General features: G+C 38.4%; 1 pseudogene; it reads left to right on the top strand.

Moving 5' to 3' along the window:
* Window positions 1-21,613: 21,613 nt before the first annotated feature.
* Window positions 21,614-48,171, top strand: LOC116633697 (annotated as a pseudogene).
* Window positions 48,172-72,089: the final 23,918 nt, after the last annotated feature.

Here is a 72,089-nt window from a genome sequence, read left to right as displayed (position 1 = left end):
GGAGAGTCTGCTTCTCCGTCTGTCCTTCCCCCTGCTTATTCTCTCCCTTTCCCTCTCAAATAAATAAATAAAAATCTTTAAAAATAATATTTAAAATATATATTTACAGATTTAGATTTTTAAAAAAATGTTACGCCTCATTGCCTTGAGAGATAGTTTGCCCTGAGAGAGAATACTTTTAGAGCATAAAACTAAATCTGAAAAGGAATTACCCAGTAAATTAGTAGTGTGTGTAAATACTCACTGTAGAAATAACAAAACATACAGCAAAACAGAGATCATTGAAACAGTCACTGTCTTAAATATTCCTGAACTCATGAAATATTTGTATGACTAGTTGTTACTTCTAATTCTTAGTACTTGGCTAGAATCTATAGCTATTCTTGCATCAATATGAAAGTATGATATAGTACAAGTCTTAGTCAGGCCTTCCTCTAATGGGCTTTGTTCTTTATAGAGTGAGGATATGGGACTAAGTTATCTCAGAGGCCCCCATAGTTCTGAACTGCTGTTGCTATGTTATTTACTGAAACTTCCCATTCCCAACACTTACTGCTCTTTCCCATTTTACCTCCCCAGATATACACCCCAATCTAACATGTGTGAACCTCTTTAAAGACTTTAAGCATTTTGAATTTCCCAGTCCTCCTAGGTGGTAGACAAAAGGGGTCATCATTTTTCAATTGACAAACAAAAACAAAAACAAAAAACCTTGTTGCTCAGAGGGATCAAATGACTTGCGTAGGGTCAGTTTTTTTTAGATCAGACATATATTTAGTAAGTAGCAGAGTCAGTACTCTGCTTAGAGACTCTGAGTCTGAATCTTGGGACTTGAAAGTCTCTGATGTGATTGTTCTTAGAGAATCCTCAAAATTTCTTCCTGCATAGGAGGAACACAGTCATCAAGGAAAGTCATTCTGTGGGTTGCTGTGATGACAGAAGACATCCCAGAGCAGACCTCTACCTGAGAATTCAGTTGGTTTCAGAAATGACCCAGGAATTTTGAAGCTAAGTGGAAACATTTTTTCACCAAGGTTTGCTCAAGTTCATCAAGCCTTTTGCAAACCTCTCATAATATGGACAAAGTAACTGTAAATGAAATCCAATGAGTAAATATAGTTCTTCTACCTTCTGTGATATCCCTTCTTTAATTAACAGTTAGCCCTGTAGAGTCTGTCTCTGCTTGAACTTTTCTGCAATTAATTTGGTCCTGTATGAGGATGTGTGTATCTGTGTGTATGTGTATGTATCTGGGTATGTACTCACACACACACACACACACACACACACACATTATGAGAAAAAGGGGGACATATACATTTGACTCATAACTGGAAGAGCCATTAGAGATATCACACTGAATTATTATTACTGGTTTATGTCTGCTCCCCCACCAGATGTTGCAACCCTTGGAGCAGGGATCGTAGTCTCACCTGTCTCTAAGCATAGGACTTGGCATTTGGTAAATTCCAACAAATGGTGGTTAAATAACAAAGTGTATGAATTATGCAGTCCAATCTGCTCACTTTGTAGATGAGAAAAAATGAGGCCCAGGGAGATGAGAAAGAAGCCTGGGTGCATACAACTAGTTAGTAGCAAAGCCATGTATCAAACCTAGGTTTTGAATCTTATAGTACACTTTCTAATAGTCTAAACACTTTACCATTTTCAAATTATACAAGACGTGTTTCTTCAAAACACCATCTCATTTAAAAGTGATGTTAACTGTACATAGTTAAATTAAGGTACAGTAGACACTGGGTGCCCTTAGTTTGGAATAATATAGCCACCTCATCCCAGATTAGCCACTGAGTGGGATGGGATAGGTTTGTGAGACACACCAAAAACTAATTTTTGTATTGCAGTTTATGTTTAGATTGAGCTTGAAACTAAACTGTAGTCCCAATGCTGCTTTGAAAGGTTGGTGGCTACATCAAAGAAAAATAAAACTCCGACTCACTTATAAGAGAGATGCATTAGACAGACTGATAAAACCTTGTATTTCTATGGTGCTTTATGCTTTTAGCAAAATATTCTCACTTGCATCCATTAGCTCCTTTGATCTCCTCAAACAGCCTGTGGAATAGGCAGGACAGCTCTTAACAGCCCTCATTTAAAGATGAGGAACTTGAAGTTGGGAAAAATTAAGCAATAGTCTTACCTTAAGTTCTTATAAATAGTAAGTGGTTCTGTAACATTAAGATCAGGTTATTGCATCTGGTTCTACCACTAACTAGTTGTATGACTTTGTGCGAATTCCTTTTCAGCTTAGACTCAGTTTCCTTTCCTTGTTTGTGTGCTGATACCCAACTGTGAAGATTAAGAGAATTGCCTGAAATGCATAGGGTATGCTCAATAACATGTCCTCTAGTTTATGTCCTAAGTATTGAGTGAGGTTGTATTGTTATTAATAATGTTCGCAAGAATCTTTTATGTTCACCAGCAGAAAGATGCCATTTTATCAATCGATGGTATTATTTGAGATGGAATTCTCACAGGTACCTTCTGTTAGGACAATTGTTTTTGAAACAAGTACATTGTGGGGGTGGAAATGGTGAGAGTGAGATCAGAGGCTTGCTGGTGGCCCAGATGATGAGACTACACATTTGCATAAGAACAGCTGAAATGAGTTGCAGAGTTAAAGCAAATCCATAAGGAAGAAAAATGAAGTTTGTTACACTAGCAATGGACTTAAAACTGTTTTTTCCATAATGTAGCTCCCAAACTGAGCTCTATCAGCAAATAAGCAGAGGACAGCGAGATTTGCTAACACTTCATTCCTAGCAGTAGATTGGTCGTGGTGACCAACTCAAGCAACACAAGAAAATAATGTCATGGATGTCTTCTTTACTTCCCAGTCCCAGGATAAAAGTAATTCATTTGGACACATCCTGGTTCTCCGTCTTGCCAGATATATGACCTTAGCTGAGCTTATAAATATTTCTGAGGGCATTTCCTCTTTTGTAAAATAGGGATTAGTACTTCAAACTTAGAGTCTTGTTTTGAGAATTAAATGCAACAAGGTGTGCAAAGGTGCCTGCAATACCTGGTAGACAATGGTTTCTCTGAAGTGTTTCCTAAAACTGACATTGTCTGTCCTTAAATTTTATACCAGTTGCCAAATCTTTGGATATCAGAGATCTTTCTTGTTCACTTATTAGTATAAATATGAAAAGTATATTTATAGTAATTTAATTTCTACCGAGTATTAATAAAAACGTAGTTTTAAAAATTACTCATTACACATTATAACAAATAAGATACTACATCAACATATTACATATTATTAATACTTATTAATATTGGTCTATAATATATAATGGTATAACAATATAGTGTTTATATATTAAAATATATTACATAAATTTATATTTTATAATATTTTAATAACATAAATTTTATTTTATATAGTTTAATAAGATACATTTTATTTTATATATATACATTATTTTAATGTCTTTTAATAATATAAATATAATAGGAGATTAAAACTTATTTAAAGTTATAAAATCATGAATAAATTAAAATGAATGTTCCAGTATAAAATTTAATGAAATACATGGAAAATTATGCAGAGCTGACTAATGAGCTAAGCCAACTCCCTGGCTCTTAGTAAATGTCATGGAAAGCAGGCAATTTACTCCCAGATGCTGTGATCTCTGTTACTTAATTGTTGGAATAATGAATTTCTAAAATAAGGAAAAGACAAATATCTAAGAAATAAAATATGAAAATGATCAGTGCAATTACTAAGCTGAATAATCATGGGTGAGCAAAGATCTAAAGTTTATCTCATTTGTATGAAACATTCTCTAGCAAATAACAGTAGTATAAGATAAATAAAATGGTTGGGAGCCCTTTGTAATCTAGAGCAAGTAAAAAACCCTGACTCAGTTTTGTTTTTATGTTGGTGTGGTTTATTTTGTTTTTATGGGTAAGCTAGAGAGAGTAATATCAAACCTATCAATTTTTTGTTGAGCTTGATGTGTTATGTGTGAATAAGGTGGTTAACTCTAAGTAGAATACAATAATTATTGTCTTCCCCCCAACGGTAGATTGAACTCCCACGTCTCATGAATCTCATATCACTAGAATTTGACATATTTTCTCACTCACTGTTGATACTCACCAAACATTTGTGAAATATGACCAAGGAGAGTCCAAGTTCATTTTTTAAGTGGTGTTACCTCATGATTATTATTATTGCAGCTCTAATCCTATATCCCTTAACAACTTTACTTGACCTACAAGGAAAGAAAAAACCTTGAAAGTCCAGTTTCCTCCCATTTTCCTTTCTGAAACCCTGAAACATTATCTTTCTATTTTAAAATATATTGACACTTGTTACTTACATAATTCCTTGAATAACAGTTTATTCACCATTTCACATATCAGTCTATCATCTAACTTGACTGTAAATTCCTGGAGTTTCACTGACATGTTAAATGTCTTTGCACCCTCCATAGGACTTTCGTTGCCCATGTTTATTAAATAAATTGCTGTTCATAACAACAAAAATCTGGGTCTTGTCCCTTTCCCAATTTGAATCAACAGAGACAAATCACCAGTAACCAATAATCTTTGCCTTTCTGTAATGGAAGACAAGTCCTCTTGTCAGATAATTTACTATTTGCAGCCTCCTCAACTAGTTCTACTTCTTAATAATAGAGATTTTCTTCTTCAATTCATATTCCCTCTAGGAACTAGCACAGTTTCTGGCTTGTCCAGCTTCAGTAAATATTTGAGGAATGGTTATGTGACAGGATAAACATTACCAACACTCAGTCCTTCACCCATTGTCCATCAAATAGACTCCTATACTCCCCTTCCTACTTTTCTCTCTTCCAGTGAGGAAAGATTCTTCCTGCTAGGAAGGGGATTAAGTTGATCTACATACTGAAGAGCCTAAAAGAATGGTATTAGAGTAGATGCAAGATTAAGGAAAGTGGCTAAAATTTTGTGAAGTGTTGCTGTGGATTGGTTATTCGGGCCCTTTTTAAATCCACCTATGGATAAAAGAATGAAATTCCTTTAATTACTTTCACCTGTTGAACAATGCTGGCTGAACTTGACATGGCTCATGTACTGATCCACAGAGGTCTCTGTGTGCTTTAGGACTGTAATTAAAGGGAGGAATGAAATTATGGATCAATTAAAGTCTGAGAGAATCTTGGGGTTGGTTGTTTAATAAGCAGAAATTTTGGCATCAGTAACCTGTGGATTCTAATGAGCCCCAAGAATGGGCAGTTGCAGTTCCAGTTCTTTACTTCTCCCCAAGCTGCCCCAACCTCCCACAGTCCAATCTTAGTCTGTTGGCTAAATTTTAGAATCCAAATGTGGTGTCATATCTCACAAAGTGGAAAGAGAACTCAGTCTAAGAAAACCAATATGAATACACACAACAGGAAAAGATATTATACAAGATATTTATCACTGTATTGTATATAGTAACAGGAAATTATCCTAATGTCCAATAATCTAGAATTAAATACATTTTGTTATAGCTCTATGACGTGGCATTATGTGACCAAGTAATTATGCCGTGAATGAAAATTTACTAGCATGAACAAACATTTGTATTATTATGTTTAGGTTAAAATTTATAAATTGCTTATATCAAATGATCCATTAAATATAGGCATATTTATATATATATGTACACATATACATATATATATATATAATTTCCAAAATGTCTACAGTGAGCATATTATTTTTGTGTCCAAACACACACACACACACACTCACAAACACATACACACTTTTTTAATTTATTTTTTTATTTTTATTTTTTAAAGATTTTATTTATTTATTTGAGAGAGAGAGAATGAGAGACAGAGAGCATGAGAGGGAGGAGGGTCAGAGGGAGAAGCAGACTCCCTGCCGAGCAGGGAGCCCATGCGGGACTCGATCCCAGGACTCCAGGATCATGACCTGAGCCGAAGGCAGTCGCTTAACCAACTGAGCCACCCAGGCGCCCAACACACTTTTTTTAAAGGGAGGGGGAAGGGGCGCTTGGTTGGCTCAGTTGGCTGAGCTTCCAACTCTTGATTTCAGCTCAGGTCATGATCTCAGGGTCCTGAGATCAAACCCCCAGTCGGGCTCTGCACTCAGTGGAGAGTCTGCTTGGAATTCTCTCTCCCTCTCCCCTCCCCACTGTGCTCTCTTTCTCTGTCTGTCTCTCTCTCACTCTCTCTCTCAAATAAATAAATCTTTAAAAAAAATAAAGGGAGGGGGAATGCATTGCATACTTATTTCTAAAGATCCAGTGTTGAGAACTTGGAATTGAAGAAAAGTGCATGTTATTGAAATTAAATCCATAGACTCTGTTAACATTCAATTTACCTTCCAGAAAAGAAAACATCCTTGCCTGGGGCCAGGAGAAAGAGAGGTGAAGAGAGGAAAGGAGGCCACTGCTCCTATGTCCTGTTACATGGAATCTGCCTGAGCATGCTGTGTGTAAGCTGCCAAACATCTTTTCTCAGAGAAGTATTGATGCCGGCTGCCGGCTGATGAAATCTGCCTGACCTGTTCTTTTTGTCTGTCTTCCTCCTCCGCCTCCAGTGCATTGTGCAAGAGAAAGCTTAAACCATCTTCCTGTCAGGTGGAACCAGAGGGTAAGGACCAGCTGGCCAGGTTCCTGCTCCTCTGGCTCAGGTGCAGCTGCTGAGGTAGCGGGCCAGGCACTGGCCCCTGGCACACACTGTCCCTCAGTAAGGGCTGGCTAGATAGGCACCGGGTGCTCATTTCATGTCCCAAAGCCAGAGTTTTATGGCGGAGGAGCCAGATTCTTGTGCTAGGGGGTTGAATGACTATTGGGAATGCATGGAGCAAATTAATTATTTTGCAAGGGGACTTTTACCTCGCAAGTTCAGGTCAGAGACCCTGTAACAACTCTAATAAAAGCTGGGGCATAGAAAAGAACTGTGGAATAGCAGAAGATTATAGCAATTCAATTGATAACTGATTGGATATTTAATAAGGCAAAGCACTTTCTAAGTGCTATGAGATAAAGCAGGAAGTCCGAGGGGCTCTGTCCACCAGAATCTTCCAGTTCCTGCCTGGGTGGACGCACATATAGTTAAGTGTCTTATGATTTCTCTATGGTAATGATTGACCCTAGGGTGACCTTTGGAGATCCAATCAATCACACATTGCTCCAAGATCAATATTACTTAAATATAGACCCTCTGGCCTTCTCCATTCTGGTGTAGTTAAGTTGGTAAAAGCTAGCTAGAAGAATAATAGTAGATATAGTACAGCCTAGATATCAGGATAAATGGTTCTAATCCTAGTTCAGCTGCTTACTGAAATTTACGGTTTGGAGTAAGCTACTCCCTTGCACCAAACTTCATCTTTTCCTAAGCTCCTTCCAACTCTAGCATTTTGTGATCATCACAAAAACAGCATTTCTGTGGAAGTCAGTGAAGTGTACTCATGTTATAATGTATCCTTCAGCTGAAATCGTGGTTTAAATCACAGATAAAAGACCATGATGGCTCTTGATTCCTTTCTTTTCCTGTTCCTTTTGATTCCTCACTGTAACCCCATTCAATCTAAACTGTATTGAGCTCTTTGCTGTGTCAAATTCCACAGTGATGCATACTGACATGCAACCTGGAGTAATAAAAAAACAAAAAATTTTGGAAGTGTGCTCCTACACAAAGGACCAAATAATGAGGCAAAATAAGATTAGTGCCTTGTCTTACAAAGAAAAAGACAAAAAGACAGGTTCAGAAGATGGACAGCATACATCTGCCCTAAGAAGGTGTAGTGGGAGAGGGGCCATTCAAGCTGCACCTTGGAGACGGTGGAAACATGGAGTTATGTGTTAATAAGAATGGTGAGGAGAAAGAGGGCAGGGCATTCTGAACCACTTCACAATATTATGAAAGTATGGGCATGGGAGGGCGTGTGTGGAGAAGAGTGCACCATTCACTGAGTGGCATGACATACATCTGCAATAGTTGATTGCACCAGACGGTGGAAGGCCTTGAACCCTAGTGTTAAAAAAAATGCACTGTGTGGGGGGCAGTCGAGGCCCTCTAAGTGTTTCTGATTAGAGGTGTGGCATGATTAAAAATGAGTGTGTTCTGGCTTAACGGCCCAGGCAGAATAGTTTTAAAAGTTAGGACTCTGTCAAAAAATAAAGAAATAAAATAAAAGTTAAGAATTTGTCTAAGTAAGCAATGATGAGGCCTAAGTATGACAGGGGTAGATACGCTAGGGGAAAATCTGCCGGCCTCTGCCACTGAGTAGCAATAGGAGAACATTAAAGAAATGAGAGCTGAACTAGCAATTTTGAGCCAAGTTCACAAGGCAGATGCTGGAGAAGCCACGGAGGTCAGGAACAGGGGCTGATATGATGGAAGTCAATGAAGACAGAGTGGATCACATCGAGCTTCAGGGACATAATACCAATGTTGATTAGTTAGAAAAGTGGGTCGGGAGCTGAAACCCCAGTTCAGGTTAGCCTTCCCGGAATAGTAATCACCACTGGTAGGTGGTGATTTAAGTCTTAAGTGTACATGAGAAGTAGGCAGAGAAGACCGAATAAAGGAAAAAGAAGAGAGGAAGGTCTTCTGCCCAATGCCTTCCTGCAGCTCTGGTTGGTGGGTCTGGCCAGCGCGTGGAGAAGCACAACTTTGTGTTTTTCTTGGATGCATTCACAGCAGTGCCTAGTCCATTCCAAAGCTCTACCAATTGGTTTGGATCAGAGTGTGACCACAGAAATCTGATCTAGGCCAGACTAAGCTCTAGAGGTCAAGTCTGCTTCAGAGAGGGCATGGAGCGGAGGACTCTGCAGCTTACCTTGCTCCCTCTTCAACAGATATTAGAGAATAATGAATCTACAAGTGCTTTATAAGTCTAATATTATCAGACCGCTATTACTGTTGTTGCAAATAGTGTAGCAAATAGTCATAATTAAAATGATAGATCCCTCAAAATAAGTGAAGTCTTGGCAATCAACCTATTCAGCCCTGTTTCCATCAGCTGAGGAGGCTGAGGCTCAGGGAGGGGAACCTTGTGCCTACGGGCAGACAGAGTCAGGGCAGAGCTCAGACCTCTTGCACTCAAGTCCTCTTTCCCTTTTTTATCCAAGTTAATTCCTCCCCTCACCCTTGCTTTTTTGTAATCTATTTAACACAATGCAATATTCAGTACAGAGAGGTCTCATGTATTGCCTTTCACTTTTAACTCTGTGTTTGAAGGCATTTTGGCAAAGTTGCCAGCAAGTTGGGAAATGGGGAAGTGTTAAAGGAATAGCAGAAGGGTCAATTCAAGTCGGCCCTACTTGCCTGAGTATTTAATGCAATGAAGATTTCCCTGGGTACTGTGGGAGCTAAGGTGAGTCAGAGGGGCTCTGTCCTCCAGAACCTTACGGTCCCTGTCGGTGAGACAGACCAGCAGACAGCTAAGGCAAAGCTGAATGAGATAAGAACTACCCTAGAAAAGTAAACAAATGTCATATTTTTGGTTTTGTTCACTTCCTGAATGGCTAGAAAACGGGGAGGCTCTGATGTTTTCCACCTCCCCACAGGCTTGGAAGAGAGATCACCTTGAAGTAGCCATTTTTCTGTTGGGCCAGGCATTCTAGGATCATATTTTAAAAAGCGGAACAAACCTCTCTTTCTACCTGTCTTTATACACTCTCCCATCCAGGGGCCTTCACAGTAGACTCCAGGAGAGACAGGGGACCATCCCATGACCCAGCACACCCAGGACAAGAAGCTACAGGGTTTTGGGACCATTGCCAAGCTGTGAGATGAACCTGATAGGGTTCCTAAATAACAGCATGGCCTCAGCCTCAGGCCTGACTTCATGCTATTCCAGTCGTGTGACCTGTCTCCTCCACTGATCTAAGATAACACTTATCACATTCTGCCTTGGAATCAAGTTACTTGTGTGTGTGCCTCCTTCCGCCACCAGACGAGAGAGCAATGGCCATGCCTTACTCAACCCTCTCCCCCAGAGCACCTGGCACAAGCACTGACACTCTGTGGATACCCACTAAGTGTGCAGGGTTGGCTGGAATTTTGGCAGGCCTCATCATTTTTCATTGGTAAAACCTATGGCTCTCCTTGCCCGGTTTGCGAAGGATAAAACGCACACTGCGTTGAAAGCCTGGATCTGATTTCAGAGGCCAGGGCTCTGAAAGAAATACTGACTGCAGTTTACTCCCTGTGGAACTCTGGGCCAGCCGTTTTCCTTCCACACCTAGGTTTCTGTCGGTAGTGAGAGGGATTCACATGCATTGTTCTTATAGTACTTGCTTTTTATGATTCTATTATTTTGTAAGGTAAATTCAAATGGAAGAAAATCCCTTTTGGTGTGTCTTCTCTTTCTTTATCTCTGCTGATCCTTGACCTAACAAGATGTATTGCAGTCAGTCATTGTTCTGATTTGAAAAATATTTATTTCAAAGGAAGAGCAAAGGCAATGGACTATAAAAAAGCCAGCAACTGTACTGTCCCCCAATGAGAATAATCACTCATTAACAGGCTGCTCCCTGTCAAGCTTGGAACAGAAACTCCTTTATACGTATTGAGGTATTTTTTCCTTATTACAACCCCGAGGTGAAGTTTGCTAAGTTTGATTGGCGGGTGAGGAAGCAGCTTGGGATATTAGGAAATTCTCTGACATAACAGAACCCCTCAGTGGTAGAGTCAGAAATCCAATTCAGACTGACCTTCTCTGTCTACCACTCTGCTCTTTCCATCCACGTTGAGCACATCACTTAAGATCTTTGGGTCTCAGTTTGGCTATCACATGGAATTAATAATACCTCATAGCATTCACGGGAAAGTAAAATCCTATATGTAAAATGGCAACAACGTTGAGACCTGAAGGACCTAAGCAAATCTAAGAGATTATTGCATCCCTGAGTAGTCAGACTAGTAGCCCAGGTAATCAAGCCTGGTTTCTAGTGGCAGTGAAATCCAAAAGCTGTTGATCTCAGTAACAAAAATCTCTTTGTCCCAGTTTTGCTCAGCGCCTTGTCATTTTATATCCCCCAGTCAAGGTATTAAATCATGTCTCTCATGAATTCAAGTTTACTTGCCTGCAGAATTAGAGGTTAGAATAAAACTAAATAAATCTAAAGATTATCCCTTGATCATTCTTTGATTTTAATTTAGCAAGAATTTTCAAAATGATATCGCTTACAAGAATACAGTGAAACTAGTGCTCTCATTTATAGGAGATTGTTTTGTAATTCAGCTTGTCAATATTATCTGATGATGTTCATACATACATATTTTTGACCCACTAATTATTTCTCCAGTAACATATTGCAAGAGGGGGTGATAATTTGGGAGATACATGGATACGCTTGTCTCTTTTGCATTTTTATATGCCTGACTTCCATTCAAGTCAGCCCAAACATTCATTTACTGTTTAGGGGGATGCAGAGTGGGGAGGCAGAAAGAGTAATTAGGATGGGTACAACAACAATGCAGAGAGAGTAGAAGTTAATATTCGCTTTCCGGCCATCAAAATAGGAACTTTATGTCCACAGGAAAAGAATGAGATGTAAAGCCAGGCTTGCTAAGAGAGAGAAAAGTTTCTGAATTCCTCTTCCCCTGCCCTAGTATTCAGGCCTGGAAGACTAGGTGACAGACTTTTATTTAAGGAAGATAGTGGTCATCTAGGAAGAGAAAGAGGAGAAACTCATCCTTGCCAGCCCCAATGGCTTCGAGAGGAAGAAGAGAAACCAAGAGCAGATACCAGTCTTCTCTTCCCCATCCTGAAGCCAACCGTATTGTCGTGTACAAAGAGATATGGGGGATTACTTTAGAAAGGCCCAACTAAGACAGCCTGCTTTCATATGTGTGGCATGCAGGAGACTAAAGCACTAAAGACCTGCAGCCATCAGCTTGGTGCTCCCTCCACCACCATGCACACAGTGAGTTGAGATGGCCCGGGGAGGCGGATGGGCCAGAGGGATCACGGGCACGTCCTTACACTACTACTTACATGGTACAAAAACATCCAAAGAGCTTACATGTCTTATGATGAAGAAAGGTTTAAACTGAAGTGTCCCCTTTAGTGTCCTGCAATGGCATTGAACTTTTTGTGAATGAGGCCTATACATCTTGTTTGCAACTCATTCAAAATCAGTTTTGAAAATTCCTCATCTAAGTATGCAGTGAATGAAGCATTAAAAAACTTCAGCTTTGAAACTTTTGGAGAAATCATTGAAAGTAAAGTTTACAAAGGGGAAGATGTTGAAATTTATCCCTGTAAAAGTAAGACAAGAAGGAAACAAACCAAGGAAGTACAAACTGTGCAAAACAAAATGACTCTGGAATTATTTAGTTGTGTTTTAGAATATATAAACTTGTGGAAAGAGATTTTTTGTTTTTCATGAAGCTCTTATTTACATTGAATACATTTATATTCTGTTTTAGAATAAAATAAAATTGAGAAGAACTTTTATTTTGTTGTATCTAAGTTTGGTGAAACTTTCAACCAAATAAAAAAAAAGCGGCAATTTATTTAATGAGTTTTGGCTTGTAAAAATATTTTTTGAAGAAAGGTATTCTAAATAGAAAAGACAGTATTTTTGAAGGTATATGGCTGAAATGTTAACACATTTTTATGTGAAATAGAATAGAATATGTCCCCTATTTTTCAAATTTTGCACTGAACTCATGGAATATTTCAAGTACTATGAAGAGTGTTTTGTCCATAAAAAAAAAGTCTATAGAGAAGATTCACCTAAAAGTGTCAGCAATTTCAAGTGTATTAATAGTAAAATGCAACTTTGAAGAAATATTTTAGCCAATTGTCTGAAAAGTTAAAATAATATCATATTGAAAAACATATGTTCTTTAAGAAACACCAATATCATGGTATTAGAAACAGATACAACTAAAAACATTAGTAGTTTGTGAGCTTATACAAACAATAATTATTCAGTTAGGTTGTTGGGTTTGGATAATTAATATAAAGAAGTTTTTAAAAAATATTTCAATGTAACTTTAAATGCTTCAATGTACATAGATACATGTTACTTAAATTTTTTAGGGTGAATTTTATTTTTGAAAATAGGTTTTGAATAATACTATTTAAGGTACCTCAATATCTTGGAACTAATTTATCAGTCAATAAATATAAATTTCAAAAATTTATATAATTAATTTTAGCTCCCTTTTACTCTCAAAATTGTCCTGAATCAAACATATTCTATGATCCCCCTAGATATCACATAGACATCTTTCCATATTGCTGTTTTATGTCCAGAACAAAAGCTAGAGACAAAAATACAATTCAATTTTTAAAAAACATAGGGAAAAGACTGTAAGGGACTTTTTTTTTTTTTTTTTGAAGTGCTAAAATGACTGTGCTAGGTGGGAAAGATGATGAATTTCTTTCTCTTCTCCCAGTTGCATTTTAACAATTGAGATTCTGTTATTTTTACAAGGAACAAACTACACTAGAGGAAAAAACAGCAGAAAGTGTTGGGAACTTCCTGAGGCAAGAGGAGCCTGCCAGCAAGACTCTGAGGGCAGCAAAGGTGAAGATGCAGGCAGGCTCAGCACGCCATTTTCCCCACATCTCCAGCACACGTGCCTCTCCTGCATCTGTTGGAGCATCAGCTGGTCAAGATGTTCTTTCCTTGCCCTCCAGACCCAGCCAAGGTAGCACTGACAAATAAGGTCAGATTTGGGGGCCGAGGTGAGTGAAGCATTTTATATTTATATCCATAGACACACACTCTTGTGTATGCTCCAGTGACTTCAGGGGACTTCCCACAGCCATGGGTGTCCTGTGTCTATTGTGAGCTAACTGCCTGGCCCACTGAATTCTCTGGACACAAATCACTGGGTGAAGGGGGGAGGGCATTCCACGGCCTATGGATTGAGGCAAAAAGAGTATCTTTTTCAATGTCATTTGGCTCTCTTCTGTACTCTCTGTTCACGATGATAGTAACATATATGCAGGATTTTTTTGGCAGGGTGCTTGTTTTGTTTTTCCTCTCTCTGTGATTATAAGCTCCAAGTTTAAGGATGCACAGAACACAGTGACTTCATAACGTCCAGGCTGGGGCTTTTCTGGGTGATTACTCTGATTAATTTAATGCAGGGGGGGATATACATATAGTATAAATAAAATACTTAGGAGAGTGTTTGGTACAAAATCAGTACTAGATCAGTATTAGTTATTACTCTGACACTTTATGGAGGAATCAAGCTTTCCATCTAGAAGGGAGACTTTCAGTGGCAACAAAAAGGAGGTGATGAGAAATGGTAAGAAATAACAAGATTTAATAGTTTAGAAGACATGTTGAACACATTATTATGTGCAAGGCACTGGCTGAGGCTCCACGAATAAAATGATAAAGAAAAGAGTTTAAACTCCTGCTCTCACAGAATTCACAATCAGTGGATGAAATTTAACTGAGCTGAGTGTGAATGTCTCCCATTTTTACGCAAAATTCTAGCCGTGCTAGGATGTATACAAACTGGTCTGTGTGTTCAAAGGAGCTAAAGAAAATTGAACAAAATTCAAGGAATTTGAGGGAATAGTCGATATCCTCTCCTCATTAATATATTTAGAGGGTAGCATTTGCATCATGGATTTTTTTCCTACCTTATGGGTCACTTAGCACAAAAGATGAGTTTAAAGAAAGTAAAAGTACATTGGATTGTTGTGGAAGACACTGTGAGGTGTTCCCCCCAAAGGCCATTTTTATTTCTTTATTGTTAAAAGAATTTGTTTTGTTTTGTTTTGAGGTAACAGTGTGCTCAGGAAAGGTGGCTCCCAACCTTCAACAGAAAATGGACCTCGATTAGATTAGAGCGAACATTTTTGCTAGTGTCTCTCCCTTTTGCCAGTGATTGGTTTAGAGTGGCAAGCAACCCTGTTCTGGCTAATGGAAAATGAGGGAAAATGTGTTGGGACATTTTCACATGAAGGCGTTTGAGAATTAATGTCATTACAAAAAATGTCTTTGATCTCTCCATGGAGAAAATAACTTGTTCTGTGGCCTTGGGCATTTGTCACTTTACCCCCCAGGGCTCCGTTTCCCCACCATATCATATTTAATAAACTTTGTCCTATCTAGTTAACAGGGTTATTGTTAATGTAATAGAAAACCATGGATTTTAACACAATTTCCAAATTTTAAATGCCTGTAAGATGTAAATGATTACTATTAGTTGTAAATTACTTTGAAATCTTTAGATTAAAACTGATATACGAATATATCAATAATACATGAAAGTATATGCTAATCCGCCAACCCTGGGAAAATATGCTTCTTACTTCAAGAAAACTCAAGTAAATATAATGGTGCATAAAAGACTTCCATGCATTCATTTATGCATACATATTTCATTTTCATTGTCTTTATTTCTCTCAAAATCTACGTATAATTAGAATTATTTACTAAGGCTCAATGAACTTATGTTTATAAAGAAAAATTCACCTCCCTTCTTTGAGACCTTATGAAGACCTTCACCTCCCTTCACATTTACCTCCCTCCTTTGAGAGCATAATGGTAAGTGCAGTAAGTAGTTAGGTGTCTTATGCTAGGATCCCCCCAAAACTTTCAATTCTTTTCATAAAAATGTTCAAATATGTGGAAAATAACATAATAATCACCAAGTGCTCACTATGCGTATTTAATGAAGATTGATTCTTTGCCGTATTTTCCTCAAATATATTTTTAGAATGAAGAAAATATTACAGATACACTTAAGGTCCTTGTGTACCCTTTCTTAATTACGGTTTGTGGTGGATGTGTATTTCCAGATCACATTTCTACTTTGCTTCTGTATCTGTTTATTACATAAGGTATTAACTAAGCCGCTCTAACCAAGAGTCCCCCAAACACAGTGGCTCAAAGAAGATTGGAGCTTATTTCTCCCTCAAAGCAGTTTATAGGATGGTAGAAGGGACAGGGTAAACAGTCCGCTTTGAACCATGAGATTTAGTTGTTTCACCATCTCTTAAGGTAGCAGTTTTGAAAGTGCAAACTGAGGGCTCCTGGGGTCACTGGGATTCTTTCAAGGTGTCTGTAGTCTCCTCCTCTTTCCAACTATATATCTGTGTGAGGCCAAATTTTCTTCAAGTACAGCAATAAAAACAATATTAGAATAGACTGCAGAAGCAGATGAGACTCTACTTGTCTTGAATCAAGTCCTAAGTTAAAAAGATTTTCAAAAATGTGAGTGCCACATTTTCACCAAATTTATTTTCAAAGTTATTTTTCATAAAAGAATATATTAATATAAACATATATTATCTTTTTATAATGAAATATTTTTAATGCCTCAATTTTAAATTGAATTTGATAAATATCAATGGACATTCCAACATAAATAAAAGCTCTTTGGAGTCCTAAATAGGAAAAGTAGAAAAATGTAGTGTCTAGTTGTAACTATATTCAGCTAAAATTCTTTTCACTATGAAGAAGGGAGAATGAATTTGGAGGAACAACTAGCAATTCAGTGCAATCTGTGTGTTCATAAGCAATATATAATGATTGTGTAATTTAAGAATTTACATGAATGGTATCTTTCTGCATGAATCCTTCTGCATGTTACTTTTTTGTAACTCAAAATTATGTTTCCAAGATTTATATATTCTAATACATACAAATCTAGTTCATTCATTTTAACTGTTGAATACTATCATACTGCAGGATTATAGCACAATTTATTGAAATATTTCATTGATTAGTGGATGTATAGAAGGTTTCCAGTTATTTACAATCAACATCTTTCTGCATATCTCCTCACATCAAAATGAGAGCATTTCTCTAGAGAATTAAAGATTAATTTTTGTGTTGTAGGATATACATGACTCCAAACTTCTTTATTAAATTGCTGTTAAATTGTTCTCCAAAATGGTTGTGCCAATTTGCAAACCACTTGCACAGCATGAGAATCCCTTTGCCTTTTCTGCCTCACTCTTTGGAATGATCAAATTTGTGCATGTTGTCAATATGGCACCAGGGGAATGAGAGTTACTGTTGTTTAATTTGCACCTCTCTTTTTAGATATTAGGATGGTTAGAAATAGGTATGATGGCAATCAAAAGAATTCTTGATAACAGTGATTACATAATTGAGGTTTATTTTTTTTTCACATAAGAAATGTGGTGGAGTTAAGCAGTTGTTAGCACTGGTTTTGCAGATCATTAACGTAATCAAGAAAATTAAGCTCAGACAACTTTCTGCTGCATTATCCTAAGTATGTTGGCTTTTCCTCCTCATACTTATCATCTTATGGTTGCAAGATGATTGCCACCATATCACTTAAATGTTCAATAGAAAAGGGGGCAAAGGGAGGGATGGCTCGTATGACTCTCCTCTTGAATCTGGTCCCTTTTATCAGCAAAGAAAAAGTGCCTCATCCTCACTCTAACAGACTTCATATGTAGTTTTTGCTCAGAATTGGCTTAATTAACCAATACTAACACATTGTTCTTGTAGCTTTAAATAAGCTAGAAAAAAAGATAGGGTATGTCTCTCACATTTCTTATTTCAAACTGTCTTGGCTTTTCAAGGATCTTTATATATATATATATTTACATATATTTACATTTGGGATAAAATTAAACTTTATAATGTTATAAACAGAAAACAAGGTATCTTACATTTTAAATTCAATTTGACAACCTCTGCCTTTTAATTGAAGTGTTTATTCCTTTAAAGCTAATATAATTATTGATATAGATATGCTTAAGTCTTTTATCTTGGTCATCTGTTCTTGATTTTCTCAATATTTTCATGCCTTCTTTGGGGAGAATAAAAGTATGTGCTATAAAACTTACAACACATTATCATTATTTTGGCTGTATAAGAAATGATAAAATAATAAGTTCTTCAGGAGAAGACTCTTATGTTAGATGGAAGCTCAGATCTTCAGGAGGGAATGAAAAACATCAGAAAGGTAAATATCTAGGAAAGTATTTCACAAAATCTTTATTGTTTTTATTATATAAACATTTCTCTTTAAATTTATTAGAGGATTATTAACTGTTTAAGGCAAAAATTATAATATATTGTAGTTTTTACAGCATATATATTTATATTTTATATATACATATATACTTAAATATATATACACACATATATATATATATATATATATACACATTACATTACTGGAAAACCTTGACTAATATACCTTCCTTATGCTGTTTTGTAGAGTGGGAAATTATGTGCTATTCTATCTACTTTCATTACCCAAAATCTTTTGTTCCAAGCAAAATCTTACTTGAAATGTCTCTTTTAGTTCCTGGACCCAATTCCAACATGTGTTGGGGGGATGGTCTTCCCACAACACACTGAACAATTCTTAGACACCATAAAGGTATCCAAGAATGCAACTCAATTCTGATACCTATCTACCAGAGATCCTGCAGGGTAAGGGTTGCAGGACTACCCTCCCTCCACCCTGTCACTCCCTCCTGTACTTCAGATACCAGTCTCAAGTCCAGGTTATTAGCTGAACTTTTGACCTCCTGGCTAGAAATCAGAGATTTCCATGACCCTCTCCTTGGGTTTGATTAATTTGCTAGAGCAGCTAACAGAACTCAGAGAAACATTTCGCTTACTAGATTACAGGTTATTATAACAGGATATAAGCCAGGAACAGCTAGATGGAAGAGATGCTTAGGGCAAGGTATGTGGGAAGGACAATGGAGCTTCCATGCTCTCTCCAAGCTTGCCACTCTACCCCCATCTCCATGGCTAACCAACCCAGAAGCTCTCTGAACCATCCTTCTGGGTTTTTATGGAAGTTTCATTACTTAAGTATGATGAATAAATCATTGGCCTTTGGTGATTGAACTCAATCCTCAGCCCCTCACCTTCCCACTCACCCCTCCATGGAGGTTGGAGGGTGAGACTAGAAGTTCTAACTCTCTAATCACCATTTGGCTGCCTGGAGACCAGCCCCCATCCTTTGGTGTGTTCTAAAATCACCTCATTAACATAACAAAAGACATTTTTATTGCTCTCAACACTTAGAAAATACCAAGGGTTTTAGAAACTCTGTGCCAGAAACCGGATGAAGACCAAATGTATATCTCTTATTATAAATCACAACATTACAGCCACCATTCACCTTCTGAGCGCCATGCCATGATACATTGCAGCTTGTCACCAAAGACAAGAGACAGTACCTTAGATTTGATGACTGTTATTAATTTCCCTGGCCATTGCCAATATTTAGCAAACAAAATTGGCTTTGCCATAGTTACCAGTGAATCAGTACCTGTGCATATCCATTTTAGGTTGCAATGTCTATCCATGAGAGTGCATATGCCAAAAGATGCCTTGGTACTTGCAACCTACAGCATTTCCTAAATAGCCACGTCATGTAAGGTCATTTTTAATTATTCTCTAACTGATTTTCAAGAGAAAGCCAGAGAAATGAAGGCTTTCTGGCAGAACACTATTTTTTTTTTTTTCAATAAGAATTTAAGCAGAATGAACCTGTGAGTAAGTCACCTCGGGGTAATTTCAATAGGCCAAAATACCTGGGGGGGGGGGGGGGGAGGGGGTTCTGTGCACCAGCTCTTTTCCATTACCTGTGAAGCTGGACTTTTCTCAGACCCTCATTTCCTCTTATACTCTTAGTAGCTAATCTTCCTCAAATGCTTAAGGTTTGCATAAAAATCATATGAATTAGTCTTTTCAATAACCCTCTAGTGTAGGTGATATTTCCCCATTTAGTTTTATTTTATTTTATTTTTTTTTTTTTTAAAGGTTTTGTTTATTTTTATTTATTTGACAGAGAGAGAGAAACAGCATGAGAGGGGATAGGGTCAGAGGGAGAAGCAGGCTCCCCGCCAAGCCGGGAGCCCGATGTGGGACTCGATTCCAGGACTCTGGGATCATGACCCGAGCCGAAGGCAGTCGCTCAACCAACTGAGCCACCCAGGCGCCCTCCCCATTTAGTTTTAGTGATAAAACTAAAGATAAGAGAGATTAAGTTATTTCCCCCAGATTATACTGTTAATAGGTTTCAGAGCTCAGACTTCCCATTGTAACATTTGATAGGCTTATGGTTATAGGGTATTTTGACTCTGACACTGGCATTTGAATTCAGCTAAATTAGTTATTGTAGGCAAACTACTGTCATAACAATCCCAAATCTCAAAGGATTAAAAGAATAGAAGCTTATTTCTCCTTACATAAAAATTCAAGTCTAGTAATCTTCTATCCAGTCATTCAGGAACCTAAGCTTCTTCCATTTTGTGTCTCTACCAGCCTCTATGTCCACAAAGTCCTCTCCTTTCAGTGAAACAAGGAAAAGAGGGAGCATGGAATTATCTGATAAACTCTTATAGGCCAGCCTGGAAGTGGTACACATCACTTTTCATTGACCAGAACTCAGTCATATGAACACACTAACTGCAAGGGAGGCTGAGGATATGGTTTAGCTATGTGACTAGGAAAGAGATGTTTCAAATATCTACATTGGGTATGACCACTTTATATACTTCAGTGTGGAAATACTTGGCTTAAAAATATTAAACATTTTAAAAATTGGCAAGTATATTTTCTAGTAGATACCCCTGCCTATACATGATTCTCAGTCATCTCTGAGTCTTATCATAAGAGCTAGAATGAAATTCAACTATAAACAACAACAACCACAAAGTAATACTGGCTTAAACAAGGTAGAAATTTATTTCACTCTCTCTCTTTTTTTATGTGAAAGAAATTAAGAATTCAGCTTGGAATTAAGTTCAGAGCTGGTATGGTGTCTCCACCATCATTAGGAATCCAGACTCTATTGGCATGACTTCTACCCACGACCTTCCATCATCAAGGTAATCTTATAGCTATTGGGGCCATGAGCATTCCCACCTTCCAACCATATTGTAGGCTGGAAAAAAAAAAATGGAGAAATGGGGGATTTTCGCAGATTTCTGTCTTGCTCCCTTAATGGAAACCTCTAAGAAATCTCTCTCAATAGCTTTAACTCATACCTCATTGACTAAAACTTATTCGCATAGCCACTCCAACTGTTATGGAAATTGGAAAATTTTGTCTTTTGGCTGGGCATATCATTGGTCCAAATGATATAGGAGTTCTATTAGTAGGGAAGAAAAAAGGATATAAATTAGATATGCAGCTAGCTGTCTCCATCACTCCTGCCCCCATATTTCAGACTTACTCCCTTTCTGATTATTATATTTAGAGCATATCAGAGATAGATGAGGTTCAGGGCAAAAGTAAGGACCTAGACTGGAGTAAAGTAAGAAATTGTGCATATTATTTAGGAATTCAAACTAGGATTTTAGATTTTGGTGAACTTTCCCTCCTAGGGTTGGTCAAAAAGAGTTAAATCAACAAGTCCTACTAAACAACTGTTACTACTACATATAACTCCTACTTTTTTCTTCTTTTTTCTGTTGTTTCCTTTCTTTCCTAACTTCTTTTAATATATATTTGTTGAAAACTTATATACCACATTACCTAGGACTCAGTGATGAGCAAAACCTTCATGGTTTCTGCGCTTGTGGAGATTATAGTCTATGTCTTCATATATCCAATGCGTGTTTAACACCTTTCCAGGACTAATTATCCTAAAGAGCAAGTTGCATGGTTCTCTCTCTCACTAAAAAAAGTAGTGTAAGTAGACTCATGGCTGTAAGGGTGATGCAACTTGATGTGGCATCTTCTATATTTTCCACTGACATGGTCAGTGAAGACAGGTGGCTTCTGCTCCTCCTTGGACAGGTGAGAATTGAAGTATAACTTGTTCTGTCTTTTTTTCTTTCAACTGGGAAACAAGCTAATGTCTGAGGATCAGGACTCTCTCCATTTAATTTTCTTTTGATACTTTTGGGTCCCATTCCCAAGGTAGGCAAATTTTTCCCACAGAGACTAAAGAAGCAAGATCATTGCTCAGGACCTTTTTTCTTCACACTCCCAGACACCATTTCCATGCCATTGCTCCTACGCTTCTACTGCAATTCTGAAAGTGGTGCTTAACTGAAGGCTAGGGTTCTTCTAGAGACCTTTACACCTCCATGCTCTTTAAAGGCATATCCCAGGAGTTCCCATGTTCTTAGGCTCCTCCATCCTAATGAAATATTTCTAAAACCTCTAGTAATTACCACTAAATTGCAGGTTCTGATAGTAAAGTAAAAACAAACAAACAAACAGACAAGAATTTGGCACCTGAACTCATACATATTCTGCTCTTTCCCCTCTTCTCAAAATTCTTCTGGTTGAAAGATTTCTCCTTTCCCTACTATCTTTCTTCTAAGTAGGGCATTATATCTCATGAAATAGATGAAAAGTTACTTTCTCAGTACTATAGAAAAAAATTGTCTAAGCCTAGTCCTGATGTTTGTCAGAATTACTGAATGAATCTTGAAAATTTAAATGTTTTCTTTAAATAAATATGCATTTATGACTATTATCTTGCTTCAAAATTCTATTTTGGAGACTTCTTTTTCCAGCTCCAAAGAAGTAATTAGTGTATTTTCCCTTCTTTCATAAACAACAATGAAACCAGACAAAACACATGAAACATCTCTTCTTATTCATTAGATATTAGGCAACACAAGAGTCTAACATAAAGATAGACTTTATTAAATTAAAAATGTATATTGAAACCTCCAGGACAACTATTAAAACAAAGAAGCAGAAATGGAGATATACCCAACAAACCAATAATACAGATAAAAAGGAATTCAATTAATCCAAAGGGAGGACACAAATAACAAGGTAGACTTAAAATTATCATATTAATAATTACACTAAAGCAAATGATGTAACACTCCAATTAAAAGACAGTGATTGTCTAATTAACCAGATATGAAAATAAGAACCAAGTATATGCTGTCTATAAGAAATACATGTTCAATGTAAAGACACATGTAAGTTAAAAATAAAAATATAATAAATGAATAATTACAGATGCATGTGTATACTTAGGGCAAAATATACATATATTTCCTAGCTCTACCCACTGAGATGACCTAGAGCCAGTGACAACCCAGTAGCAATGAGCACACCTAGCATTTAGATCTTGGTTTCTAAAAAACTTTCTCAACTTTCTATTTCAATTCTGATATGTAAAGAGCTTGGACGTTCTCATTCTGTCATTACCACAAGAAAAAGATATGCAAACTGGACCTCAGTGAATGACGGGAACAGGACAATCTATCACTCTGATATTTGGAGAGACATGTGCGTCCAGAGAGATGCAGTTAAGATCCATTTACCTAAAGGGAGGCCCCTGGAGATAAACCTATAGGCACACTTCGTGGTAATTTTGATGAACTGCTGGAGACTGACTGTGGACTAGCATGAGACTAAGAAACTGCTGCGATGTGTAGTCTTAAGGAGATCTCCCAAAATTTGTGAGCTTTACATCCATAAACCCAACCAGATCACCATGGTGAAGTTTCAAGAAAGGTTCTTTCATGAGTGTATCAGGAGAGGGGAAGAGTAATTGTTAGTTTTCTGGGCTGCCATAACAAAGTATCATGGATGGGTATGGCTTAAAACAACAAGAATTTATTCTTTCATATTACTGAAGGCTAGAAGTCTAAAACTAAAGTGTCAGCAGGGCCATGCTCTCTCTGAAATATGTAGGGAGGAATCATTCCTTGCTTCTTTTTAGCTTCTGATGGTGGCCATTGGTCCTTGGTATTTCTTGGCTTGTGGCTGCATCACTCCAATCTATGCTCTGTCATCACATGGTATTTTCTCTGTATATCTGTGTCCAAATTTCCTTCTTCTTATGAGGATACCAGTCATAGAGGATTAGGACTTATGCTAATGATTTTATCTTAATCTGACTGAATCTGCAAAGACCCTTTTTTCCAAATAAGGTCTACATTTTAGGTATTGAAAGGTAGGAATTCAACATATATTTGGGAGGGGGACAAAATTCAATTCATACAGTAATCATTGTGGAATATACTCTGAACCTTCATGACAAAAGTCTACCGTTCAGCAGAAAGGGCATTTCCAGAGCAATATCCCAACTCAGGTAAGGGAATCCCTTCCAATCCTTTTCCTTCCAGCCTTCTGTCTCAGCTAAGAGAAAAAGTAATAAAACATAGTTAACAGAGGTTAAAAAAAAACAAAAAAACAAAAAAGCAACTCTGCACTGGAAACATTTGTGGAGGTCACAGTCCTGAGACATAGGTCCATTAAAAGACTGAAATTTTAATCAGAGGATTATGAAACAATTCTTTTACCACACACTTACCATCACACCAATAGAGCTCCAGCATAATAACAGTGGATTACAGCTGAAATGGCTGCAAGACACAGACTCTCTCTGCAGAGGACTATTTAAGGAAGCCTAAAGGCCACTAAAGGCATTTGAATCTTCTGGCACTTACAGATACAGCAAACATTAAACAGAGCCTAACTTCTAGCCAGATTAACACAAATCCTCACACTAAAGACCTATTTATCTCAGTCTCTACTACCCAATAAAACATATCTAGCCTTTAGAGCATGCCAAAAGGCAAGAAATAACATAGCCTGAAGAGAAAAATCATCCTCAATGCCATCCTCAAATATGACACAGATACTGAAATCATCACATAGGGAATTTAAAATAATTATCATTAATATGTTATGGGTTTAAGGAAAAAGTATACAACTTGCAAGGATAGTTGGGGAAATGTAAGCAGAGAAATGAAAATATGAAGAATCAAAAGGAATTTCTAGAAATTAAAAAAAAAAAAAAATCACTGTACCAGAAATGAAGAATGCCTGTGATGGGTCATCAGTAAATTTGACATTGCTCAAGAATCAGTGAGCTTCAAGATAGGCAAATATACACTTTTCAAACTGAAATCTGAAAGGAAAGAATACAAAAGATAGAAAGAGAAAAAGAAAGAAAAAATAGAACAACCAAGAGCTATGGGATATTATCTGGAATACCAGAAGGAAAAGAGAGAATAGAAAAGAGAAAAAAAGTGAGATAATAATGACTGAGAACTGAGCAAAATTAATGTCACACATACCAGACCGCAGATGCAGGACGTCAGAGGATGACAAACAGGATACATGATAAACAGCAAACATACATACATACATCTGTATCCACCTCTAAGCATAGTGTATTCAAACTCAGAAAACCAAAGAAAAAGAGAAAATCTTGAAAGTAGAGGAAAACAATACTTTATCTATAGAGGGAAAAAGGGTAAGAATTACAGCAGAGATGTCATCAGAAACCCCCTACAAGCTAGAAGAGAGTGGGATGATATTTTTGTGTTGAAAGGAAAAATGAAACAAAAGAAAATCACCAACTTAGAATTCTATATCTAGAGAAATAAAGCTCTAAATGTGAGGGAGAAATAAAGATTTTCCCAGACAAACAAACACGGAGGTAATTCATTACCAGCAGATCCTTCCTGGACAAAAATATTAAAAGAAATTCTTTAGGCAGTGGGAAAATGACATAGGTAAGAAACTTGGATCTACATAAAAAAAGAACCAAATTTCCTAAGCAGATTGCTAATTCTAGACCTAATTCAGGGAACATGAAATAAACCCGGAGCACCTTGCAGTGCCAGGAAGTAAGGAAATGCTTAAAAAGGGGGGGGGGGGCACGTCAAAGTGACACAGAGGCCAGTATGAAAGAGCTCCCAATGGTCAAAACTAGAATAATATGAGAAAAAAGATCAAATACTGTAATATTGGATTATAACTGAAAGTATAAAATAAATATGGCGAGTGCATACTGTTACATAAAAATGATTAAACCAATAAATAAATGGGAAAGATAGAACAAATCTTTACAGAAGAATTCCAAGTAATATATGAAGATGCACCTCCTTCTAGAAATTAGAGGTTAATTCCCCTCTTTTTGACTGTGGACTGGACTTAGGAATGTGCTTCCAAATAATAGACTATGAAAGGCAAAATATAGTAACTTAATGGGGGAGTACCTGAAAGACTCTAACTTATTCAAGTGATCAAAGTTGAACAACACCAGTGATAACTCATTGTTATTATTAACCTCCTGATATAATGTGATAAGAACACACCAGACCTCTGGGGTATTCCTCCCAAAAAACAATAACCCCTATAATCATGAAAAAACATATCATAATTATGGAGCGCCTGAGTGGCGCAGTCGGTTAGGCGGCTGCCTTAGACTCAGGTCATGATCCCAGAGTCCTGGGATTGAGCCTCGCATTGGCTTCCCTGCTCATCAGAGAGCCTGTTTCTCCCTCTCCCTCTCCCTCTGTCTCTCAGCTTGTGCTCTTACTCTCTCTCTCTGTCAAATAAATAAGTAAATAAATAAATAAATAAAATCTTAAAAAAAAATCATAATCATCAAAAAGCCATATAATAAACACGTATTGAGAGATAGTCTATAAAATACCCAACCAGTACTTTTCAAAACGTCCATGGTCATGAAAAACAAAGAAGAATGAGAAATTTTTAAACACCAGAAGAAACAAAAGAGTAATTATTAATAAATGCCATATGATGGATCAAATCTTGGAATTTAGTTAATAGTAATGTGCCAATGCTAGTTTTTAATTTTGATAAATGTACCATGGTTATGTAAGATGTTAATATTGGGGGGAACTAGGTGAAGGGTGTATAGGAATATTTTGTACTTTTTACAACTTTTCTCTGTATCCAAAATACATTCCAAAATTAAAAAAAAAAATCTACAAAAATAAAAGGGTGAAAGGGAGATATATCATGTAAACACACATCTTAAAAATTTTGAGGTGGCGGGGCGCCTGGGTGGCTCAGACGGTTAAGCGTCTGCCTTCGGCTCAGGTCATGATCCCAGGGTCCTGGGATCGAGCCCCACACCGGGCTCCCTGCTGGGCAGGGAGTCTGCTTCTCCCTCTCCCTCTGCCTCTCCCCCTGCTTGTACACTCTCTCTGTCCCTCTGTCAAAAATAAATAATAAAAAAAAAATCAAAAAAAAAAAGAATTTCACCTTTAAAAAAATTTTGAGGTGGCTATATTAATTTCAGACAGACTTCAGGAAAAAGAATAGTACCTGGGACAAAGTGGAATATTTCATAAAAATAAGCAGGTAGATATATCTAGAAGACAGAACAACCTAAATGTATATTTACCTAATAATAGACCTTAAAATACAAGCAAAAAAAAAAAAAAATAGAACTAATGCCAGAAAACAAAATTACTAGTAGTAATTAGTATGTAAGTTCATATTCTTGCACGTCTACAATTACAGAAGATGATTAGCATTCCTGTTCCAATGACTAATAAAAACATAAATAAGGATACAAACTGAGGGTTCTGGAGGGGGGATGGGTTAGCCTGGTGATGGGTATTAAAGAGGACACATACTGAATGGAGCGCTGGGTGTTATATGCAAACAATGAATCATGGAACGCTACATCAAAAACTAATGATGTAATGTATGGTGATTAACAAAACAAAATAAAATAAGATAAAATAAAATAAGATAAAAATAAATAAATAAATAAATAAGGATGTAGAAAAACTGAACAAAAATATTATAAATCGATTTGACCTAATTGGTGTTTAAATACTTTTCCCAACAACAGCAGAATACTTACCCACCCATCCCCACGCCAACAAGTATGCATGGAACATTCATCTTGATATACTGGGTCATAACCCAAGTGTCAATAAATATAAAAGTAACTGAAAGCATACAAAACATTTTCTTTGGCTACAATAAAACAAAATTAACAATGAATAACAACAAAAGGATATATTAAAATTTCCCAACTGTTTAGAAATTAAATGATATACTTCTATATAAACCATTAATTAAAAAGAAATCGCAAAGAAAATTAGAAAATATTTTAAATTGGATGAAAATGAAAACACAATGTAAAATGTGTGAGATTTAACTAAAATGTGTGTAGTTCTTAGAGTGAAATTTCTAGCACATAATGCTTTAATTATGAAAGAAGGAAGAAAGTTCTAACGGCAATGTGTAAGTTTCCAAAAGAAACTGGAAAATAATATAATGAAGCCAAAACTAAGTAGATAGAAGAAAATAATAAACAGTGGAAAGTAGTGACATAGAAAACAAACAATAGAAAAAAATCAATAAAGACACACTTGCCTTTAAAAATATCAATAAAATTGGGCGCCTGGGTGGCTCAGTCGTTAAGCGTCTGCCTTCAGCTTAGGTCATGATCCCAGGGTCCTGGGATCGAGTCCCACATCGGGCTCCCTGCTCGGCAGGAAATCTGCTTCTCCCTCTCCCACTGCCCCTGCTTGTGTTCCTGCGCTCGCTATCTCTCTCTCTCTGTCAAATAAATAAATAAAATCTTAAAAAAAAAAATCAATAAAATTAAGCAATTTCTAGTGCCACTGATAAAAATAAAGAAAAGTTATAGCTTGCAGATATCATATAATACTAACTACTAATACTAAATATAGGTCAATGCTAAATTATGGCAATAAGTTTAATGACTTAGATGAAATGGACAAATTCTAGTTAAAAAGACTGGTAAAGATGAAGTGTTGGTGAGAATATTGAATAACTGGAATTTTCTTATATTGCTTGTGAGAATATAAAATAGTACAGCTGCATTGAAAAACACTATGATATTACCTTATAAAGTAAAATATATGTAAATAATATATTAAAATTATATATAAATAATTATAATTGCATTATAATTATATACTTTATATGTGTGTTTATGTATGTTTATCATATGACTCAAGAATTCCACTCCTGGATATTTACCAAAGAGAAATAAAAGTATACATTCACACAAATAACAAATACACATATGCAGATATTCTTAGCAGCATTATATGTAATTGCCTCAAACTGGAAACAATTTAAATGTCCATCAACTGATAAATGAAAAAATAAATTATGGTATACCTATACATGGGATACTACTCAGCAATAAGAAAAACAAAATATTATTACACATAACAGGAATGAATCTCAGAACATTACATTAATTGAAAGAAGTAAAATATAACACTATGTACTTTATGATTCTATTTTTATGATATTCTATAAAAGGCAAATTTTTAGTCACAGAAAGCAAGTTAGTAGTTGCTTGAGACCTGCTTGGGGTGGGGCTGAATGACTTGGCACTAGGGAACTTTCTGTTATGTTGGAAATATTCTGCTTCTTGAAGATGATGGTGGTAACATGAGAATATTCATTTGTCAAAACTCATTGAATGGTGTAGTAAAAATGCATACATTATTATTGTCATCAGGTTATACATCAATAAAGTCGGTTTAAATGATTTTATTTTAGAGGTCAGAATGAGAAAAAAAAAAAAAAATCTTTGTTTTACTCTTCTGGTAGCTCCATAACTTCCTGAGGCAAATGAATGCCCCCAACAAAATAGGTAAAAGGATCGGTACATTAAACAAACAAGTAATACTGAAGAAAGAAGCACACTAGTATATTGGAAAACTATTTTCTCCATTACAATCACTTCTATTTTCATTTATACAATAAACTTTGTCTTCTACCTAATGCTGATAAACCACCAATACTCGTTTATTAAATTCCTGTAGACAATTTAACAGGAAAGTATTTAGAATTCCAGGTACAGTGAGTTAGTCCAGTTTTTGCTCACAGCCTTGCGACTGGAACTGACAAGCCACTTAATCATGTAGGTCACAATTTCCTTATCTGCACAATGGGGGATGGCACTTGATAACATCTAAGGTTCTTTTTAGATCTGATTTTCTGCAATTTCACATCAGTGTCCCTATCAAAAACAGTAGAGAGGAAACAACACTCAACAAAGTAGCTGAATATAAATTCCTTCTCTGATTTAAGAGATGACTAAAGGCAATCGGAATGAGTAAGAGCTGAAGCAAACCATCAAACCTTACATGTGATCAATTTTTTAAAAGAGATTTTTTTTTGCCTTATTTTATTTAAGTTTTTGCTTTTTTTTTTTTTTAATTAAAGGGATTCATACCATTTTTTTTTTTTAAAGATTTTATTTATTTATTTGACAGAGAGAGACACAGCGAGAGAGGGAACACAAGCAGGGGGAGTGGGAGAGGGAGAAGCAGGCTTCCCGCGGAGCAGGGAGCCCAATGCGGGGCTCGATCCCAGGACCCTGGGATCATGACCTGAGCCGAAGGCAGACGCTTAACGACTGAGCCACCCAGGCGCCCCGGGAAGAAGACTATTTTCAAAGGAAGTTAACTATGCATATTATTCTGGGAGTTTGTGATTTTATTATTCTTTGTACTAAATGTTTCAATTGTTTCTTTAATGTCAGGGATGAGAGTTTCAAGTTTCTTCCAGTGACCCTACCGGAGATTTCATTTATATGATATAAAATTATATCAACAAATAGGAATGAATCTCACAAACAAGTTGCTGAGTGAAAGAAGCCAGACATAAGAAGGCATATGGATTATACCATTAAGTATCCTACAAAGGCAGAGAACATTTACTTCTGCTGTCAGGGAAGTGGTTGTCAGGGTAAGGGGCTGGTGACTGGAAGGGAGCTCAATGAGACTTCCAGAATTCTGGCAACATTTTCTTTCTCCTTCTGGTTGCTGAGTGTTTCTTTTGTGATAGTCCTTGAGTACAGTTATGACACATATACTTATGAATGCATGCACATTATATATAATAGTACAGTAATATATTCCATACAGTATCACAATTATATATTTTTAAAACATGCTTCTAAACACAGGATTTCATCTGAGCCTCATAACAACCTGTTGGGACTAGTGATACAAGGACCATTATCATAATTTTAGACATGAAGGAAATGAGGCTTTGAAAATTCAGGTCAATTCAATTCAACTAATATTTTTTAAGTATTCCAGAAAGAGAAAATATACTGGATAGTAAGATACAAATAGTCCTTACAGTTAAAAAAAAAAAAAAAATGAAGTAATTTACTCCCAGAGCACATAGCTAAAAAGGGTCATGGCATTTTGGACATTGAAGGGACCCCAGACCCCATCAGTGATCTCCTCTTTTAGATGAGGGCGAGGCCAAGGGCCTGGACTTCGTCGTGGCCCTGATTTAGGTTGGATTACTAGTTTCAACACTTATTGACTGGGTGACCCTGGGCAAGTTACCTACCCTCCCTCTGCCTCAGTTCGTTGATCTGAAGTGTAGTATTAAAAATATCCATCTTAAAAATAGCTCTGAGGTAAACTGTAAAATTCTGGGAGCAATCCTAGCACACCACCCAGCAACTAGTAGTTCTAAGTTACTATCTGTTCCCTTCACGTGATTTGAAGTGGCTCACAATCCAGCCCCTTTTTTAGCATGCTTTTCTGCTTCTCCAAATATGTACAAAGGAGGTGTGGAGTGTTAGGTACGCTGGGACGTGAGGCACATGCTGGACAAGCCCTGTCCACTTTCCAGGGAATCTGCGTGTGGAGCTCCTGTGTTTCATAACCTGTGGTCCGGAGGGCCTCTGGCCCAGCGGGGAGGCAGAAGCTCTCTCCCTGGTGTTGATGGCAAGGCTGCGAGTGTGCAGATGAGTAATCCTTTCTGGGAGGAAAGCAGATACGGCAGCCTGGAAAGCACACTTTCGGAGAGGCTGAGTAGGAGGATGAGCTGAGATGAGCAAAGACCACCATCCTGGGTGTGTGATGCAAAGCCTCCGGAATGTGTCCGAATCCAATCCAGTGGCCGTCCTCATCAGGCTCTGCAGCCCTCTGAGCCCTGGCAGCTGTCATGGTGACTGATGTGCGACACCCTGACCTTTGCTGACACTGTCCTTCCTTCTTGTCTTTCACCCACTGCTGTCCCTGTTTTCCACATCACGCTGGCTGATGGCATATAGGTCTGTGGAGCAGCTTGGAGGAAATTCCCTTTCTCTGTTATCCCCGTCCTGGGACAGCAATCTCCCACTGGTTTAGGTGATTGATGGGAACTCTCATTCCAGTAAAACACTGCTTGCTCCTCTGCAAGGGTCCCTCCCCACACCAGCCATTCTCCTAGTGCCTTTAAAGGAGGGCCAGACTCTTCAGAATATATTCCCCACCAATGAGGAAGCTCCCATGTGTCTTGTGAGGCAACTTCATCCCCAGTACTTCATCTGTTTCTCATGACAGCCCTCTGGGGGAGCCAAGCAAGGGTATTACTTCCTTTTCACTGGTGAAGGAAATGAGGTTCCAAGTGTCTCCTGAATTGTCCCAAGTGACATGGTAAAGTAAGTGGCAATCAGGATTAGAACTCAAGTCAACTGAAAACCAGCCCATGGACTATCACTATGCTGGCTCTCAATTCCACAGATGAAATTCTATGGCTCCTACTGCTTAGCAATCTGTTCTTCTCTAATTTGTATTTGTTCCAGAAAGTCTATGATCAAGAAGAGCTCTCTCCTGTACTTACCATATTTCATGAAATTGAGGAAAGGGAGTGCATGATTCAAATGGACAATCTGAGGTAGCTTCCAGAGTCAGTTTGAACGTCATCTTCAGGAAGCTATAACCAATAGCCTCAGTCTGGGATTGCCCCCCTCTCCTCTTTATGCTCTTACAGCACCCTGCATGCACATTTGCAATGCATGTGAATCAACCATTTATGCAATTCTCTTTCTCCCATAGACCCTTGAGTTCAGGGACCATGTCTTATTCATGTTTGTATTTTCTGGTGCCTGAACATGGCAAACACAAATGCTCGATTGGATGATTGACTGAATATAAAATAATGTATTCGATGGTAATGAGAGTCAAAAGGTATCTAAAGGTGATATACCTTGGCCTGAGAAAGACACATTCAAGGTCAGAAAGAGTAAGATGCAGGGACAGGATCCTTCTCCAAAGGATGGTCTGTGCTACTCAGTTCTGGGTTTCTACTGTATTGTGCAAGTTCTCTATCCTTTCAAATCATCCTGTTCAGTTATAGCTAAAGATAATAAAGGATGCCCCGATCTATGTTGCTGGATGAGTCTCCCCCTCCAGAAGTACCTCTGAACATTCTTCAGAAAAGCTTCTATTTTCTATTATCCAGACTGCAGCCATCACCAGGTCCTTGGTTCACTCTCTGCAGTCTCACAGCCTCTTTGGTGGGCTATTTATCCCTGCTTCTTACTGATTCCCCTAAGCACGAACGTGCCTCTTCTGCCACTCCCTAAGCATTGAGCATGAGGCTTAAAAATGTCTATCAAAAACATGAAGATAGCAAAAGGGAATTGCCAAGCCAGAAGGGGAAAACTAAATATTGGCTATTAGACAGCAATGCTTCCTGCAGCCTACCTACTAAATCACATCACAAGGGGGCTGGGGCAGCCTGTGTGCCTCTTCGGCCTCTGGCCTCCCAACATGCTACATGGGTCTACTCTTCAGAGTTACTTCTACCAGATCCTTTCCTTGAGTATCAATCTCTTACTCCCAACTCTGGCCTTTAGTCCTGCAAGAAAAAAATCTAAAAGGTTATTTTAATATAGAAAGGAAAAATCTTTGAGAAGATATAGCTCACTCCCTACTTTGATGATTCATTAGGCAGAATCTGTCAAGGCAGGTCTGAGGAATTTGCATTCATATCCTTTCACTGGCACTGGCTACCCAAAGGCCAAAGTAGAGGTACTTATGTGCATAACCAGAACATTCCACAGAGTGAACTCTCCCAGAAAAGAAAGTGGTATGCCTCAAAGGAAATTTTTACTTCTTTATTAAACCATAGGAAGAAAATTCACAGTAAGCTAAGACAACCTATTTTGTTCCAGTTTCTATCAGTCAAATGTTCAGGTGTTCAGCCTTAAAGCACTTTTCCCAAAACTTGAGAGCTATCTGATCAGGTACGAATAGCCGATGGCAAATATTTAGGATCTGTGTGTATTATTAACAATAATTAACATTTATTGAGTGGGTACTATATGCCAGGGACTGTGTTTAGCATTTTACATGCATTCTCTTATTTAATCCTTCCAAAATCCTATAAAAAGGCACAATGATGCATTCTGGGTGTGGCTTAGGGTGCGGTTGGTTCGTTGCCCAAATCCTACCATTCATCCTTCCTCTTCTCCAGAGTTCCTAGCCAAAGAGCATATTCACCAAAGGATCAGCAGCCAAGCAGGAAAGAAAGTGCTGATATTATTAATGTCTGGGAAAGCCCACAAAGGAGAGCACAACGTAGGCCTGAGGCTTAGGAGAAGCAGCCCCAGCATCTGCTCATCCTTTGCATAGAGGCTAAGACAAAGCACAGAGCGTGGTCAGCTTCCTATAATCGAAGGCAGTATGATGTCCATTTGAATCATGCACTCCCTTTCCTCAATTTCATCCCCCTAAAGGGATACCCAGAGTAAAAAAAAGTGGGTCATGGAATCTAACTTTAAGACACTCTTGTTTCTCACAGTGACCCTCTTGGGTTCTAGTCAATTAGATTAATAATCCCTGCTCCCTAGGAGGGATCCAATGAGGTCAGAGAGAGGAGTGTGATCTAAGGGGGGAAGCTGAGGTCTCAAGGGGCTCTAGGGGTCTGGAATCTTCTTGTACTAAATTCTATGCAGAGGTACAGAGAATCTCTTTCTTACTGTTTCTTTGAGATGGGCTCTAAGGAAGTTCCACAGTGTCTTTAAGAGTTTTAGAAAAATCCGTTCCTTCCGTTTCTGTTTGCAGAGTCAGACACTGCTTGTGGAACAGGTGAGGAAGACCATGCCTGAAGAAGTATACTCCTCAGCCACCCCCTTCTATTCTGGTGTCTGATATTTTGAACCAAATGCCCTTGTAATTTATTTCTTGTGCCCAACACCAAGATTTCAAGATTTTACAAGACATTTCTGAATCCCAAGAATGGACCAGCTTTAATTCTACTGGAAAGGCTCATTAAGTATTGAAAACAGTTTCACTTTAGAGAGAGCTACATGTGTCTGATTATTAATATGCAAGGAAGGGGAAAATAAGTGCAAAGGAACCACACTGTTACCGGTCCTACAAGTGCTACCAAGTCCCCTATGCATCATGCTGTGGGAACATGTGAATGAAAGGCAGCCATAGACAAAAACACTTCTCTCATATATTTGCTGAGGATTGGACTTTTGACTTACCAGTCTTCTATCACTCATTGCTCCGTAGTCTCTATCACTCAGCTCTGTCCTCTGTCCTTATAATGCTGACTTGCTCAGGGTGTCTCACTGGACATCCTCCTGGTGCATCCTTCCCCCAAACACACAATGAACTCTCACCCCTGTGGTCACCCAGACTTCTGACTTACAGACATCTTCTATCAGTTTTGGATTCATGGAATGGACTCAATTCCTCATAGCCCTCTAGCAGGGAAAGGAGTATTGTACAATTCTGGTGTTTGAAAGTTCAAATTTGCAACTGTTTGCTGATTCAAAAACAAAACCAGAAAACAAAATTAACAACCCAGATTTTCGGTGTATCAGAACATCATGACTTAAACAAGAAAATAGTTCTTTAATAATTCCTTCCAATCTTCTCTTGCTAAACATCTATTGTATGCAAGCTTCCACCATATAATGGTGATAGTGACTCTATACAGCTGGATAAGAGGCAGAACTTCAAAGAGTACCAATAAGGAGATATACATGTACTGAATTCAAGATAATTTATTTGGGTACATAACATGTACATTAACAAGAATGACTATAATCGAAGGCAGTATGATGTAAGGGCCATGAAAATATGTAAGAAAGTTGCTTATTCCAGCAGAGGCAATCAAGAAGGGTCTAGGAAATTTTTATTACATTTTGATATGAGTGGGGAATGGTGTTATTAAAAAATGGGAAGGCGCTTGGGTGGCTCAGTCGGTTAAGTGTCTGCCCTCAGCTCAGGTCATGAGCCCAGGGTCCTGGGATCAAGCCTTGCATCAGGCTCCCTGGTCAGTGCGGAGCCTGCTTCTCCCTCTGCCTGCCACTCTCCCTGCCTGTCTCTCTCTCTCTCTCAAATGAATAAAATCTTCAAAAAATAAAAATAAAATAAATAAAATAAAAAATGGGATTATTTTTGCAAGGACTCAAGCCCTTGCAAGCAGAGAGTTGAATTCAGTGTTCATTTTGACCTGAACATAGAATTTGTTGAGAGAAAAAGTGAGTATAAGCATAGACCTACACTCAGAGTCTAAAAATGGAGAGCTTGGTTGCTGATGTCAAAAATTTCAAATTCCATTTCAGAGGTGGTCAAAAGTCTTTGAAGTGTTCCCATCAGGGGAGCACTGTGATTAGAAAATGATAGGGATTCTCAAGATCCTATCAGCAGTGTGGAGAAGGGAATGAGAGACAGACAAGGGAAGAAGCCGGAAGAGCAGCTGGAATGCTCTTCGAACAGCCTAGGGGTCAGGTGGGCATGTACCAAAAAAACAAACGAGCAAAAAACTCCAACAGCTTTCTGGGGTAAACTTTTATAATGACTAACATCTACTTCTTGTTTTCTTCTTATAAAATTCATTGTATCTCATTGCAGAAAGTTACAAAAATACGGAAGAAAACAAAGTGAATTGACGACTTCCCAATTAAGAACATAGTAGTTCATATTTGTATCTATTTCCTTCTAATTTTTTATCTATGTAATTAAATTTTCCAGGGTTAAGATTATAACACACATTCAAGTATTTTTTAAAAATTTGACGTCATAAACATTTTTTCATATATGTTCATTATTATCTTCATGGTATTGAAAGATTTTATTTCTTTATTTACTTATTTATTTATTTAGAAATGGGGGTTGGGGAGAGGCAGAAGGAGAAGAAGAGACAGAATCTCAAGCAGACTCTGTGCTGAGCATGGAGCCTGATGCAGGACTTGATCCCATGACCCCAAGATCATGACCTGAACCAAGACCAAGAGTGACACTTAACCAACTGAGCCACCCATGTGCCCCTGTGTTCATTATTATCTTAATCATCTTTTAGAAATATGACAGAAAATTGAATAGAAAAATTTTAAGTGATTATGACTGTCAATCATGTTAAAAATGAAAATATAAAGGCATAAAGAAGAAAACAAAATGGAGCTATAATACCACCATTTAGAGATAACACCAGTGAATATTCTTGAAGTATATTTTAAGCATTAAAGGGTATTAAAAATTGGTATGGTACTGTATAACATGCTTTATAACTTTTTTTGCTTGTGATAAAAATCATTTAGAAGTGTTTTAAGTGTTGCATAATATCATATAGCTATACCATCACTTATTCATACCTGACAGTAACTATAATAATTTATTTATGATTCGGAGGCAAAACTATACTCAAAGCAGACTATTTCTTAATGTTCTCATTACCAATCAAGAAAGAAAGTCACCAAGCATAAAAGATAAGAACTTAGAAAGACACCAATAAAATGAACTTGAAAAAAGTAGCAGAAAGGATTAAAGGAAGATAAAATCAATTACCAATGGATTGGGAAACAGAAAAACAATAGACAATAAATAAGTAAAGTTGGTAACACTGCTCTTTGAAACAAACAACTTTTGGGCTTCAGTCCTGGACTGTGTGGATCCTTCTTCCAGCTCCATTGACAACTGTCATGGGGGAACATTCTCAGTCAGCCTTAATTCCTGGCTTCCCTGACTTCACTCCATATCAGTGATTTGATTTTTAAATAATCCATAAATATGCAATTCACCTTGGAGATTAAGTAAATACAATGAGCTTTTACAAAATTAGGATGTTGCTATTTCAACTTAAAAGTATTTTAGACTAAAATACATCTTAGATAAGTCATATCTCACATATATGAAAGATACATCTTAAAATCTCAAGAATACATTCCAGAGTTATAGGCTCTTGAACAGGCTTTAAGTTTGGGGAAAGGTCTTAAGCTTCTTTCTTAGATTACTTCCATGAGGAACAAAGAAAACAGAGGAATAGTCTTGTTTCAAGAAGGAAGCAGCAGAAAGAGTAGCTCAGACAAGGCATCGTAACACGAGTCCAGTGTCAAACTCCGTCAAACTCCTGCTTTCATATTGTTTCTCCACCACTTACTGCCCCATGGACTTGGATGAGCTAATCTCTCTGCACCTGTTTCTTCAACTGTAACACGAAACACTGAGGATGCTGTGCTTCCAAAAGACTCTGAGAGACAGGAAGAGAAAGTACCATTCTGAAAAACACTTACCAGCAACCACTTTTAATGATTTTACAATCCAAGAAGTTCATCTTTGCTTCATATCCTTTAAAAAAATCTTTACAAGCCTAGCTTACTGAATTTATAACATTAGTTTCGGATAGGACACCAAGAACCAGCAGGATTCTAAAAGCACATTTGGAACCATGAAAGTGGTCAATTGTTATGATGTGATTTCTTGTCTTTTAATGTTTGTGGCTTCATGATATTTCCCCACAACCTGACTTGAATCTTCTTTATTGAGATTACACTTTGAGATCAGGATTTTTCTATGAGGAAAAGGCAGCCATGCTTAACGGCATGTTATGTTTCTTTCTTATGTTTAATGGCAAAAAAACTCATTTGTTCAGTCATTAAGATGTGGTTTCTGAGCGGCGTCTGGGTGGCTTAGTTGTTAAGCATCTGCCTTCAGCTCAGGTCATGATCCCAGGACTCTGGGATTGAGCCCCGCATCAGGCTCCTTGCTCAGCGGGAAGCCTGCTTCTCCCTCTGCCTCTGCCCCTGCTTGTGTTCCCTCTCTCACCGTCTCTCTGTCAAATAAATAAATAAAATCTTAAAAAAAAAAAAAAGATGTGGTTTCTGACCTTGGGGCTTTTACAATTTATAAACAGGGAACTCAATACAAAGCACAGAAACAACAACAACAACAACAACAACAACAACAAAATAGATCGGACTATTCAGAAAAAGGCTTCATCTGAATTGAAACTAGAATGCTTCTTTGGGAAAGTGATAATTGAGCTGTGCCTTGAAGAATATAGTATTGTAGGAGTTTTATGGGATAGGGGAGGGTGTTCCAGCTTGAAGTGAGGTAGGCCTTAAAAGCCTCATTTCATTATTCTAGGCAGTGAGGGTAAATTATTTTAGATTCATATGAAAACTTGTGACATGATACAACCCATGTTTTGGAATATTCTTTTGGCCCCAAAGTGAGAGGGAAGAGGCAGTAACATCATGTTGTGCCCTCCTTGCTCGGACAGAGGTGGGAGGGCCTAGAGAGCAGCAACATTGTGGAGGGGAAGTGAGAGGCCTGTGGGCCTCTGTATATGTAACAAATGTGTAACAAATGCTACCAAAAGAAAGCTTTCTCTTTCATTAATGCCATCTCAAAGACGCGAAACACAGTTTGCTGGCATTGATTTGCCTTTATTTACCTTCTCTAAAATAGCTGGCAGTTTCCGTACAAATGATATCTACTTGGCATGTTAAATTGCTGAGACGTTTTCTTCCCTCGGTGGGTAAATAGGCATGCCTGTCTAAATCTGGAAAGTCTTGCTGTGTAAATGCAAGAATACTTTCCACAAAAACCTTAGACTGGGCCATATCCTTGTGTCTTTGTAATTGTTATTGTTGTTGTAATACACTAAAAATGTGGTGCTCACTATGGAACGCACCCAACCCTCTGCCTGGATGTGAGTTCTTGCAAGAAAACATCACTACCTATCCTCACAGAAAGACTGCAAGTCTATTTTGCTCCAAGAGTGGAAGACAACTAATGCTTGAGCAATTTAGACAAAATAGCTATTTTTAACCATGGTATCAGTAGAGATGTTTCTTTTTTTTTTTTCACTTTTTTCAACAAAATGGTTGTAGTTTATTTTAGGAGTAATCCGTTTTATCAGGGATAGTACAACGTTTCTGAGTACAAATTAGTTATTTTTGAAGTATAAGCTCTGCTCTTTTGTAAGCTTTCTTTCTGTGCCAACCCCTAGTACTGGGTAGTATTTGGTGATTGATTTTGCTACATCTCTCTCAGATCTAAATTTAGACATGAGAATAATAAAGATAAAATAGAACATTCATTCCCAAAGACATTTAATGAATACCTCCTATCTTCTAGGCATTGTACTAAATGCCAGGTGTGGAGTTAACATGGCCCTTGCCCTCCAGAAGCCTACATTTTCACAGGAGTTTAAGCTATGCACAAAAATATCTCTATTATAATTTATAATACTATGTGTGTCTATAAGGAAAGTACTGGAGCACAGAGAATGTTTATTCCATTAGAAGAAAACAAAAAAATATTCACAGAGAATATGACATTTTAGATGGGTCTAAACAATAAGTGGGGAAATGGAAAGAACATTCTAGAATGAGTAAAGAGCATGTGCAAAGAAGTTAAAGTGCAGAGTGTCTTGGGAAGAGAGCATGTGCAAGTAGAAAAAGCACAGAGAGACAGACCTGTGTCTGAGCCCTGCTCACCCCTCCAAAACCTGAGGAACCTTGGGCAAGTTAGTCAATCTCTCTTGAAAACTGAGATACTAATACCTGTCTTGAAGTATATTCTTTGATTAAATGAGATAATGTATATAAAAGCACCTGGCACCTTGAACATGCTCAGTAAATATAGTCTGATGTTATTCAAGAGGAAAACATTTCCTTGGGGTAGAACATGGAGTGTCTGGGTAAGAACGGAGAGGGAACTGAGATCGAAAAGATAGGTTGGGACCAAATCATGTGAAAGTAAAGCTAAGTAGTTTAGATTTTATTCTGAGGGCAATCAGGAGCCATAGACTTTTTAAGCAGGTCTTGGCTGTGGTCAGATTTTTGTTCTAGAGAGGTCAACTTGGGACAGGGATGAGAATAGACAGAGGAAGAGGGAAGCTAAGCATAGACTGGAAAGCTATTGTAGTGACTCAGGTTGGAGAGGCTGAGGATTTGAACTCTCATTGTTTGTGTACTAGAGGGAAGGAGCGGACCCCCACGAGAAATGTAATGCACAAGCATATACCAAATTGTCAGGGTTTGGGGACTACTAGTATGTGTGGAAGTGAATCCTAAATTATCTCTCAGCGAAACACTGAGGAGTACAGGCTGCTTGGTATTTTCTTCTGCAGTAGCACAAATACATCTGCTTACTCGTCCAGCTGCTTGGAGTTGGAAGAAGCTAAACCCACATTGAGAGGAACATGGCTATTTTCTGCTGCTAAGTCATTCCTCAGCACGTGGGAGTGTAGAAGGAATTTAATTGTGCCATCTCCTAAACCTTTTGGTGTTTATCAACAGAACCTTGACTTATTGGGAGAGGGGAGGTTGAATCATCTAGTAGATTCCACCCTCATTTTACAGATGAAGACACTGAACTCAGAAACAGGAAGTGACCTATCTCAGAATCAGAGGTTGTGCAAAACACTAGAGCCAGTATTCAAACCCAGGATTTCCAGTCTTCGCCTATTGCACTCTTTTTACACCCTTGATATGAGAAATTGCCAAGAATGCAGGCAGACATCTCTAATAGCTACAGGGTGAGCATTAACTTTGTCTACCTCCATCTGCACAGAAATGAAGTGAATTGTTTAACTTTCCTTTTAAACTTAAATGCTAGCTGAAGGTCAATCAAATGGAGCTAAAATACCTTGTAGTTTCTATGTAAATTAATAGTAAAAATTAGTTGATTTATATCATAAAATATAAAAAAACTACAAGGGCACATTGCTGGAGTGAAGTCAGGCAAAATAATTTAAACGATCAATTTGGATATAACCATTTTACCTATCTCCTTTCCATTTTAAACAGTATATTTGGGAACCATTCAAGAATAACTGGTTTGGAATCATCATAAGTAATAAGAATCACAGAATTTTACGTCTGGAAGTGTCTTTGGATAGGATCTGCTGTTTTTGATCCCCCATGTGATGAAATATCTAGAGTGTGGTCATGAGATCTTCCAGTAGGTTAGGTAAAATGAATACAAACCTACTGGGGGCCTCTGGTTTAAAGGTGGAGCTATATATCTTAACCTTATAGCTATATATCTATACTTAAGAGTATTTAATGTAGAAGGAAGTTTTAAAAATGGGCCAGGGGCACCTGGATGGCTCAGTTGGTTAAGTACTGGACTCTGGATTTCAGCTCAGGTCATGATCTCAGGGTCCTGGGATGGAGAACCCCACATCCTTGGACTACCAGCTCAGTGGGGAGTTTGCTTGTCTCCCTCTCCCTCTACTCCTCCACCAACTTACGCGCATGCATACATGCTCTCTCACTCTCTCTCTCTCTCTGAAATAAACAAATAAATCTTAAAAAAAAAATAAAAAATAAAATTGGGCCAGATGCAAAGTGCAATAAACATTGCTGTCTGGGGCAGAGAAGAAAACAATGGATTGGGGAAAAATTGATCTGGGTTTGAATTGCAGTCTTTCACTGCCCTGGATTAAGTCTCTCTGTCCCTGTTGGTGGTGGTGGTATTTTGTTTCAGTTACCTCATTTGTAACCAGGTGATCACTATGAATGTCCCTTCAACTTCTGACCTATGATCTTGTGGTTCTTCCACTGAGGATGAGTTACTTGAAACAGAATTCAAAATAGGCTGAATTATGAGTGACCCAATGTCACTCAGAAAATCAAACATTCAAATTCACTCTCATTTCAATCTGTTTATTTTTTTCATTTTAAAAAAGTGACATTTAACTAGTATTTACTAAGTGCCAGAGTATGTGTGAAGCACATTATTAAATGTGTTCACTCATTAAATCTTTTAACTCCATGAAGTAGGTACTCTTTGGTCTTAACAACTTCTTCACATCATAGGATATTTTTGTCTTGTATCTAATAGGAAACTTAAGCAGCCTTGCTAGTGTTACTGTAGGCAGGATGTGAATCCAAGACAGCCATCTGAAAGCATTACCAGAGCATCTCTCTTGACTGGAGAGAGCTCATTGGCTATGCATGTTTTTGCCCTGACCAATGATACAACCTCCTGCCCAAAGTTACCAGTATCACTAGGTTGGCAACAAGTCTTTGGAAGTTTACATCATCCCTATATTTTTGAAGTTACTAAATGTGAAAAATATCATGACCTCAGTGTTCCCTTGCTGAGCCAGATTCATAACATTACCACCTGCTCTTCCAAAGGTTTCCATTTAATGCAGGTTTAAAAATAAGGACTCTGAACTCTCTCTTGCTTTCTTTAGAGAAAAGGTGTAAGTCTGGTTGGAGTGTTTAAGAAATTCCAGGGTGATGCAGTGGAAAGAACTTGTCTCAGCTCTGCCACATGACCTTGGTCAAGTCAACCTCACCAACTTGCAATTTTCTCCATCTCTATAACAGAGTGATTGAAGAAAATAATTTGGTTGGAGGAGAAGGGATCTGAAGCTGATTACATATAAATTTATTGGTCTTTAAAATCCACACAAAACCTTTAAAAAAACTCAAATGTACAGTCATTGGTAAAACATGTCCTAGCTACTGAAATGCTGAAAGAAATCTTTTAACTCCTTTTTGTATCTTCTTCCCTTCTTCCCACCCTCCCTTCCTTCTTCTCCCCCCCACCCTTTTCTATCCAGACAGTACTTTAGGTGCTAGGGATACTGTTGTGAATAAAATAGGCAAGGCTTCTCTTGTCATGGAGCACACATTCCCGTGGCAGAAAAGAAAAAGGTAGTAATAAGTAACCCAATAAATAAAGTAATTTAAAGAGGTAATAGGGGCAGTAGACAGAATACAGTGGGAAAAATAGGTTTAAAACCGGTGGTTGTAAGTAGAGGCATTTAGATTTTAGAGAGGATGGTGGGGATGAATTTCTCTGAAGAGAAAACATTTTGCTGGAGAATGGAATGATAAAATGGAACTGGCTTGTTCTGGGGGAGAACATCACTGAGAAGACACGGCACATGCAAAGGGGCTGAGGGAGGCATGAGTGTGGCCTGGTCAAAAAAACAGAAAGAAGGCCTAAGGTCAGGAGTATGGTGAACATGGAAGAGAGTTGAAGATTCTCAGTGGAGAGGTGGGCATCAGCCAGGCCATGCAGAGCATCTTGAGTTTAGTTTTTATTCCAAGTATATTTGAATGTTATTGAAGTGTTTTAAGTAGAGGTATGGTATTTTTCACATTTTTAATTTTTTTTTAAGTAGGCCCCATGCCCAATGTGGGGCTTGAACTCACGACCCTGAGATCAAGAGTTGCATGCTCCACTGATGGAGCCAGCCAGGCGCTCCTATAGTCACATTTTTAAATGACTGCTCTAACTGCAATGGATTATAAGGGCTAGAGTAGAAGCAGAAAGACAAGTTAGAAAATGTAAAGTAAGTGATTCAGGATCATTCAAAACCTAGGATCCAGGGAATGGGACTAAACTGAAGGCTGATTGGAAGAAGTGGTACTTGAACATAAATCTGGTTTGAATGCCTCCAGTAACATGTAACCCATTATCTTTTAAGATAACTAACTTTATTTTTAGACAACTCTATCTCTGAGAAACTACCTGCCACAATCACAGAATACGGTAAGTGCCTATTAAGTGTTATTTCTCTAATCTTTTCCTTATGATGTTTATGTATCAGCCCTAGATTCATCCTTTTTGGTCATACCCAAAAGACCCTAATTATAACCCCCTGCATGTATGGAAACTGACTGAACATCCCCTTTTCCTTTAATTAGTCTAACTGTGCACACATTCATACTCATTTAGTGACAGGACAACAGCCATTGCCCTGTCCTACAGCCTATTTACTGTAGGTGTACAATTCTTATTACACATATGCTGGAATCATGCTGTGACTAAAGTGTTATTGGGCTTTGCCTAACTAGATGTAGTGAGAAGGGCCTAGGTGTTTGGTAACTTAGGCTGGGTCAGCTCTTTATCAACTACCAAATCCCACTAGTTGCTAGAGAAACAGGTATGTCCCTCAAGCTAAACCAAGTAGGCTGCCCCTAAATAGCTTTAGTCACACAGTGGACCAGAAGACAGCATATGCTAGGTGAATGGGGACATGTCCCCTGTTCTAGCCATATGGAGGGATGGGGCTCTGTCTGGAAAGCGAGGAACCAGGCAAAAGGTCTAGGAAGTTGCCAAGGACCCACAGCTGTGATATAGCCATTTGGGGAGACTGGTGTGCGATAGCTCAGAGCTACAATTTTTTGAAGTCTATTTACTAATAAAATTGTCAGATATTTGTACTATGTAAGCTAGACTTTTTTCTGCTTCCTGTTTTTTGTTCTCTTTCAATTGGCCTTTAGTATTGATAAAGTAATTTTGAACAATTCTTTTTTTTAAGATTTTACTTATTTTATTTTTTTTTAGAGAGAGAGCTTGCATGAGTGGGGGAGGGGGAAGGGAGAGGGAGAAGAAAAGCATCTCAAACAGACTCTGAGCTGAGGCATGGAGCCCAACATGGGGCTTGTTCTCACGACCCTGAGGTCATGACCTGAGCTGAAACCAAGAGTCAGATGCTTAACCAACTAAGCCACCCAGGTGCCCCAATTTTGAACAATTCTATCTTATCTCAGCTATTTTCTGGGGTATGGAATCACATCTGGCCTAGAATATTAAAGGGTAAGCACCTCATCTCTGAGATGCAGCATTATGGGCAAAGAAATTATCAGGAGTCCCCAAAAGCATGGTTGGGCTAAAGGGGAGAGAATCTGGTCATCCTTTTCTCTGTACTTTTCCAGATAAACGTTTTGCTTTGATTCTTACATCTTGTGTTTTATTTTAAATAAGTGAAGGCATTTCCCTTGCATCCTCACCATCCTGGTCCCTTTTCTAAACAGGTGCTCTAGTTCAGTTGTTTTCAAACGTGAGGTCCTCAGGCCAGGAGCATCAGCAACATCTGGGAATTGTTAGAAATGCAAATACTTAGACTCCAGCTAGACCTCTGAATGTGGCACTCTTGGGGTAAGGCCCAGAAATTTCTGTTTAACAAGCCCTGCCAGATAATTCTGATGCACACTCAAGTTCAGAAATTCCCTGCTCAAATTGGTTCAAAGTGAGGAACTCAGAAGAGTCCCACACTTCACCTGAATGAAGCCGAGCAAGAACTCCTGCGCCTCCTGTGGACTGGAGGTCAATCTAGGGTTAGAAGCTGGTTCCCTAGGGTTCTGGGTCACAACTCTTTACATTATGTCATGCTCTGAACCTCAATCCCAGTAAAGAATCACAATGCTAAAGATCACTGCTCACATTATCTTTCCTTTAGTTTTGTAGGTTTACCAAGCTGAAAAGGAAATAGTGGTTGGTAATTTCACATCTGGAAGTAGAACTTAAGAAAGTAATCAGACAAGTGCACACAAATCTGGGCACATAGATATTCATTGAGACATCATTTGTGACAGAAACTTAAAAATATCGTGGAACAACTGAAATGACCAACAGTGGAGAAACTGAAAAAATAATTTTGTAATCTATCCAAACATTCTAATGCAGTACAGCTATTAAAACTTATGTTTTCCTATAATACATACTGATATGGAAAAATACATGCTATTAAAGTGCAAAAGCAGAATATGAAACTGGATATTTACAATAATCCTGATGTTTAAAACAATTATGACTGGAGATTGTATTAATAGACTGTATAAGTATAGAAAAAAAGAGAAGGAAATGTATCCACATTTTAGAGGTATTAGTCACTGAGTAACAGTATAGTGGTGACTTTTTCTTCTTGCTTTTCTTTTTGTTCAACATTTCTTCAATGATTTAATTTTTTCAGCTTCATTATGAAAAGAAAAAAAAGCTCATGAGTGGTTATCCCATCAAGCCTACTCATACTGGTTTCTTATTGCAATATTAGCATGACACTTCTGGGTAAACTCAGGCAACTAGACCTGTTTAGGCTCTTATGTCCTCCATTCTTATCCAAGGTATTAATCCGTGAGTGAAAGGTGATTAATCAGTGTAAAGAACTCTGTCAGTATTAAGAACCATTATTAAATATGATTATCAACAATGAAATTTCTAGTTTCTAGTCATATGTCTGAGCAATATTAAATACCAAAAGAGACAGAAGTTGGAACTTCATTTTCCACCCAAGTTGCTGTGTTTTTGCATATTTATTCTTCATCTATACAACAGTATGACAGACAACTATTTTAGGGATTATCAAGAGCTTTCCTCTCATGATCCCCTAATCAAGTTATTTTAATTTTTGTTCAACATGGCTTAACCAAAGTTAAAAGGAATGCTTTGTTTTCATAATGTTCAAGAAATGTTTTCTAAAAATTGTTTAATATCGTATAATAAGAATTAGAATAATAGCAATAATAAGCATCATTACCAGGAGAAATGCTAATGTCTACAGCTACACTTCACTCATACTCTTATAAATCTCATTAAAGAGAAGGAGAAAAAGATGACAACTATGGGCTATTGGGAATATCATTAATTCAAAAAATACTAATTGAGAGATAAGATTAACTGAGAATTCGAAAGACAACATGAGTGTGGGGCCCAGCTCCAGCCCCAATGCCCACCTGGACCCAAAATATCCAATTCTAGGGACTCTTCAATGCCTGAGATTTGTGGCCCTGAAGAAAATTATGCATCCTTGCAAATGTCATCTGTTGAAACACCCCATTCAGGGACTATCTCTCTTCTTCCTTCCTCCATGGATCTGCTTATTCAGAGCAGCCCTGATTCTTCCACCAATCTCAGAGTAAAACTACTACCCACTTCTGTAGAGGAGAGCATGGTGAAGAAGGAAGATGTGGCCCAGGGCAAGAAACACAAGATCAGAACTGTGTTCTCTCAGGGCCCCTGGTGGCTCAGTCAGTTAAGCATCTGCCTTTGGCTCAGGTCATGATCCTGGGGTCCTGGGATTGAGCCCTGTGTTAGGCTCCCTGTTGAGCAGGGAGTCTGCTTCTCCCTCTCCCTCTGCCCCTCCTGCCCCACTTGTGTTTTTTCTCTTTCCCTCTCTCTCAAATAAATGAATAAAATCTTAAAAACAAAACAAAGAAACAAACAAAAACGTGTTCTCTCAGACCCAGCAATATGTCCTCAATGATAGATTACAGAGACAGAAATACCTCAGTCTCCAGAAGATGCAAGAACTTTCCAACATTCTGAACCTTAGCTATAAGCAGGTTAAGACCTGGTTCTAGAACCAGAGAATGAAATGGAAGAGGTGGCAGAAAAAATTAACTGGCCAAAGAATAGCAAGACTGTGACTCAGAACAGCTCAGCAACTACAGAATACCCAGGCTTCTATTCCTCTCACCAGGATACCTGATGAACACTTCTAGAAACCTTCCCATATGAAGCAACCAGACCCAGAACAGCCAGTCTTGGAGCAACCATTCCTGGAACAGTCAGACGTGCTGCCCCCAAGCCTGGAACAACCAGACCTGAGACAATCAGTTCCACAACCATGGAGAGGAATCCCTGCAGGGCCAGATCCTGTTCCAGCAAAATTCTGTCAGGGACTTGGAGTCCATCTTAGAAACTGCTGGGGACAGCCATAGTATAATAAAGTAATCCACTAAGTATTTTAGTATCCCGCAAATAATGGATTTATTCCCAAATTACTCTGTGAACCTATAGCCTGCCAATGTGTGACGATGTGTATATTATTCAATCTCAATTTGGGCAGTGGTTGTTTTACTTCTAGGATTTGTCTTTTAGGGTCCTGTATCTCTGCCTTGATATTCTGTTTCTCATTATGTTGTGTCCATTGAGAGGGTAAGATTGGAGTCTAATCAAAGACGTTTCAGTAGCACTGGCTGCTACAGACAACGTGATAAAAGATGTTTCTGGCTAGAGATAACTAGATATAATATTAATATGAATATCTTTAGGTTTTAGAATCTAACCTCAAGAACAGGAAGTAGAAATACAAAGACATGTGATAAAGGATTATTTGTGTTTTCTGAGATTGTGAGGCTTTACTTGTTAATAACCTCAATTGTTACGGTAAAGTGTTAAACTATAATGTGCTTCATTGATTTCCTCTGCCCCTTTGCTGTTTTACTATAACTACTCATTTGTTCATCATTCTAGTATTTGTAGAAAGATGTTTTGTATTTTAATGTATTATGATAATAGTACCAGTTTAGCTGGTTGATTTGTAGGTGTAAGTACAAATAAATAAAATACCCAGTTAAAAATATTTATTGAGTACCTGCTATGTGCCTGGCACTATGGTAAGCATTGCTATAAAATCACATCATGACGATTATCATATAGTCCAACAGAACTTATAAAACATTATTAGACATTGGAACTCAAATGAAAGTAAAAAAAGAGGGGCGCCTGGCTGTCTCAGTTGTTAAGTAAGCATCTGCCTTCGGTTCAGGTCACGATCCTAGGGTCCTGGGATCGAGCCCCACATCGGGCTCTCTGCTCAGCGGGAAGCCTGCTTCTGCCTCTCCTGCTCCTCCTGCTTGTGCTCCCTCTGTCACTGTCTCTCTCTGTCAAAATAAATAAATAAAATCTTTAAAAAAATAGAAAGTAAAAAAAGAGATTAGATAAGAAGAGAACTATATAGGTCAGTGTTATGAGCATTTAGACGAGGAATGTATTCCCATCGAGACTTGAAGTTTTTTTGGAATTCAGTGTTGAGGAGATGATAAAGAGGAAGTCTTTCCAAAAGAAGCATAAGCAAGTATTTGGGGTAGAAAATGAGGCCACATACATGGGAAACACAAGTAGTTTTCTTTTGTTAGAGAATACATCCTCCCTTAGAGTGCCATTTTGAGGCTTACCAATCTAGAACAGCATATCGTAAACCCTCAGGAAACTCTTTTGATTGCTACATTTGCAATAAGTCTGTTTTGGGAAAGAAGAGGAATATAGTTTGGCTGCCTTAAGGACAGCTTCTGCCCACCCAACCCATACATTTTCCCAAATCCCAAACCAACTAACCAACCAAACCAAAAATCCAACTGTCAAGAGATCTTAAAAAATAATGCAGTTTTAGACTATTCTTTTTTTAATTTTTTTTATTTTATTATGTTATGTTAATCACCATACATTATGTCATTAATTTTTGATGTAGTGTTCCATGATTCATTGTTTGCGTATAACACCCAGTGCTCCATTCAGTACGTGCCCTCTTTAATATCCATCACCAGGCTAACCCATCCCCCCACCCCCTCCCCTTAGACTACACTCTCTTAAAGAGGACATAGAGGAATTACTGTAGTCCATCACTCTCTCACTCTCTTATTTTCCATGTCCTCCTTCTTTCTGGGATGTGGTTCATCCTCACAAAAGAGTGAACAGGGAGTGCAATCTGCTTCCCCCTGTGGAGTAGGAATTTCTCTCTAGGAAACATTCTCACAGCACTCTGGTGAATAAAAGTATCCATCTTCTCTAGGAAAGGATCAGAAAGAGAGGTAGAAGAGGGAAAAGGGGGAGTGAACAAAACAGTCCCTCCTAGGATGCGCTATCTAGTGTCCCTCAGGCTTTCAGTGTGTTATTTATTCAGTCCTTCCATCATGTGGTGGCTGATAGGGCTGAGACCCAAACTCACCACCGGATTCTTCTAGAACAACTTTTTTTTTTTTTTTCCTTCATGATATCAATCTGCCTAGTAAATCAGGAGAGGGGAGTGTTAAATTTGAAGAATAAGAGTTTGGGGGTGGAGAACTTGACAGGAAAATGCTGTGAAGGAAAAAAGAATTTGAAAACTGATTTATCTTTTTAAAGTTGTGATATATAATGATAGGTGATAATCTGTAACCTTCCAAAGAACAGCAATAAAGAAGAAAGTATAGAGGTGCCCAGCAAAGGAGCCAAGGATTATAGTTCTGATGGCTTTTCCAGGAGTTCTGACCCTAAGGAGAGATCGGTTTGGTTGCACAGCACCTTTGAAAGGAAGGTTTGGCACCACTGTTTTCAGATAGGAAAGATGGGTTCCTGTTGCGAAGGATTCAGTCCCTCTGAAGCGGGGCTTCTGGAACTTAGTTGTAAATTAGATTCACCTGGAGAAATTTTAAAAATGCAAATGCCCACCTCTCTGTCAACTACTCTCCTAATAGGTCAGAGGTGAAGGCTGCCCTTCAATTCAGTCTGTTGCTGAAGCTCCCCAGCTGATTCTAATATACAGTCAGCGGAGAGAATCCTGCTCTGAAGAGGTTGAAGAATCAAAAGAAAGTGGAAATGATAATAAAAAGAGCCAAATATTTATAAGCAAAATAATGAGTAATTTTCTTACATTTATCAGAAATTTCATATATATCCAAAACACTTGTTTTTATTTTTATTTCAGTAGGATTCCTGATGGTAAAAATTGTTTAAAAGAGAAAGTGACAAAATAGCAGATGTCTGGGTAATTGTATATAGGTGGAGTTGTTTTTTCTTTTTCCTGCTCCTTTATATTTTTTGGTTCTCCCCAAACAGATTTAGAATGTGCTAATTTTATAATTAGAAGATATAAATAAGACCCAAAGCAAATATTTGCATATTGAATCATTTCATCTATGTTATATAGAAATATATACCTATAATTACATGATAATTTGAGAGAGATATTCATATAAGAAAAGATCCCTTAAATATAACAGCAATTCAAACTTTAAGAACATTTTTACCGTTGGCTTTAAATATCCATTTGTCTTTGTTAATTAAAAAAACCCATTCACAGGGTCACCAAATGCTAGTGATCCCTGAGTATTTTGTATTCATCCTTTTCACTCACTACAGCTCCTGGGATTTTCATTAGCTCCATCTTACAAAGGCACAGATGGGCCAATGAACTTGCCCAAGATCAAGAGACTACAAAATGGCAGAGGTAAGATTTGATCTCAGTCTTGCCTTATGACCTAGACAGCGTGCCTGGTGTTGATGTGCCCACTTGCTTTTTGGACCTCACATCCATCTGGGAGGTGAGTTCTCATTTCATCACAAAGTCTTGATGACTTATTTTTAAGGGCCAGGCAGGCACCTAAGCTATGCTTGTTACCAGGTACACAGGTACACGGGAAAGCTCCTTATTTGAAGGAATCATGAAAAGAACCTCAAACCTAAAAATAGTTAATGAATCTTAAACCAATCACACATTGGAGAGTCAATGTAGAGAGTTAAGGGTTATTCTCCACTGAAAACAACAATCTCAGGAGGTGGTGGTTATCAGTCCTCATTAGCCCCCACTTTGGTTTAATAGTCATTAGTGACAACAGAGATAAATTTTATAGGTGCTAATTGACCCTGTAGGAAGACTTTGAAGTTCTCCCACTAGCTTAGGACCTCTTTGAAGTTTTGTTTTAGCTAAAGTGCCGGGGTCAAAGACCTGAGAAAAATGCACAGCAGAGAAAGAAATACAGGTACCAAATCTTTGCACTATATGAGTGATCATCGAACTGTGGTTTAGAGACTGTGATTAAAACAAACCCAAGCAGTACTGGGCAGGAAAGAAACCCCCTCACCAAGTTGCTCTAAAATTTTTCTGAGGAAATATTTAAGAAGATTTTGTATGTGTTACCACTCTGTTCTCATAACATTAGGAAAAAAGGAGAAAATAGCCAACATATTTATAGTACATACAGCTTTCATAACTCATTTGATCCATGTAAAAAATGCCATGAGTAAATGGGAAGCTCAGAGAGGTAAAGGAACTTTCCCAAATTCTCTGTGCCAATGAATAGAGAAATTAGAACTCATTTAGACAAGTAGTGCGACATATCTTTCTTGAAAGCATAGCTCCCTCTGTTCTTGAGGGGCAGAAATTGAGATAGAATAAGGAGAGAAAGGAGACACAAGTCTAAACATGGATGATAGAAGGAGGGAATAAAGAGTTAAAAAAAAAAAGCACCCTAGTCCTAAGAGTTTATATTCTGGTTAAGCTCCATGTTGACTAATATCCAATCAAGAGCCAGGCACAATGAGAACAGAATGAAGGCACATACAAGAGTCTGCAGTAGGACTCAGGAATTATTCCAAGTTTGCTTCCCATCTGTCCACTTCCTCCATAATTACTAGCTCTATATGGTCTTCACATCAATTAGAAGGTATTGAATTTGGGAGATGGCAAAAGAATGCAATCCTAGGGAGGTTGGTATGCTAAGAGATTTACAAAGAATGTAGATCAGGCATGAGGCCGGTGACAGGGACTCAGGTTCTGGTGCTGACTGGGTGTCAGGGATGCGACAGAAAGCAAGTTATTAACACAAGGACCCAAAGTCAGGGTTAGGCTTGCAATGAATGTCCTTTGAGGTAATACTCCAGGGTATTGAAGTAGATTAAATCAACCACATGGCTAGAGTCTGGCCCAATCCCAGAGCTCTGAGCAGGACTGAATCCGTAATTTTTAGGTGGGGGTCACTGCTGCAGAAGCTGGGGACAGGCAGAGCAAACATATGAGTGTAAAACCATCCAGGCAGCCTTTACAATGTGGGGAGATCTCCTTCCTGCAAATGTCCTCGTCTTTTAAACAACAAAATAATCCCTCATTAAATGGAAAAGTGGGACTCTTTTCTAAAACTTTTCTTGTAAGGATTCCAAACTTAATCTCACGTTTCAATTTAGCATTATTAAAATTAAAAAAAAAGAACTGCCTGAGGGAAAGAAGTCGGGGGAACTGATATCTACTGAGCCCCTTCTAGCTGGGGATCGGACCAGCTATCCACATTTCTATAGATGGTAGAGCAGAATCATGTGGTCTTAAACACACATGTCAGAAATATGGGGTAGATATAGAAAAATTTTTTTTTAAATATCAAGGCTATCTGAGTATTGTCAGGTTTCTAAGGATAATAAGGTACTCTTCCCCAGAGTCAAAAGAGTTCACTCTTTAGTGGGATCATGGGCATTCATGATAAAAAAGGAAACCGAGTAAATGGGAAGAATGGAGAAAAGAGGGGGCCAGCTTGTAGTCATCAACCTGCCTAAAGCTCACACTGGCACATGAGTGTGGTGTTAGGAGAGATTGCTTTAAAATTTCATCCCAACAGAGTGATTACTGGTAGGAAGTCCCCTGGAGAAAATTAGAGTGGGTGGAAGATGATACCCTGGAATGGTGGAGACCTGACGTTGCCAATGGGAAGCAGAGAAATGACTTGGTTTCATTGTAACTGCGCCTGACACCGGAAGAAAAGACTAAATGGCCCCTCACAGCCATGTCTACCTGCCTGACTTTATATGCAGAATCCCTCCTCTTTTATCCCTCAGAATGTTGGAAAACTTTCAAAAGACAAGTGATATTAGCACATTCTGCATCTTTTGAGAACTGTGGATGAAAGGGACACATAAATTTCGGTTATTATTACTTACGTGCAGTAATTTTAGTTGGATATCCCTGACACACCTTCTCCTTTGTAATATTTTTCTGGGAGTATGTGTATGTGTGAGTGTGTGTGTATGTGTGTCTAAGTGGCTTTGACCCTAGGGCTTTCTTTGATTTACAGGCAGCTCTATAAGTTGTGCTAGGGTGGTTTCAGAGCCTGTTTGTTCTGGCATCCCAATAAAGCCTTGCTTCCCATGGCAACTCCAGCCTACGAAGCAAGGCCTAAGGGAAAACACAGTTTTCCTTGCCAGAATGAGGCAATAGCACTTTTGGGGTGCTATTTTGCTGGGTGGTGTATTATTTCTCAAGCAACTTCACTCATGAAAAACTAAAAAAACCAAAAACAAACAAACAAACAAACTTCTTTAGGATCTGAGTATTACCATGGGAAGCAGCAATCTTGGTTTTCCCTAAACATGTTAAGTGATCTTTTGAGATTTTAGACTTTAGGTTTTCAAAGATTTATTTATTTATTATTAAAGAGAGAGAGATTGAGAGTGGGGCTGGGGGCGGGGAGGGGGGGGAGAGTCAGAGGTTGAGAATCTCCAGCAGACTCCACACTGAGCACAGAGCCCGACACCAGACTTGATCTCACAACCCTGAGATCATGACCTGAGCCGAAATCAAGAGGCAGATGCTTAACTGACTAAGCCACCCAGGCGCCCCAGTTTTGGGGTTTTCAACTTGCCATCTGCCCAATGGCAAGATTGTGGGGCATGCTCCCCATGAGTAGGCCCAACAGATGCATGTCCACTTTCAAATATCCTTCTCTTTTATACTAGAGTTCAAAGTTTAATCCAAGGTCGATTCTCTCCTGTCATTGATGCCTTCCACTGCTTGCGTTGAGAAGAAACCTGTGCCTCTCAGCCTTGGCTGCACATCAGAATCCCTAGGGAGCTTTCAAAACACACCAACGCCCAGACCCCACCACCACAGATTCTGATTTACTGAGGGTGTGGTGGCAGGGCTTGCGCATCAGTAGTTTTCAGAGGTTCCCAGGGAACTTTAATGTTCAGCACCCCTGATCTGGTTCAATCCCTTTGAGACCCTGAAGAAGGAAGTAACCTCCTCAAGGTCATTAAGCAAATAGTTTGTCTTTCGACCACACATGCAGACTCGTGGTTGATTAAAATACCTCTGTGTAGTTAACTGTGCTCTGTTATTATCTAAATAATTTTCAGGCTGTTCACATAGTAAATAGGTAATCTATGGCAGTTGGGTCCTGAAATACAGGATGCTGACTTCCCTTGCCCTCTGCACCAAATCAGAATGTGCCTGTTCGCCATAAGGAGTGAGATTATGGCTGGGAAGGAGAAAAAAAATAGTGGAGAAGTAGACTATGCTGCCACACCCTTTTGCATAAAGGACATTTCCCAACAATATATATCTTCTTATACTGGAAAGGTGACTTATTCCAGTGGTGAAGAGCACCCCTGGGTAATTTAGTGTATTTATCCTTATAGGCCTGGTGATAAAAATTCTTAGTATGCCCAGTACTTCTGCCCCTACTTCTTGATGGTTTGGGTAGGTGTGTATGGGTCCCCAAGTGTGAGACTGTGGCAACTTTCTAAGCAAACTAATTTCTGTTAGTGTCGACCTTGTGCCCAAGAACTCTCAGTTTATCTGTGTGTGCTTGTATCTGAAGCCAGAAACCAAGACAAATTTTATTTGTTGCTTTTATGTGATGTTCATTAAGAAATAGGGTCATTTTTGGGTAACAACTCCTTCTACCTTTTCAATGTAGTTTAATGGTTTTCTATTAAAAAGTATCTTTCAGTACTGCAAAACTGTAACTCGGTGTGTAGACGTGTCTTTACTAGGCTTTCCCTTCTATGTTTTTCTTTTATTAAAAAAGTCAGTAAGTCATTTAGCTAAAATCACTATTAATGTAAATGAATTTATTTGGTTTAAATTAAGAGTTTGTAACATTTAAATTCAGAGTTTGTAAAGTTATTGCTAGGCCTTATAAGAATATGGCTTTCTGGGACTGTAACTGTGTTTCAGTGAGGAACGCCAACTACGGCTGTCCAGGGGCTCTTTGCCTCTAAATCGAACCAGATTCAGACTATAAGAAGGTGAAGCAGAAGTCCTAAGAAGAGAAGATTCACATTAACACTGGCTTCTTTCTGCCTCCATCATGCTCTCCCTGTGTTCTCAACAAACACTCATCTTCATCAACCAAGGAGGGAACTCCCTGGAACTTCTGTTGTTACCATCTTCTCTGCCTTTTTTTGTACCCCCACCCTTTGCCTTTATGCCCAAATAATCTAGATATTTCATATATAAAGATATGCATATTTAGAGAGTTAGATCAGATTTCACTGAATGGTAGAACTAGAAGGGCTCTTGGAGAAATATAGTATAAAATTTCTCCTCTTTCCTTAGACAGATATATCCCTAGATTAGTACATCTGCTATTATTTCACAGATAACAACATTGAAGCTCATTGAAGTTAAGTGACTTGCCTACAGTCATACAGTAAAATTAAATAGGAATGCTAGAGTGACACCCAGGACTCAAAATTCCAAGTCTAGGATTTCTATTTATTTTGCCCTATAGAATGAAATAAATCATAATACAAAATTAATTAAATGTTAAGGCAATATGCTTTTAGAGATCATCTGTGTGCATAATACATGTATACTAATCCTGTGTGCAAAAATATACTCATTTAACTCTTGTTTATCCGTGCTACCAGAGACAACAATCACCTTGATAATTATCAGTAATTGAGAGATAAACCAGAGAGAATTAATGCTTGAAGGCATATTTAGTATCCCTGCTCCACTGGTCCTATTAACTGAGACATACAGACCTAGAGAAGTGCAACTTATAAGTGCATTCTCAAAATCACTCACATGGTAAGGAAGATTTGCATTATATTCTGAGCAATTAATTCTGCTTTATTTTAGGCTTAATATTTCTAAGAGTCCATAATACATATGGTTACTATCGTGAATACCAAGCATGACACAAAAGATGTAACAATAAGAGAAAAAGAGAAGACTAACAAAAGGTGAAGTAATGAGATTTGAGCTTTTTTAATGGTATCAGCCAAATCTCTTCTCTCTGCTTGTGGACTCTGCCAACTGTCAAATGTGGCATTATAACGAAGGCCTTTAAGCTCTTTTTCTGAAGGACATTCTCTTCTATGAAACTAGCAGCTTGAAGACCAAGGAATTGACCATGATTACCGAATGAACAGAAGGGAAAATCCTTACCTAGCCAGGCTCCACCTCAGCAGCATTTTGTGTCAGGTTGAAAAGGGCCATGAAAGAAGCCAGTTGGAAATAGATTGACTCCCCGAGGTCCCGGTAAATGTGTGGGCTTCCCCCTGTGCTTCTCTAGATGGAAGATACATGAGTCTCGAAAAGTACAAGAAAGCAAAATAAAGAGCAAGAGAAGCTCCTGACGTTAACAAAGTCATACACATTATACACATGTTAATTTTCTAGTGAATATGTTGTTTCCTTAAAAGGAAAGAATCTTAGGAGAGACCTTTGTGTAAATAACTTCTTTGGAGGAAAAAGGTTACACGAATGCATGAAGTTTCCAAATGAAAAAATAACCTGGAGACTGTTCTCACAGGATCAGCTTACCAAGGGTAATGAGGAAATGCTTCCTAATTTTCATCCTAGGGGTGATTTGGACCCAGAGCTCTTGAGACAGGAAGGTAGGTGTAACCTAGTCTGCGTGACTGGTTCTTTGTAGGGTTTTAAATGGCTCCAGGGGAGAAAGTGGAGGTGCTAGCAGCCCTACCCAGGGTGCCTGAGCCTGCACAGAGCCTATACTTCCCAGTGAATTCTCTAGAAGAGGGCCCCCCAGGAAATCTGTAGAGCAGATCTGAGGGTCAAAATGTCCCTACAATGCTGCTGGCTACTTTTACTGGCACAGATGAAATGCACTTATAACACTGAATACAAATCAAATCCCCCTGCATCAGGCCCTCATCTTTTAGTACCTGTCATCCTATCAATTGAAGGAATTGCATTTGGGTGTCTTGAATACTGAGGCTAGGAAAGATAGTTTTTTTCTCTCTCTCCCAGGGGCTGAAAGAGTTTTTGACTCAGGAAGTCAAATTTGTTTCCCAATTGTAGACGGGAGGGTGAGTGTAGGTGTTTGCTTTACATTAGGATGACAGGTGGTGCATACCTTTCTGAGGCGAGGTCTGGGTGTACTGGGGTGTGCCCCAGAGGAAGTCAATGTTTAGAGCTTTTTTGTGTGTGTGTGAGCTATTTAGTTTAATTATACCCATGCTGCTAGCTCCCTTTTTATCATTACTCTTATTCGTTTTAATATCCACTTCCCTTGGCTAAGCATAGAGAAAAGATGCATTTATTATTTGAACAGCTTTACATTTATGATGCCCTATTCATTTGTGAAGCTGGAGACTCCACTGTAATAATACTCAGAGAAGATGAGCTCGAATCCAGCTTCTATCTGGAGGCAGAGAGGAGCTTCAGAGTTGCTCCAAATATAAAGGCACTTCCCTGACATGAGGGGAGGGAAGAAAACCAAAGGGCAGGAGTGGGGGAACTGGGCACAGGAGTGAGATCAGAGGAGTGAGACTGACAGTGCATATGTCTCTGTTCAGTTTTTAGTTGGCGAGGAGAATAACAGATTACCCACTGACATCCTGAGAACAGCAGCTGTCAAAACTGTCAGTCAGGGGGAGATTGATTCCTTTCAATTTCTTGTTGAACCAAGAAGTTAAGAGACAGAAAAGATCTATGAGGCCATCCAACTCACTTCAAGTCCCTCTGCATTAACAAAGTTACTTGCTAAAATCAGCCTCCAAGGGCAAAATAAAGGTTTATCATTATTTTGTGTTGACGTCATAGAAAAGACAAGGAAGACCAACATCTATTCATTCATTCCATCATTTCGTTCATTTATTCGACAATCTTCCCTCTCATCCCCACCCCTCAAACTTACTCTGTGCCAGGCCAGTTGTCTTGGTGATAAAACGATGTGATAAGGGCTAAGTGCTGGCCATTCAAAACTGGTAAGATTCAACCCCTGTCCTCCAGGAGCTCACCGTCATCCCTGGGAGACAGCTCTAAGAGCCAACAGTGCAAATGCAGTGTGATGGGTGCACTCACTCAAAAGGTGTGTGCCAGGTACTGATGGGAAACAAAGGAGAAAGAGGTGATTATGCTTCCTTATGGTATTTGGAGAAGCCGCCCCTCTCCAAAGTTGAAGCTGCTGATCTGGATCTTGGAGGAAGAAGAGGAACAAGTTTCCTGTTCCTTTCTCAGGCAGGGTCAGATGGCCTTCACATGACCCTCAAGCCAAAGGTCAGAGAGTAAGCACTAGCTCACTTTCTCATTATCTCAGACTGTGGAAGCATCTTGGAGAGAGAATCCATCTTCATCGTATTCATCTGAGAAAATTTAGGAAATACACATTCCAGGACTCCAAACATCCAGATTCTGTTTCAGGAGATCCAGAGGGGATTTCAAGAATTGATATTTTCATGTAGTTCAGGAAGTAATTCTTATTTGTGGCCACATTTGGGAAGGACTATCAGGCAGTTTTTCTCAAAAGGTAGTCCCCAGACCAGTAATATCACCATTGCCTGGGAACTTGTTAGGGGTGAAAATTCTTGGGCCCCATCCCAGATCCACTGAGTCAGAAATTCTGGGGATGAGGTTCAATAATCCGCTGTTTAACAAGCCCTCCACTTGATTCTTATGCATATTAAAGATTCAGAACCCTTGCTCTGAGGCCACCAACCAGCTCATCAGATGGCATCCCACATGGTAAGTGAAGAGAGTTTACTGAGTGGACTGTTTGTCTAGATGTGGACAAGTTTAGAAGGACCAGCAAGAGATAAAGCAGCTCAAGATTAGCAACATTTGAAGGAGTTACCACCCCAGATCCAAAGGGGCACAGGGAATGGATGATGTTCTAAGGATCTGACAAGATTTAGATATGGCAGAGAGTTTCTGTAATAAGACCTGCCTTTGTCTGACCCTTGCATAGGAAGGGGGCCAGTGGTAGAGGTGGAGTAAATACACGATGTGCTCTCTTCTCTCCCGCTCCAAATTCTTACCTGCATTTTCCACTTTGCAAACCAATCTGAAGTCAAAAGGCAACTATGCCCAGGTGACAAAGTCTGGGATATCAATTTCCCAGGGCTCAGAATAGGGCAGAGAACTGAGGAGAATGAATTGGGCATAATAACAGAAGGCCAAATGTCATGAGCACATAACCCAAGCTCTCAGAGTCTCCTCTCCTCCAACTCAACTACCAGCACTACTTTTCCAACATTTTAAATCTCTTCTACTCTATCAGTCTCCACTCTGCTCTGACTGCACAAATGTTGGTAACTCACAGTTGCTGAGAAGAGTCAGATATCTTCCCTCCTGTTCTTTGTATCCATTGTTCCATGTTCTAGATGGAAGATCTTCTACTTTTCTGCTGTTTGAATATGCCCATTCTTTTTCCACCAAATACCATTTATTCTTTGGATTAAATATCTGCTCTTTCTTTCATTTTTCTTTCTCTGACAAGGTTTGGAGTATCTTCAGGTCTTGTTGACCTGTTCACAGTTCAACTTGCCATGTTCCTTTAGTTACATGCAGAATGGAATACTGTTCTTTGTATATCCCACAGAAATCTCCATAGACCAATGGGATTCAATATGCATCTGCTCATCACCTAACATGTCAGGCTATGTTCTTAAAGGAAAATAGGAGATTTCAAAGACCCTAATCAGGTACCTCATTGCCAAACCTGGGCTCATGAAATGTTTCTAAGTTATATCTTGCCTCTGAGGAACTATAAAAACTTTGGTTTACATTATTTCATGTATCCTTCTATCATTCTAGAGTGGTAGAAACCAGCAACTAATATTACACCAGATTTTACCCAGGGGACTGCAAGGTAACAACTGGTACCATCTTGCTAAGATCGTTGAGAAAATGGGAGAATAGCCCTGAGTTCCATGTCTGCTCATTCTCTATTTTGGTCAACTGTGGTTCCAAAACCTGAATTGCAGAAAGAAAGGATAAGTGCATTTTATTTGGGGGAGGAGAGATATTACACTATACTCATTCACCTCTTCATCCCTATAGATTCTGGAAGCTTGTACCTCGATTTCTCTGCCACTAAAGTAGAGAATATTAACACCTACTTTCTAGACAGAAGTTGAAAATTAACTAATATGTGTTTCAAAAAGCCCAAAATAGTCTCTCTCTTTTTTTTTTTTTTTAAAGATTTTATTTATTTAGTTGAGAGAGTGAGAGAGAAAGCACAAGCAGTGGGGAGGGACAGAGAGAGGGAGAAGTAGACTCGCCGATGAGCAGGGAGCCTGAGGCAGAGCTCCATCCTGGGACCCTGGGATCATACCCAAGCTGAAGGCAGATGCTTAACCCACTGAGCCACCCAGGCACCCTGAGCCCAAAATATTCTTAAAATTATCTGAAAGATGCAATTCATCGTGTCAATAACATGATGGATTCGGAATCTTAGCGATAGAAGGCCTTTAGAGAAGTTTTGATCCAGTTGTCCTCAAATTTTAGCATGCGCACCAGAATCACTTGAAGGCTTCAGAAACTAGATTTCAGGCTCCACCCCCAGCATTTCTGATTCAGTTGGTAAAGGGTGAGGCACGAGAATTCTCATTTCTAACAAGTTCCGAGGTGATGCTGAGTCTGCTGCCCTGAGAATCATACTTTGAGAACCACTGATCTAGTCCATCCCTTTACTTTAAAGATGAGATCACTGAAGCATAGAGTAATAAAGAAACTTGCCTAAGGAGACAAGATCCTAACCAAAGGCTGAGTCTTTTCATTCCAAGGCTCCCTCCATTATAAAACTGCTGCTCTGCCTTCCCCTAAACCTACCCCAAGTAAACATACAATCTACTAAAGACTAAGGTTCTGCTACACAAAAATGGCTTCAGGATAAGTCCCCTTTGAATCAGCTCTCAGCCAACAAGCCTCTTTTAAGAGAGAAAGCCTGGAACCAACACTGTTCCTTTTTTCCAGCTTCAGGAAAGGGCGACTGTGACTTAGTTTACTCCTGTCCAATGCCAGATGTCTGAGAACTGCCTGAAACTTTGAGAAATTCATCTAGTCTCTCCGTGTTTCTATTCTCTCCATCTGTAAAACAGGGTCAGCTGTATTGTACCTCATGTGCAGATCTGTGTGCCGTGAGGTTTAGCGGGGAAGTGGCTGCAAAACATGCTGCAGATGGATGTGTTATGGAGGAATGCTTAATATCAAAGCGAGATGTCATTTTCTTTCACTTTGCATCTGTAGTTTGTAAAACAAATGCTTCTAAATTCACAGTATTTTTCTCACATGTACTATTTTTTCCAGAGTGATATTTTCCCAAAGACTCATGCTGACTTAAGCTTCTGGAACCTTGTGGGTGGATCTGCTAAATTAAAGACTTGTATTTAAATTTTCTGCATAACACTGGTGGGCCGAATGCATCACAGTGGCTGAGGAGAGTAGAAAAGATTTCTAGTCCTGGGGGGCATCAGTAGAACTCTGTGGGTTAGGGGTCTGTGAATCCAACCAAATGTGAAGAGATTTCTTTCCCAAAATGGATAAACATGAGCATCGCTGGCGTCCTGGGAAAACCTCAAACACAGTAAAATATAAGGCTGGCCAGCTAGATTATAGAGAGATAAATAAATAGATAGAGTGATTGATTGGTAGACAAACAGATAACAGGATGGATAGATAGATAGACAGATATATAAAGATATAGTTATAGATACAGATATCAGAACCACAGTAACTTTTTAGAAAGAATTATGATAAAAAATATATACTGAATTTATGTTGTGATGATCTGGATTTCAGTTCAGTTGTATTACCTTATATGGAATATTGAACATGGATCCGAGCTTCCATTTATTTATATTTAAAAATGAATTAGTAACATCTCTCTTACCTACTAGTAAGCCTATTATAAGGCTCCAATGAAATAATGCAAATTAAAACTCTTTATAAAGTATGATCCATATGTAAGCTATTCTATGTTCTTTACCATACATCAATTTTCTACATAAAGACAAAACTTGATAGTTGTAGCCAAGATGATTGAAACAAGGGGTGAACTAAATTTCAATATGGATATATGTGGACGTGTGTGTGTGTGGGTACATATGTGTGTGTATGTGTTTGTGTGTGTATAGGTACATGTATATGTATAGTTGTAGTTCAAAAGTAATCTCCAGCCATGGAAATATTTGTGGAGATCTTATCTAAGGAAATCAAGAGAAGAAAGAATGATCTGTTAAGGAAGGAAGTAGACCTAGTAAGTACATACATCTCTCTGGAGCACAAAACTGAGATACTTAGACCCTTCGTTGGTTTTCTATAATTCAGGATTACAGGCTTAAAGAAGTTAACATTTTAAGTAATAGGGCATCTTCTATGAAGGGTCTTAGAATATGTGTTATTGATTCTCAAGAACAAACATGGGCTCTCAACTCATTGTCTCAGTCATTCGTATAACCCAGTTTTGACTATGGCTTTATTTACCACCGAGTTACATATGGTATATTCCAGGAATTTCACCAGAAACATATTTTCACACAGAACTATACAGCTCTGTACAAGAGCTGAATTACATTAAGACAACCAAAAAGACCTGATAATACTGCTCTCTGGTAGTTGAGAAATTGCTGGTGATCTTGTCTGCACTTATGTTTATTTACAACTGCCTGTAACCCCTCCCTTCACATTTTAGGCAACAGCAGACCCAAACAAATGCAGGGATCAAGTGGGAGGAACAGACCTCCCTTAGCTGATAAATTATCTTATATTCAAATTCCTCATCTACAGTCTGAGGATAATAATGCCCATCGCAAGTGTTAGCAAGAGTTAGATGACCACAGCACACAGAAGTCACCTGGCAAGAAATATATGCCCAGTGACAGCATTTCTTCTGGCCTTGAGTTTCATCAGAGGCATTTCATTTAGAGCTGGCAGCTTCTTCTCACCCAGGACAGTAAGGTAGAGGAGTGATTAGATAGAAAACGCATTAATTCCTTACATGCAGATGAACTGGAGTGGTCTGGGTGGTGAAAATGAAGCTGCAGAGGAAGAAAAGCTTTGTGTTCTGCTAAGAGGATAGTAGTGATGTAGAATTTTGTTTCTCTTTTTTGTTTTCCTTCCCAGGAAGCTCTGGGTAGCAAGAGAGGAAGGCACATGCTTTTTAACAATGACCCCAGTATTCAAGACTATCAGACCATTCGCTTTGGAGTTGGAAGATTTTCTGAGGTGAGTCAGCTATTAGTATAAGAATATAGTATAAGTATAAGAATCTCCAAACACTTGACTGAACAATAAACAAATACATTAAGGAACTCTTTTGCATTCAGTATCCTGTCTTCATTGGTAAATAACTATACCACCCAGGGGACTGAGAATTTTATCATACATCTTAAGAAATCAAATTCTTTTTATAGACAAGGACCCATAAAATTATGTGACTGAACCCCTGCAGTATCTCTGGTCATAATTGGCCCCCAAAAGTGACAGCTGTGTGCCACGCCTGTAATGTAGTAGTAGTAATATGTAATCAGAATAGCCACAGTATTTGTCATGGCTCATGACATTGCAAGGTCTGAGAACTATTGTGTTGAAGCAGTATGGCATTCACAATGCCTACAGCTCCATCTTAGTGCTATCATTGGTCTCAAAAGGCCCAGCTGTGGAACTCAGTCTGGCAGAAGAGAAGAAAGCAGAGCCCTGGTCTAAATTCTCCAGCCTACTTTGGTATGCATCTTCCTTCCACATCTTGCTTGTGATCTTTATGAGTCAAGAAATTAATTTGCCCTAAGCGACATTTTAGAACTGCGGTACTTACATTTTTTGAAGTGTAGACTCCTTTTTTACAAAATAAATCTACAGAAAAATCAGAATATATCAAAAGGTTACAATGGGGATGATGAGTCCTAAAGTGCAACCAGGTTCCACAGAGCAGAACTGCAACAGCCTCTGAGGCTTCTCAAGGGAGATACATGTATGAAGACACTGGTTTAATGGGTGTAGCTAAAGATATTAGAAGCAAATAAAAATACTCTGGGAATGCCTGAAAATATCCCATCTCTATTCCTCCTTGAATTAGTTGAATCCACGGGTGGATTAAAGGAAATTTTGTTTTTAGGGACTTGGAGAAGACTTTAGGGATCCTTGGATGGTGCTTTGACCTGGGGACCTTATATAATACTTAATAAATCAATATGATACAAAGCATTTTGATCACCAAGACTGTATTTCTCCCTTCCATGCCCGTTAAGTGACTTTTTGGTCCTATTTAGCTCCCCTTAAGGGTCCACTTGTTTCCCAGATTCTATATAAGAACTTTCCTCTGCTCCAAGAGTTGGTAACAGTGGGACAGTTGTCTGAAATTCTAAACCAGCTGCCTTGGTCAGTCCAGTGCCTTGCTTCTAGCTCTTTTTCTCCTTTCTCCTCTCTCTTCACCCTCCAGTTTTGTTTCCTCATCCGTGGATCCAGAAATGCATGTCTGTCTATGTGTATTTTTCTTTCGGATAAAGACAAAAAAAAAATCTTAGAAATCTCTCAGTTCTTTTGGGTGCTTGTTTAGAAATAGTTCAACACCTGAAGGTCAATAGCAAAATGATATCTTTTATCATGGGTTCTCCTTCAGACAGACCTCTTGTTTTTGTCAAAGGTTAAATCCTTCAGCCTTACAAAACCCCATTAACAATCTTTTCCTCCACTTCTGCTTTCCCTGAAGGCCTGTGCTGTTACTAGAAGGCACACACACCAAAAAAACTAATAATAATAATAATATTTATTAAATAATGTCTAATAATCTTTCAAAAATTAAATATAGTGCTTTCTCATGGTTTCATATTTTCACTCTCTAAGAACAGTGTATCTATTTCTGGTGGTAGCATACTACTTACATATACAATAAATTTAATGGATTCTTAGGTCCATTTTATCTAAAAAATCTTTATACCTATGGATGCATCTCTATCTACCTATTTATCTACCTACCTAACTATGTAGCTATCTATAATATAAAAAAAGTAAGATGGAATCGTATGATTTTTGCTTCAGGAGTCTAGGTAAATTATTTTAGAGTTTGTTGTTGGTAGTCTGGTAGGAGCTGCCATCTCTCCATACCTATTGAATGAGAAGCCCAAGCTTGGAGACTAAAAGTTAATTTCTTGTGAGCCTTTTTGTAATCATTAGAGCTGTTTACTGAATTTCTAGACACATAGTATAATTGTATTTCTTCTTTATCCTCTTGAAATAAGACATGCCTTTTTGACTAGCCTTGGTCAATGGAATCTGATCATATTGATGTATGGTATATGTCACTTCCAGGCAAAAGCCTTTACAAATTGGCACCTGACTCATCATGTTCCTTTCTGTTTGCTATGGTAACTGCTGATGTTCTGGGCAACAAAGGCTCTGTCAGCTTGCATACTTGAGTCAGAATGATGTAGAGAAGAACCTTCAGTAAATTCACAGTGGACTTGCTTTATAAATGAGAGAGAACTTTTTGCTGTTTTCAGTCACTGAAATTATTTGTACAGAAGCACAAGCTAGCTTATCCTGGTTACATAATCAGCAGAATTATTCACTTGTTACCAAATTTGTTCAACTTCTATACAGTCCTTTTTAGTCTTGATTTGTGTTGGCTGGTTAAAAATGAGTAAGACAAAAGGGGACAGAGAGGGAAGCAAATCATAAGAGACCCTTAACTCTAGGAAACAAACTGAGGGTTGCTGAAGGGGAGGTGGGTGGAGGGATGGGGTAACTGGGTGATGGGCATTAAGGAGGGCCCTTGATATAATGAGCACCGGGTGTAATATGTAACTGATGAATAACTAAATTCTACCCCTGAAACTAATAATACACTATATGTTAATGAAACTGAATTTAAATAAAAAAAATTTTTAAAAAGAGTAAGACAAATCCTGTGCCCCCTCCCCCCATGCCTTATAGAAAAAGTAGAACATGTACCAGAAGCTATGAAACAAGGCAGCATATATTAAGAGTCCTAAGGCAGGGACAAGGTGCTATGAAACTTTGCATAATGATTACTTCCTGTTGGAATGTTATAGAAGCTCCCAAGAGGATTTGACCATGAAACAAGCCTTAAAGTATGAATAGGATTGGGATGTACAGAGATAGTAGTGATGGAGTCCCACAGTATGATGTAGGATGAAGAGTCCTAAAGCAAGCAGGGCATGCTCCAGATGGGTGAATGGCATTATCTAGCCTGGTGAAATGATCTATCTATCTATTGACACCTTGGGGCTGGATTGCCTGGAGGATAGGAGCCAACCTCACATTTTGGATAAGGAAGGCTGCTCCTTGAAACAAATCAAGTTCTGCTGGATTCTGAGTGACAGAGGCACCCACATATGTGGGTCTCTCTTCCTCTTGTGAGTGGGCGAGACATTTCACCCAGGGTGACACAGAGCCAAGACAATTGATTTCAAACCAAGTGGCTGCATACATATATATATTTTTAAAGAATGTTAGTCAAGTTAGTTTCCTCTTCATCAGTTTAGGGTCTAATATAATACTGTTTTTATCACTCAGTATAAATTCCCTGTCATTTCCCTTCCCAAAGTCAGACCTGAGCACTTTTATTTGCTCTTCTTTTCTTCTTTCCATCCGTCATACATTTACTAATAGTCCACTAATGCCAGGGATCATGATTTTTCTATAAGATTTTCTCTATTACTTGTTGCACTTAGCAGTTTCTACTTTGTGTCATGCCTAGCCTAGAGGATAATATTCACGTCTTATTCATCTTTTTATTTCCTGTCCATTTACTACACCCACCCAACTTAGAAATTTCCTGTGTATACTCAATCTTTGCTGAATGACTGGGTTTTCCTCTTCTTTTCTCTGGCTATTCATTTTTGCTCAGGCACAGACTGCCCTCACCCCTTACCCCCATTCTATCTATCTGAAGGCAGCTTTGACCACTTTTGACCATAGTGGGAACCCATTCATTATGGATCTTTCCTTCCCCTTGATAACCAGGGGCCCCAGCCATTCCATTTCAGCTGTGTAAACCAAGAGTCCAATCACAAGCCTGCCAGGATATTTGTGGTTAAACCACTCGACCACCTTGGGATTGTAACTCTGTGTTATGGTTTGAGGGAGTGTGTGTGGGTTGGGAATGATTTGATTTAGACCACTTTTTTCTTTTCCTTTCCTTTTTTTTTTTTTTATCCAAGAGCTGTAATAAGATAGCGTGCTTTTTGAGTTCACACTGGTAAAATGAAGCCAGCAGCTCTGAGGATTGGGTTTGTTTTCTTTCCACCATTGCTTGATATAAACTGGTGCCCACGCAAGGTGAGAGGCCATGGAAGCATTCTATTTGAAAAGGAGGTAACTTCCTTTCTGGCGTCCAGGTTGAATGTAATCTGAAGAGTCCTCTAACTAATGGTGAGAAGAAGGGGGAGTTGTCTTCTTTTAGATTTCATGTTTGCCCCAGGACATGAAGATTTCCTGTTAGAAGCAGTTCTGGTGGAAAGAGTAGAGTGGCTACATAAAAGGTGTATCTGGAATCCAGCTGCGGTCAATAGGTTCTGATTTCTCAATAATGCCTTTAGTCTCTTGGGCTTAAATTTATTGACTCAGTCTGGTTATGAAACTGAACTCTTTGTCTCTTTCTGCCTTTGACATTGTCTTCTTTTAATTGAGAAGTTGTTAAATATATGTGCATGCTAACCTTTAAATGGAAAGCTGCTGATTTGCCATTGATGGTAACTTCTGGCAGTATGAATAGATGTACATTTAAATATTCACAAATTCTTATTTTGTAAGACAAATGACTGGATTTAGGCATAAAAAATTGGTCTAGTGGAACAGAGTAAGCTTATGACAAATCCTTGAAATCTTAAGGCTAATAAGGGCTTTAGCAGTCACCATGTTCAATCCTTTTACAAATGAAGAAAATATCATTCCAGATGGAGAAATTTCCCTCCCAAAACAGCATAATTATTCAACAACAAAGCCAGAAAAGCCATAGATTGAAATGTGCTCTATTTTCAAAAGTATCACGATTAGGAGAGTCAAAGAAAGAGGAATTGTTCTAGATTGAAAGAAATCAAAAAAAAAAAAGAAAGAAAGAAAGAAAAGAAAAGAGAAAGGAGTAAAGGCAACATGTAATCCTAGATTGGATCTTTTTGCAATAAAGGAAATTGCTAGACGAATTGGGTAGAAGGTGAATGGGATTTGACAATTACATGTCATAATGAATAAATGTTCATTTCCCAATTTTACTGACTGTGCCATGGTTATATATGTATACATAATGCTTTTGTCTGGGTTATAAGCTAAAGTATTCAGGGGGTGGGGTGACCTTTTGTGACCAATAACCTTTCAAATAGTTCAGGAGAAAAAACCCTTTGAATTGCACTTGCAACTTTTAAGTTTGAAATTATATTTTTTAAAAATAACAAACAGAAAAAAAATGCTTTTTTTTTTTTAAGATTTATTTAAATGGAGCTCCTGCATGGATCTGTCATTTAAACATCTGCTTTTGGCTCAGGTCATGATCTCAGGGTCTTGGAATCAAACCCCACATTGGGCTCCCTGCTCAGTGGGGAGTCTGCTTCTCTCTCTCCCTCTGCCCTTCCCCACTGCTCATGCTCTCTCTCTCTCTCACTCTCTGTCTCTCTCAAATAAATAAATAAAATTTAAAAAAAAGATTTATTTAATTAATTTATTTATTTAAGGGAGACAGAGAGTGCACGCACATGCATGAGCAGTGAGGAGGGGCAGAGGGAAAGGATCTTAAGCAGACTCCACACTGAGCAGGGAGCCCAATGCGGGGTTCGATTCCAAGACCCTGAGATCATGACCTGAGCTGAAACCAAGAGTCACATGCTCCACTGACTGAGCCAGCTAGGCATCCCAGAAAGTGCTTTATAAAGTTGAATTCCCCTCTTTGAACAATAGAGAAAGATGTGTCAAAAGACACCTTGGGGTTACCCACTCTATCTGGGACCTCTGAATTCTCCTACTTGCAACTTTCCATCTACAGCAGTTAGAGAATCAGTTTTCTTCTTCAAGATAATAATCTCAGACAGGGACCTTTCCCCTTCTCCTTTCTTTGGCATCTCTCATTCACAATGGAGTAACAGCTCATTAAAATACACCTCTACACAGGTCGAAAGCTAGTTTATAAAGTATACCAATGCTATTGGTTTTTATGGGTCTATGTCTCCTTTAATCTAGTGTAGTCCCTCTTTCCCATATTATGTTTTTTTTTTTTGGGTTTTTTTTAGGTTTTATTTAAGTAATCCCTACACCCCACGTGGGGCTCAAATTCATGACCCAAAGATCAAGAGTGGCAGGCTCCTCCAACCAAGCCAGCCAGGCACCCCTCCCATATTCTGTTTTTATGCCATTTCTTTGGAATAAATCCAGGTCAGTTCTTCTACAGAATGTCCCTCATTCTGGATTTGTCTTGTTTGACGTGGGCTCACTTAACATGATCCTCTGTCTTGTTGCCTCTGAAGATATGAATGATATGATACCCATCTCTTATGGTACAGAATTTATTCAGTAACTCCAGCTTGGTTTGGTAATTCAGTGGCCAGGCATTATCAAGTTCTATCCTGGTTCTAGCTCAGAATAGCTGCCTTCCACAATATAATTTGATGGAAGGGATAAGAATATTTCTTCAGAATTCTTTAATCCCACTTAAAATTAATGCCTTAGTGGGATGGACAACAGTGATAGCAGCATAGTTTTCCATTCTTGTTACTCCTCCACACAAAAAAAGAGCACCTGGAGAACAAAAGCAAAGCAAACAGTTAAAACCCAAAAAAGCATGAACAACATATACAATTAAATCAGGTGACAGAGAAACCCTACAAATTCCAAAATATATCAATAGCTAACCAACATATAAACCTCTGAGTGGGTGAAAACAGAGGGAATCTATCTGACATATGCAAAAAGAAGAAAATCCCCCAAAAGACTATGAGTATGCACTGTAAATCACTGCAGGCCAATCTGAAAACAGCACTGACACTGGGAGGGGTTTGCCTAGTGCAATATGGGGTGAAGGCAAGGAGACTGTGCTAAGGAGGGTCAGAAGATGCTGGAGCAGCCTAGCCCCCCGTGAATTGTAAACCAGCCAGGCATCCTTTCCAGAACAGAGCTTTACATAAGAGACAGGGGAAATGAGAGAGAATAAATGACAATCAAAACTGAGCAAGATAGGGATAGGAGAGACATGGATAAAAAGAAGCAGATAAATGTGGGGAGGGAATCAGAACGGGGAAGTCCCAGGAGCATGCCAATAATAGTTTCCAAGCACTGCAAGAAAACAATAGAAAATCTGACCAACATCAAACATTTTGACAGCAATGCCTTATGCCAAAAGGAAATGGGGTAGCATATTTATGATACTCAAGAAAATGTAAACCAAGGACTTTATGTCTGGCACAACTGATTATAACTCAGAAAAGGCAAACACAAAGTTATCAATTATTTAAGAACTCGGGAAGTATTTTTCCCATGGACACCTTCTGAGGAATTGCTAGAGAACAAGCTTCAGAAAGTCAAAATGATTAGAGACATTGTCATAAGTTCTGGGGTTGACTATTAAATAGTTACCAAGAGAATTAAGAATAAGTGAATTGAAGAGAGAGCATTTGGCAGGTAATGGTCATGTGTTCAGAAAAAGTAGATATGGAACAATCATTAAAAATGGGAGAGAATGGGGAAGAGCACAGGCAAAACATGTTTAACTGTCCTCAGCAATTACATTGGTGGCATAGCATTAGTATTGTTATTCTGAGACTGTTACATGTGTAATGAAGGAAAAAAGAGATGAATAACTGTGGGATAAACTATTTCTGTCATTGAGAAGATTCTCCTTTTGGAAGAAAGGAGGCATAGACATAATACAAAAAAGAATAAGTAGAAACTCTGTAATCCCAAATTTGAGTTGCAAGTATCAGTATGATCTCATGAGGTCATTTGTTTTAAATACATGTATATTTCCTAGTTCTTTCCATTGAAGAGACCTAGAAACAATGCCCAAATGAAGTAGTAGTGAACATTACTACTACCTAGATTGTGATGCTGAAATGCAATTTCCCACTAAAAGAAACCAGGAAATTTTAGGGAAATTAGTAATTCCAGGTCTGGGGCAAGAAATACAGAAGATGAGCTTGGAATATTCTGT

Source organism: Phoca vitulina, unplaced genomic scaffold, assembly GCF_004348235.1.
Source record: "Phoca vitulina isolate PV1807 unplaced genomic scaffold, GSC_HSeal_1.0 scaffold8, whole genome shotgun sequence".
NCBI lineage: Eukaryota > Metazoa > Chordata > Mammalia > Carnivora > Phocidae > Phoca > Phoca vitulina.
Note: the sequence above shows the minus strand (reverse complement) of the source record. Positions and strands in the feature narration are given on the sequence as shown.